This window comes from Schistocerca cancellata, chromosome 6 (assembly GCF_023864275.1).
Source record: "Schistocerca cancellata isolate TAMUIC-IGC-003103 chromosome 6, iqSchCanc2.1, whole genome shotgun sequence".
NCBI classification, from domain to species: domain Eukaryota; kingdom Metazoa; phylum Arthropoda; class Insecta; order Orthoptera; family Acrididae; genus Schistocerca; species Schistocerca cancellata.
The window spans coordinates 385,137,768-385,209,856 of NC_064631.1; positions in this window are offsets into that span (position 1 = coordinate 385,137,768).

Genomic DNA, 72,089 nt, shown 5'->3' on the forward strand with positions numbered 1-72,089 from the left:
CCAGAAAGTAAGTTACGATTGATCGCGAAATGATACTCACAGTGAAAATCAGAAATGTTTCATTTCTAACAGTTAGCTACACCTTTCAGCTACTTCTCTACGTACTCGCCGTTCTGACTCAGACATTCGTCGTAGCGTTGTACCAACTTTCCAATACCCTCATCATAGAAGGCAGCCGCCAGTGCTTTCCGCCAATTCTCTACGCTGGCCTAAAGGTCGTTGTCTGTGCCAAAATGTTGTCTTCATAGCCAGCGGTGCGTTTGAGCAGAGATGAAACTCAGTGGGAGACAATTACGGGCTGTATTGTGGGTAACCAAACGTTTCCAATTGAAACGATGCAGATACATCTTCATTGCCCCTGCAGAATGAGGCTGAAAATTGTCCTGAAGAAGAAACCGCACAACAGTTATGTAATGTTGGTTGCATAGCTTCAGGGGAAAATACTCACCTGGCCCTCGTCCTTGGCGGGAGACACTATTTTCTATAACACCTTTACGCGTTCACTAAGAGCTCAGGAATGAAAAGAGCGACGTAATTGTACCTAGAGTCATACTTGAGACACTGCCCAACAGATCTTTGCAATGCTTTATCGGATTTTCATAGTCGTTTCCATTTCGCGACCGATCGTAACTTACTTTCTGGACAGCCCCAGACTTTCCTGTAATGCATACTACGAGGGTTATAAATACGAAATTATATACGGGTAATGACGAGTTAGGTTTAATAATGAATAAGAAAATAGGAATGTTGGTAACATACTATGAAAAGCACAGTGAAGGCATTATCGTAACCAAGATAGTCACGAAGCCCACACCCGCCACAGTAGCAAGGAAAACTTGAGTGTGAATATGGTTTGGGTAAAGGAACGAAAGAGGATGTTTTCTGGTAGAATTTTGTACAGAGCATAACTTAATCTTCATCTCCCTAGCTCACCTACAAGTATGAAAAATTTACCTTTATACCAGTAGTACCAGGTGGATCATTTTTTACCCATACGCATTTTAAAGCACTTTGATATCATTAAAACGAATTTTCAGACACTAAATAGTTTCTGGGTGTGCCATGACGTTATTCAAGAGATTTTAGAGTGTATTATGATACTTTAGGCAAAAAGAACGTGAAATATGAAGCATTCGGAGATCATATGATACTTTATATCAGCGCGGCGATCCGTTTCCTATGGACTGGGAAGCTGCAGAATAACATATTATACATGGGGGGAATCCCCCGTCCCCTTCTGCAGTGCTGTTTGGGGACTGCTAACAGTTGTCTTAGACGACAACACATCTCAGGCGCGTCGACTTTACGGAACCTCGCGACTGACAACTTCTTCACCTCCGTGAAACTGGCAGACGAGCTGAAACAAAAAGGTACAAGTTGCGTTGGCGCTCTTCGGACATTACTCCATGACAGTATACCAAGGGAAAAAGAAAAAAAAAGTCCGATCCTGAGTAACATGCATGCTGGATGTCGGATGAATGAGAATACTGAGAAGAAACTTCCACAAACTGTGAAGTTTTGTAGTGATACTAAGGATGGAGTCGATTTAGTTGACCAAATGGCTAGACACTACAGTGTCAGAGCTGGCACCCAACGATGGCCTGTGTGTGTCTTTTACAATATTCTTGACTTTCCCATGATCAACGCTCACACAATATTTAAGTTACTTACCTCTAAATAGATTTCACGTCGGGGGCTTTATCCTCAGAGTAGCAGATGAGCTTGCTGCCCTCTACAAACTTCAGACAGGAGCCAGTTTCCCCTTGCAGCCACTCGATACCGACGCTGACCAATATGGAAAAGGCGTTGTTAAATTCAGGACTTTATCCTCAGAGTCGCAGATGAGCTTACTGCCTCTTCAAAGAGAAGTCAGTCTCCCCTTTGAGACACTAGACACCGGCACTGGCCAATATACAGGTTGAGTCACTAACTATTGCCACATGGAATAACTCCGAAAATATGGTAGGAGCTGAAAAGTTCGAGAGACAAAAGTTGCATTGCACAAAGGGGGGCCACAATATGACTTTTTTTTCTAGGTGGTGTGGCTTGAGAGATATGAAGATCAACTTTTTTTTTTAATGGGGCTCTACAGTTTGGTACTTATTTTCTGATCGCGGCTATCGAGACGAATCCAATGATGTGTAACAGTAAGGTCTTTGAAGGTCAACGAAGGTCACAAAGGTGGCGTGAACGTCCATTTACAAGTGGTGACCGTTGGTATCAATGCAGTGCTGCTATCTTCTTATCAGGGATTGAGTGGTATTCCTTATAACATCGGCACTTATCGAAACGCATGCTCTGTCAATTCTCTCTCGCATATCGTCAGGTGCAGTTGGAACGTCTTTATATACAACGTCTTTACGAATCCCCACAAGAAAAATCGAGAGGTGTCAAGTCTCGCGAACGATCCGGCCACGACACATCTCCCCCGAGTCCAAACCAACGATTTGGGAATTGTCTCTGCGACTTATTTCTAGCCATCAGCGAAAAATATGCCGGACACCCATGGTTTTGATACCACATTTTATTCCTTGTTCCTAAAGGTATTTCTTCCAATAACAGACCTAACGTTTCTTGCAGGAATGTGGTGTACTTCCTACCATTAAGATTGCCTTCGATGAAATAGGGGCCTACAATTCTATCCTCCAGAGTCCACACCATATGTTCATCGACCATGGTCTCTGGTGAGCAGCTTGCCGCAGTCAACATGGATTTTCAGTTGCCCCATAATGCATGTTATGTAAATTAACATTTCCCTAGTTCGTGAATGTAACCTCGTCAGCAAATAAAATCAAATTAATAAATGTGCCATCCCTCTGAATATGAAGTTGAACCCATCGGCTGAATTCAATGCGAAGCATACAATCCGTACCAGTTAATTCTTGGTGGAGACTGATATGGTAAGGGTGATACGACTATTTATAGCGATGCAGAACGCGAACAACCCTACTCTAGCACATACTAGATTCCCTTGCGATCTAACGCAAGGAGCTCGAACCACTGTGGCAAGAGTACCAATTTCAGTTTCCTCGTTTGTAACTTTCCTTTACCGGATATGTTTTCGATGCGTTAAAGTTGCAGTTGTTCTCAATTTATCATATACATATTTAAATGCACGACGTGTAAGGTGAGTACGTTGAGGATATCTTTCAGTGTATAAGTCTCTAGTTCTCACTGAATTTCGTTGGCATTCTCCGTAAATGGGAAGCATATCGACTTGTTCTTCGAAGGAATACATCATTCACATTCGCTTGATTCGACGATACTAGTCTTATAGTTCCTGTTAGTGTTGTATTGCGAAACTGTCTAATGGTGTTTACATCTCAACGGCACGTTAGATGGATACGCCGTATTCGGCGTATATTTACTATTTTCAAGGTATACGAGAGAGAATTGTCTGAGTATGTGCCTCGATAAGTGCCGATGTGATAAGGAATACTACTCGATCCATGATAAGAAGATTGCAGCACTGTATTGATATCAATGGTCATCACTCCTAACACTTTCTGTTAATGGACGTTCATGCAAACCATTTTGAACTTCGTTGACCTTCACAGATCTTACTATTACACATCAATGGATTCGTCTCGATAGCCTCTATCAGAAAGTAAGTACCAAACCATAGCATCCCATTAAAAAAAAAGTTGACCTTCATATCTCTGACGCGACCCCACATAGCAAAAAATACCAACGTCACATTATGGCCCCCATTGTCCCATGCAACATTTGTCCTACAAACTTTTCAACTGTCACACTGTGCATGAAGTTTACATTAACCACCAACTGCTTCTAGATCTATTTGCAACACATTTTGCAGGCACTAAACTCGTATGGTGCTGACTGTATCTATAAAATTGTATCATTGTAAGACACATAGATCATGAAATATGACGTCTTAGGCAAGGAGTTGTGTGAAAACTGGCCTTACATGCATGGCGTTTAATTTCATTATTTCTTTGCTACTAACTGTATTCACAACTTATTTCGCAAACAATATGAATATACGTAAATATATCATAGTACGACACGTCATTCAAGGGATGTGACGTCATATACACTGAGATGCATGAGAAAAAGCCGCATCAGGTATGAAGTTCTACTATATATATATATAGCTTAACACTGAGACGCTTCTATAGTCGGGCCAACTGAAGGAAATTCTTCACATCCGGCAGTGCTTTTGACAGATTCTACTGTGAAACGCAGATGGCTGTAGGCGCATATAAAAGTTATGTATAGAGCTATAAAGGGGCATTGGCACTGAGACGATTACAAACGGTCGATGTAGACACGCGAAGCAGTTGCACCCCCGCGTACATAAACTGTCCAGTATCTCTCACCGAGTCTACAACAGCAGTACGCATGTGGTTCCATTTCTAATAGAAAACTTGGAAAACGAAAACCCAGGAAAAGCCGCGTTTGTCAGATTTTTAACGTATTACAGAGATCAGCTGAATAACTGTCGATTATTTTACATCTGATTTAATTACAACCATCACAGTACATAATTTCAAGAACGTTTATGAGATCTAAAATTTCCTTTGGAGATTAGTGATAAATTCACTATTTTATAATGCTCTTCGTAGGAGAAATAGCCCTTTTACTACTGAATAATTCATCCTCCAAAATTAATTACTTCTTTTATAAAACGTTATTATAATTTCTGTCACTTTGGACACTAATTCTTGCTTTCTTCTTTATTTACCTTCGCCTTTTCTGCATCCATTTTCCATTTCTTTTTTCCTGTTACGTACCACATATTCGTTCATTTTTTGTCTCATACGTCCTTTTTGATATTTGGATGAATTTGATCATCATTTTATTACATGTTTTACTAGCTGATTTAACTTTGTCATTCTCATTATTCCTAGATGTTAGCCAGGTCTTGCCTGATCTTTGCAATTTAATTTTTTTACATCTATGAATGTCAGTTTTGTAAAACCGTTAATAAGTGGAGCCTTCAAAATAACTGGTGGCAAATTCGGCAATTTACGTTGTTAATGGTTACATTTAAAGAACGAAATCATAGTGTGATCACTTCGAATATTGATTAAGTTCAATAGAAGAAGTTTACAGTTAAAATTGAAAGTTGTCTGATGGAAACGTCTTTCACATTGTTATCATTATGTGAGTCACAAGTCACTAGCAGGAATCAATGACTATTTATTCAGTGTTTCTGTTTTTTTTATGTACATTTGTGGTAAGATCTTATGGGACCAAACTGCTTAGGTCATCTGTCCCTAAACTTACACACTACTTAATCTAACTTAAACTAACTTACACTGAGGACAACACACACACCCATGCCTGAGGGAGGACTCGAACCTCCGACGGGGGGAGCCGCGTGGACTGCGGCACGACGCCTCAGACCGCGCGGCTGTTTCTGTTTGCTACATTACTCATATCTCTGGTTGTATAGTGAAACTTGTCTGCATGCTGTACTTTGTATGCAGGATTCCAGCCAATTACGTGGTGAAATTCTTAGGATTCTAATTCACATGGTCCCTGCAATCGCAATTTCTGACACTAGACCTTCCCGCTTGCTGGGTTTTTTTCGCATGGACAGCGACTGTGTCAGCCGTCTCCATCTGGGTGCTATATTCAGACGTTACATCTTATGCATTAGTAAGTTAGACATTACTAACCTGCAGTATTCAACATTATGGTGACAGAGTCGCTTCATAACGCTGCACTGGCATAATTCTATGCTACCTGGTCTCCAGTTTTCTAGACGTGTTTGTTGTGTACACGAGAGTAGATCTCTTTGTTGCGAGGGAGGCATTGTCCACTGCACAAAAATCATATCGGTTTCTTATTAAGTCATCTGCAAACATAGGTAGTATTTCAAATTAGTGATTTAATACATTGCGGGGATTCCTCTTCTGCTGTTTTTGAGAATATGTGTACTTCCTTGTGATTATTCCTTGTTTGTTAGCTTTTTCCTTACTGCTTCAACAATAACGTGAATTATTTGAAGTCCATATTATCCCCCGTAATCTCGGCGTTGTTGGTATCTATCTGCTAGATCCCTGTTCCGGAAAACACTGGAGATTTTGGAGTGTGTTCAAATGTGTGTGAAGTCCCATGGGATTTAACTGCTAAGGTCATCAGTCCTTAAGTTTACACACTACTTAACCTAAATTTTCTGTTTCATCTGAGTTTGAGTCGAATGATTCGTTATGCACTCAGGATCGGCAATGTAGGAACACACATATGATTTCATTTCATTCCTAGACCCCCAAACAGCAGGAACTCTAATAATGGTTCAAATGGCTCTAAGCACTATGGGACTTAGCATCTGAAGTCATCAGTGCCTTAGACTTAGAACTACATAAACCGAACTAACCTAAGTACATCACACACATCCATGTCCGAGGCAGGATTCGAACCTGCGACCGTAGTAGCAGTGCGGTTCCGGACTGAAGCGCCTAGAACTGCTAGGCCACAGCGGCCGGCCAGGAACTCTATCTCTGCGATATTCCTACCAACTTCTTACTGAAATTCGACGTACAGAAGCTGATTTTGAATGATGTGGTTGAGCTGTGCGGATCAGCAGTGGGGTAGCGACTTCATCCGACATGTGAAACAGTGGGGATGCCGCTCAACACCCCTCTGTACGTGATGTAGCTCAGTTCATCCCTCATGACTTCTGCAGGGGCACTGCACAGCGCCAACTGTCCAAACAGATGTCTGAGGTTCGACAGCATAGTCCTGGAGGCGGTACATGAGGAGTGACTACTGCCCTCTCAGAGCGGGCAGTGTGTAAATTGGCTTACTAGCGTTGTGGCGGCACTACGATTGAATTCGTATTGTGTCTTGTGCGCCCAGAATCTACCAGCAAGGGATGCTGTACTGCCTCTGTATCTCATACGGCTTCCAACGAGCGGTAATGGCGTTCGCAGCCAGCCGCGCCAGATGTCACCTGGTATCGCGTCTGGCTGCTGCACAATGAAGGTGGCCGAGGTTGCAAACGCAGCATTGCTGATATCCACAAGCAGCGAACACAACCTGGGCAACTGCGGCACTACACGGCAACTATACTACAATGTCAAAGATGACATAGTTAAGTTTTTGAGGTATTTATTTTACAACAAACAGTAGGTGAAATGGATGAAACATCGCGTTTCCTCAGAGCTTTCTAGGATATGTTCGGAGAATTTATGTCAGAATTGTGTAACAAATTAGACCCTTGTACAAAAAAACTAACTAAATGTCTAAAACCAGATTGTCAGGAAACGAGACCTAGTTTTGGAGAATTATATGCTATCCACCAAGAATTAAGAGCTGATGTAAAGAATAAATTCTATAAATGTAGAGAAACTTTGAAATTGGAATGTAGTCAGATAAGGAAATGTAAACTATTGTAGCTCGTCAACTGAAAAAGAGTATTCATGATATTACACAAGAACTGGTCAAAAATTGACAAAACATTATGTAGGTAAGTTACTATACGTCAAATAATAATACCTATGCTAACGTAGATAATAAGAGTGAAATATATGTTTCTACCAATTATGGAGCTTTACGGTTTAGTGGTGTATCACCTTTGACACAAGCATAACTCCAAAGAGATGTATTTGCTAAGATTTGCAATATAAATCATGTGAAGGTCTTAAGAAAATCTGGAGAGTTTTATAGCTCCGTTGCCGTGGTATCAAGGTGAAGATGCCACAAAGTTTATGCAAAATTTGCAAAATACAGAGGTACATGGAAAAATGTTATCGATCAAAAGTGTAAAATAATAGCATCCTAAATCGTTTAACAAAGTTTAATCTCTGATTAAGAAAGGCTAGTTAAAGATAATGAATTAGTGTTATCGAAGTTGGTTACATTATCCAGCAGTTATCTACGGCCAGTTGTGTTTTTAAAGTCGTTCGTTGGAATATTTTCTAAATGGTGAGCTGAAGTAGAGAGAATTAGATTTATTGCTGGTCATATACGAGTTGAAGCTGTTGAATGGGGATTTAGATTCTTGGACACATAAAAAGCATTAGTAAAAAGCAAGTTGTATTTAAGAGAGAATATCAGTGTCCTAGCGAGTGTACCACAGAGTATAAAGATCGTCAATCTGACTTTAAAATGTATTTAAAGTATGTTCAACATTCATAAGAATATTTAAGTTTTGAACAAGGAGTGTGTCAATGAAGTGTGATTCATAGTTGAGGTGTAAGGAGTGTGTTGATTTTAAGTGCTAATCCAGCAATCATACGAATGTTAATGAATATCAGAAAGGATAGTTAAGCTATAGGTACATATTACATAGTTTACTGGGTCAGTTACTGTCTGTTATAAAAGAGGAGTTTATTGGTAGTGATCGCTGTATTATATTAGGTATGCTACTTTACATAGATGTACTGTTTTTACTAGTAAGAAGCGTATAATTTTATGCAAAGCTGGAAGCAGCAATTAGTGCCAAAATTTGGTTTGGCTCTATTGTTTCATGTGAGGGGCATCTAGAATCATTGTGAAAGTGGTGTACCTCACGTTAACTCTTATCAGAACAGGTAAGATTTTTATTTTTGTCTCAAATCGATTTAGTAAAAGTTATGCAGTTACACATCATTATTTATTCATTTATTTATTTTCTGTTTAATGAAAAAGTGTTACAGGAATTTAATTATTTATATAATGTAAGAAACGTTACTAACATCCAATTTTTTTCAGTTGCAGTAGCAGAAGATAAGTTGTTATAACAGAACCGCTGGTTTAACACAACAGAAATTAAGCATAAAGTTAAACAGAATTCTCACACTCACGGTTGAAGAGCTCCAAAGTAAATCTGAGGATCGCTTCATAATCCTGTATATTAAATGAATATTGTGGGAATCTGTCTCTTGGACACTTTTGTGCGCTAATTTGTAAATGAACATTGAATGAAGTTTTTGAAAAGTTGGCCAAGAAAAATTATTAAACATAAATATTAAGAAAGATAAATGCTACTTTCATGAAATAAAGAAAAGCATTACACTTACAAGTATTCTGTGGTTTTAACAGTCAAATGAATTACGTCTAAAGGAAATCTCAAGATATAATAACAAATTCTATTTACATATGTGGAGCAAAAGGTTTATTCCAGTTGTTAGCGTCTAATATCGTGCTGTAAAGTTATTCATGGAGTGGGTCAGTACATAGGCACGGTAACTACTGAATACAATAGTTTAAGAGAGATATTGGTACACATTTACATGATGTTAATTTTATTGTGTAATGTCAGGAGCTATAGTGTGGGAAGTGACATCAACAGAAGGAAAGAAAAATAGATACATACCGGAAAGAATGTAACAACTAACAACTCCCACCTACACATACAAAATGAGAATTTACTTCAATGGATATCATTATTAAGATTAAGAATATGAGGTTCACATATATATATATATATATATATATATATATATATATATATATATATATATATATATATATAATTCACAATGCTCTGAACTTACAACTGTAGTAGTAGTATTACATCAGATTACAGCTAAGAACTTACATTTTTAGGACATCAGTTTGCAACTGACACAGCTTGTGACTTGTTTTGACTGATTCAACAATCTAGTCCTGAAGATGATGGAGACGCATTCCGTCGAAACGTTGCTACGAGACGACGATGCTACTCGGCTGACAACCCGCGAAGACTTCATATATGATTGATAACGGATATGCAGAAACTTTCAATTAATTTGAAAAATATTTAAGAGAAATGAAAGATAGATTTATTCTTTGGAATTCATAAGGACTATAAGGATCTTAACTTCGGATTTCGTATAGGTAAATATTCCAAGAATCCAGTCAGATATAGATCCAAGGCAAAAAGTACTCACAATTTTAGTTGTATTGATTACAATATTAGGCCCCGTAGTTTCACGTGAGTCAGAGTTGAATAATCTTTTATGCTCTCATGATCGGAACGATGGCAAGACAAAGATAATTTAATTATGTTCCTGAACCCTCAGGTGGAAGATATATCCCATTTGGCTTTCTCGAATATGCTGGCATTCCAGTAACATGGCACAGACTGAGTTAATTTTCTATTGTACAACGTCAAGTGTAAATATATTGTGTCAGTTCCGTGGTAGTTGCTTTCTGTTTGAGGCCTTTTGTTGAGAAGACATTTTATTGATATTTCGGAATCATCAACGGACGAATGGTTTTTTGGTACTCAAAAGGAAGGGTGTATATGGGGTGTCTGACTATTATCGGTAAAAGCGAAACGCTCGACTAGAGGACAATAAAACAAGGAAATAATCGTGATAAACATATGACATCTGAAACTTTCCCGCCGTATTTGTTCTTCCAGTAACTTTCGGGTTTGCAGCCGGATCCCATCAACATTCTGGCTCGATACTTCGGCCAGAGACGTCTGGCCATCCTTAGGTGAGCAGACGAAGTACTGAAGAGACCTGATGCAGTCATGGTATTTATAGCGAATTCTGCGCATGCAAATCGTACTTGCGGGTTACGGTGCATGAATTAGGAGGTGACATGCGCGATGCAGGCAAGTTAGTGCGTACTGCCCTCAGTGGTGAAGTAAGAACAGTATAATCGCAGAGCATCGACTGAGCACGTCGATTTCGCTGTGACTGCATAATTTTAATAATTGGACTCCAATTTTTATCCAACCGTATATTTTATCCGGGTGTACATCAAGAAAGACACGCAACTTTTTTGAACTATAGTTCTTTACCTAAACAAGTTATCAAGAGGCTGAGACCACACAATGCTGTTCCACCAAGACTGTATGGGCTGCCCAAGATTCACAAGGATGGTGTTCCACTACTATTCATAGTGAGTAATACTGGTGCTTCTACTTCTTCGACTGCAAAACATTTGGCCTCCTTACTCAAGCCGTATGAGGATAAGTGCTGCCACCTTATACGTAATTCCAAGGATTTTATCAATCTTTTGAAGACTGTTAAGCTGAGCAGCTCAGATTTACTAATTAGCTTCGATGTGGTCTCACTTTTTACCAAAGTGTCATCTTATTGGTAACTTGTTCAGTGATGATTTGACGGCTTTGTTTGAACATACTCTCTCCTGAACATATATTTTATTTAATAACTAATTTTTTGAACAAGCTGACGGTGTCGCCATAGAGTCCCTTGTCTCCTGTGGTGGCCAGTCTTTTTATGGAAGATTTTGAGCCACGCGAGATTAGCCGAGCGGTCTAGGGCGCTGCAGTTATGGAATGTGCGGCTGGTCCCGGCGGAGTTTCGAGTCCTCCCTCGGACAGATGTTAAGTCCCATAGTGCTCAGAGCCATTTGAACCATTTGAACCATCCTCCCTCGGGCATGGGTGTGTGTGTGTGTGTTTGTCCTTAGGATAATTTAGGTTAAGTAGTGTGTAAGCCTAGGGTCTGATGGCCTTAGCAGTTAAGTCCCATAAGATTTGACACACATTTGAACATTTTTTTGAAGATTTTGAGGAGAAAGCTCTTGAGTCTACCGTCTTAGAGCCTGTGGTATTTTGGCGTTACGTAGATGATACTATCCTTGTATGGCCTCATGGCAGTCTCTTTACATGAGAACATCAAGTTTACTATGGAGATTGAGAAAGTTGGGACTTTACCCGTTTTAGACGTGTTAGTACGCCGTAAGAATAATGGGTCTTTAGGACATTCGGTGTACAGAAAACCCACACATACAGATCTGTATCTTCAGGCGTCCAGCTGCCATCACCCCGCGCAAACCGCCCGTTTTCTCAGTACTTTAATTCATCGAGCGCCTGTAATATGGGATGCTAATAGCCTTCACAAGGAATTAGTGCACCTGAATAAGGTTTATAAAGATAATGGCTATATTTCGCGCCAAATACGGAGGCCATGCACAATTATAATAACAAGAACCAACGCTCTGAGGAGACTGATGACTATAAGTCAACTACGTTCCTTCCATATACTGGGAACGTATCTTCTAAAATAGGCAGATTGCTTAGGAAGAATAATATCAATGTCATCTTCTGTCCACCAGAAAAGAACAGGCCCTTAGTCGGATCCGTTAAAGATGATTTACAATTGAGGAAGGCGGGTGTTTATAAAATTCCTTGTGAGTGTGGCACGGCATACTGCACATAGGTCAGACTGCACGAACGGTCCAGGAACACTGTGTAGAACTCGAAAGACACACCTGTCTGCAGCAACCCTTAAAACATCAGTAGCAGAACATTGCATTTCCATGGGAAATTCAATGGAATACAGTAATACGAAAATTTTAGCACTGGTTTCCAGCTTCTGGGACTATCTAATTAAAGAATCCGTGGAAATATGTCTTGCTGACAATTTAATGAATCGTGATAACGGCTTTCAGCTGGATAAATAATGGGAATCCAATTATTAAAATTATGCTGTCACAGGGGAATCGACATGCTCAGTCGATACTCTGCAATTATGCTGTTCTTACTTCACCACTGAGGGCGGTACACACTACTTGCGTGCATCGAGCATGTCACCTCCTAACGCATGCGCCGTAACCCGCCAATACAATTCGCATGCACGGAATTCGCTATAAACGTCATGGCTGCATCAGGTCTCTTCAGTACTTCATATACTCACCTGAGAAAGTTCGGACGTCTATGGGCCGAAATAGCGTGGCAGAATGTTGATGGGATCCGGCTGAAAACCCGAAAATTACTGGAAGTGATAAACATAGTTCCGGAAACCATCATTTTCCTTCATAACGACATATACACAAGTGCAGTTATGCCGATGTTATAACACTGTTGATGCCCAAGACTACATTTATTTCGAAAAACCGAAAGTAATACGTGTATTAGAGAAAGATTAATTCCCCTTATGTGATTTCAATATCTTTTCGGATACCTAAGCGCTGGCAAATAGCAGCCTGGTAAGTGTATCGGTCGTGGCTCACCAGTACCGAGGTTTCCAGGTCCCACCACCGTTCCGTTGAATTTTTTTGTTGGGTGTAATAGAAAGCTTGCTGTATTCTCGTTCTGTTGATACTGTCGTTGAACTCTGGGATCGCATCGTGTGTAGTTGTTAATGCAATCCGAATACGCCTGAGATTTTTGAGCATGAAGATACATCAATGAGAAGACGCTCTGAAACCTGCCTTGACAAGAAAATGGACGTTTCGATTTTCAGTCGCATATCTACAGTTCAGAATTTCCGGGTCTCTGTTGTAAAGTATTAACGTACTCAGTAGCAATATGTCACACTGAAGAACCCTTTCGTTTTCGTACCTGTGTTTGTTAGGAATGTTCGCTTATTTCATTATCCTCTACTTACCCTTTTTAAAAAATGTTCAGATGTGTGTGAATTCCTATGGGATTAAACTGCTGTGGACATCGGTCCCTAGACTTACACTCTACTTAAACTAACTATTACTAAGAACAACTCTCACACCCATGCGCGACGAAGGAATCGAACCTCCGGCGGGAGCAGCCGCGCAGTCCGTGACATGACTTACCCATCTTGTTTGTAGCTACAGTATCCAGACACCTGTGTAAATGTGCTGTGGTGTGATTTCATATATTATATCAATGACGTTACAAGACAGCAATAATCGCAAGACAGAATGTGTGAAGACATAGGTTAATTGATTATAGAAACCACATTGATTTTTACAGTTTCTAAAACACATTTATGCTGAAAGTGACATTCTGATTATACAAATAAGCATAAGATTAGTAAATCCGAACTGTCCCTATTTATAGGTAGATTGTAAGCTGTCGTGGAAAGTCCACGTTCAAGATATTGCCCCAAAAATTAAATGCTGCTATATTTATCATTAGAACAGTATTTGCAATCAGTGATATTTCAACAAAAACTAGTCTATTCTTCTAATTTTCATTCTCTTATGAAAAATGATATTATAGTCTGAGATAACTCTTCTTAGTCACAAAGGGTTTCTCTCGCGCAGAACCTGCCAGTTCAAGCAATATATAGGGTAAGTCGATCCCTTTTCAGGAATCTGAGAATTATGACATTGGCTGCTGAACGCATATGTTCTTTAATGTTTCTTTTTGCTAACAATACGAGCTTATTTCCAAGAATTAACAGCTTCATTCAATTAATACCAGGCAAAAATTCAATCTCTCTTTGGATCGCACTTCGTGACCCTGCACAGAAAGTGGTACCGCATTTTGCTCCTTCCATTTTTAGTAATCTACCAGAAGAATTTTAAAAAATCAGGAGTTATACTCGAAATTTCAGGTCTAAATTGAAGAATTTGTTGATGGCACACTCCTATTCCGATGTGGAGCTCACGGAAAAAATTTAGCAAATTTGTACATTATGTTATTGATTATGCTAATGTATATTCTGCAGCCTGATGTCTGTATAGGATTGGAGGGAGTTTTATTTTCTTTGCTATTAATTTTTCGCTGTTTTTCCTGTGCTGACTCGTTCCATGACCAAGGATACTGGCTCTTCATTGTTGTTCTACGGAAATAGATGTGTAAATAAAGATTAAATACATACAAAGTCCATTTTCAGTCAAGTAATCCTGACTTCTGCATTCAAGAAAACATTTCTTGTAAGGAAGTACTTACCTAAAAGGCCCATAAAATTTTCGATAAGACAAAAATATATTCGTGTGTGTATTTTTCCATGTCACAAGAAGGGCAGCTAAGTGAATCACGAAGATATATAACTTGCTGTACGCATATTGACGTCTTACATTTACAGCAATAAGGATGTTTCCATAAGAGGCGCTCGTATATTCTCTTTAGTCATTCTTTTAACACCATCCATATGATACATGGGAAATACATAAGCAGTAACAAACGCCAACACTGGACGTTAATATGCACGCTATCGCCTGGATTCTTATAAACACTTCATCTAATAGATAACTTGTAATCATGGAGAACTGTTTTGCCATTTGAATTTTTGCAGTATTCGAAATGTTAAATAATTATACAGGAAATCTCTATTCTGTCAGTACTGAATACGTTTTGTTCGCGACATTTAAAATGAGGAATTGTTTCTTTCTGTCTCTCCCACGTATCTTAAAAAAAAAAGAGAAAAGGCTGGGTAGTAATTTTATTTATTAGACAGAGCAATACTGACTGATCACATTTACTTGTCATTGTTGTTTGGTTGTGGACATATATATAAAATTAGTGGAGAAAATGAAAAGGCATCTAAATGTGGATTTTCTCCTAAAGAATTGGCTTACGTTACAGCAGAAATTTTGGCATTAACCCATGGCATGCTGAGCAAACGTTGTAACTGTGCTAGACTAATCTGTATCACCAAATGACGTACTCATCGATGTCTCGTCCGGTCTATCCTCAATAATGCCTCCTTACGACCTCAGAAGCCACTGCACTTAACACTTTCGTAGTTGACATTTTCTTTTCTTTCCTTTTTCCGTTTTTTACAAAATTAATCTAGTGAACTATAATGAATTTAATAAAGTGTTAAGCCACCTACATCATCCTGCATGTGGTTTCATAAATACTTCATTGCGTCGTGAGAAGCCGGACTGTGGAAGGTCATCTTTCGCGTCACTGGAGGTGGGGAAGAGATTCCTTAGACAGTGACAAGCAGCGCTGATTTCAGAACGCTGGACTTCCTCGTCCACAACGTTTAGCAGTTGCGCAACAGAGTCAGGTTTCTCGCTACGCTCTACCAAAGACCACGCCTATACGAGTCGCGATATATCTATATCAAGTTATGTTGTCATATTCGATCAACAGCCGCAAAGTATAAATCATACGTGCAAGGCCCATAATTCACTTCTTGTAAACTGGAAATTTTGAGTTAATAATCTCTCCTCTTTCGATTTTATTCTTGTAGTTTTTTTTTTAAGTTTGTTTTTATTGACACGTAGATGTAATTTATGTTGCCCCTGGAATATATTATTTTGTTCTGAGTGGAATATATGAAATGGTGTGGAGAAAACAAGGGCTACGTGAAGAGATAATACAAAGAAGACAGCTTAGCGTGCCAATTTCTAAGGTGACTAAATTGAAGGAATAGTAAAAGAGAAAAATCACAGGGACTTACCTACATTACTACCGACACTCCGTAAGTCAGTGAAAAGTGTGTGGCACATTGAATTGTTTACTATACCGTATATTAAAATAACCGCCAGTTTCATTTACAGATGGCGCAGGGAGCCAATGATTGCTTCCATACCTCATTGCGGGCTGTTACCAGAGTGTTCGTACTTTCGGAACACCTGTGTGAAAAGGATGGAGGGGAATAATCGTTTATTCTGTTCTGAAAATAGCGCTTTTGAAATTCCTATATACTATTTAATAAGATCTTATATGTCCTTCCTTGGGTGTGTGTCACTGTAGATTTTGAAGCATCTTGTTATTTTACAGCGAGTCGTATAGAGGTATATGGTCATCGGACTATCTTCTAATCCGTATACTCCTAATCCTCCGTTCGTTCCATCTAGTGTGTATCCAAGGGTAGTGAAGGATAAAACCAGGCTTTAAAACAACAAAAAGGAAAATGAGACTTTAAAACTTGTCGATGACGAAGTCATTAGAGACGATGAAGAAGCTCAGATCAGCGGAAGGGAGTCATTGCGCACATTTTGGAGGAACCATTTCGAGATTTGCCATTAACCATTTACAGCGACAATAAAAAACTTAACCCTCAATTGTCAAATGTGGTTGGCGTTTCTTCCCCTGATTGCTTTTGAAAACAAAAGAGTTCAGTTTCTAAAATCATATACTGATGCACTTGGGGACGTATCTGAGAAACAGACGTCAATTATTAGTATGTGGAAGTCACATGAATAAACATGTACGTAGATATTCATCACGGCTCTGTTCCTTATCTGTGCTCTACTCCAGGTATGTCAGTTACGAAATCAGTGTAACATTATTACAAGTCTCATTTTTGTACACTGATGATATTCAGCTGCGTTTAAGTTCAGATCGGTCAGGATGGCTACTGACATTCCAATAAAGACTGATGACCGCTGTTCAGCATGAGCTTAGGACCAAAATGTATATTTGAAACTGAACACTGACAAGTCGCAAGTTAACATGAAGCTATGCTGCAAGATATTAAGTAAAGATTTCCGTGATGCAGTTTCTTTCATAGCAACCGGATAGGTGTCTCAAGAAATTGGAATGTCTCAGCACAATTCAGGAAGTGGAACTACTTTGGGTGATCGTAGATTATATGTAAATGACAAATTTTGTAGCATATATCACGTAAATTACGACATAAATCGAAACGTCCCCTTAGAACAATAGTATACGAGACTATGCTTAAACTGACACACAATAACTTTTAGCGCAACGCAATCTGACTTTCAAAAATCCCTACAAAAGAATGGCCCTGACTAACATTAACCTATACCTTTCACAAATCACTTACCTCACAAAAATCTTCATTACTCGAACTACTGCAAAACAGCGAGCGCCACTACTACCAGCTAAATAAAAGATTCAAACTACTGAAGGCACTAACTACTGATAGGGATAGATAGCAAATGAAAGATTTTAATAGAGAACAAACAATGTATTTACCTTAATAGTCATAATATATATATCAGTTCATGACAAATTACAAAACTCCGCCACCTCTCTCCCCACATCCACCACTGTTGGTGGCTCACCTCCAACTGCGCAACGTTACGCGCTGTTCACATCCAGCTGCCGCTGCCCAACACTACAATGGCAGACAACAATGCAAACTAGCCACAGATTGCACACAGCACAGCCAGTGATTTTCGTACAGAGCGCTATGTAACGTTGCCAATAAGAAAACATAAACAGCCTACTTACATAGCCCCCATGCTCCCCACAAAAAAATTTTACAAAATATTTTTGGGCAGTGGCCAATAATGATTTGAAAAAATTTTTCATAATTACAATAACAAAGATATCAAATGCACACACTTATTTATACAATGCTGCTCAAAAGCTAAAATTTTCTCACAGTCCATAAAGACAGTCCAGATTGTTCATCACAGTAAAGTTTCAGTGTTGTTTTTTTTTTTTTCTAAGTCTGAGCAGTAAAAGACAATGCACACGGAAGTAGTAGATTTCCATGCAGTCTTGAAGAAGTAGTGTTGTCCTTCCAACTGAAAGACAGTGCTGACTCTTGACATGCTGACAGGTAATGGGCCACAACAGAGCAAACCCACAGCAGAGTCATTCGACGTTTTGAAGAATATTGGTAGGTAGGTCATCACAGAGTAGACCCACTGTAGTCCTGGTAGAGATTACGGTATTGATGGGCCACCAGAGGTGCAGACCCACTGCAGTCCTTGTAGAAATAATGTTACTGGTGAGTCATCAAAGGTGTAGACCCACTGTAGTCCTTGTAGAGATGGCTAGCAGCCATCCGTTGCGACTGTGCAGGTGCACAATCACCATTGAAGAGTCTTGCGGATAATATAGCAAGTCCATAACCACCACTTGTGCACTCACAAAGTTTTTGGAATTGTCCTTAGAACCAGAAATGCTGTTATCCAGTCCCTTGCTGAATTATCAACACACGTGCAAACACTAACAGTCCCTACGTCTCACATATTGTCCATTACTGTGACCAACAGAAAGACTTTCAAAAATCCCTACAAAAGAATGGCCCTGACTAACATTAACCTATACCTTTCACAAATCACTTACCTCACAAAAATCTTCATTACTCGAACTACTGCAATACAGCGAGCGCCACTACTGCCAGCTAAATAAAAGATTCAAACTACTGAAGGCACTAACTACTGATAGGGATAGTTAGCAAATGAAAGATTTTAATAGAGAACAAACAATGTATTTACCTTAATAGTCATAATATATATATCAGTTCATGACAAATTACAAAACTCCGCCACCTCTCTCCCCACATCCACCACTGTTGGTGGCTCACCTCCAACTGCGCAACGCTACGCGCTGATGACATCCAGCTGCCGCTGCCCAACACTACAATGGCAGACAACAATGCAAACTAGCCACAGACTGTACACAGCACAGCCAGTGATTTTCGTACAGAGCGCTACGTAACGTTGCCAATAAGAAAACATAAACAGCCTACTTACAAAATTAGTAGTGCCCTCTCTTTTCCATTGTGTTTTACTGTAATTCGCTGTGCTGTAGTCCAGCACGGGACAATTAGTGATAACGCTTGCAACGAGTGTCTGTGTAAGATATATCAGTAAAGGATGATTGGACAACGAACTGCTTCTTCTATGTGTAAAGTGTAAACACAAGAACTAACAATTATCGGCTAGACAAACGGACTGCTCACAACTTATGTTGAAAATGTGGCCTCCCACAAAGAATGCATGTTAATTGCTTACGAAAATTTCAATAAATGGTGAAGGAAAGCAGAAATGAGTAACAGAAATCTAATCCGACATTCCACATTGACCGTGGCTTAACCAAACAGCGTTCATAAGCCGCTGTACACATGAAAGGTGAGTCGAAATTCCAGCACCATCAGAAACGTAAGGTAGAGCTGACGCTAAATGATGTAAAGCACAGGAGAGAGTGACAAAATTATGTGCATGACACTCTATATTGAATGACTACGACTCTAATCTGTTGTGGGAATGTGGGGGTAGCTATTGATGCTTGCTTCGTTTACTCCATGCAAGTGCAGCGGACGTTAGATATAAGTTTCTACTCCTTGACTGTTAGTTGAGTTAGTTTTTCTTTTCCGTGTTGGAAAAATAGAGTATTTTGTGTAAAGCTGTATGTGGGTTTTATTTGTTGCCTACATAATTGGTGACCGCGAGAAAAATAAGAAAATCTCTCGCAACTTAATATTGTGCAGCAGTTTCGGCAAAAATGGAAGAAGCTAACAAAATTCTGCAAGCAACAAACAACGACATACGACGGCTAAAGCAAGAGACTGGGCTTTTGAGCTTGTAACGCTGAAGAATGGTAGCAAAACGGAATCCATGAATTTGCAAACTCCGGTAGTAGCAGCCACACCAAGATTATTTTTCACGCACAAACGCGCCGTTGTCAACAGCGCCACGATCGAAGTTAAGAGCGCTTCCATTCAAGCCTGCGCAACCAGACGTATCGTTTGCGATAATAGAGAATATCTTTGAGTAACAACGCATAGTCGAAGACCCGAAAAGTTCACTCACGTAATCAGCAATCTGGATCGGAGGTCGATAGCGATAGTCTTTGATATGATCATACATCCGCCGTTCCAACAATCATACACCACACTTAAAACGGATGAATTTTTGCTGCACGTCTAGCAACAGCTGCTTCCTCAAGAAGTTCAACTGTCATTGACTGCGTACGAAGGACAATCTCTCGACAAGCAACTGCAAATAGCTGACAGAGCTTTCGCTGCTCTACAGTCGACGCTCGTAGCGTCTGTAGCAACGTCATCTGCCACCTCTGCAAGGGAAGCCAATGATGACTCATCAGAATGGTTAGAAGAATCGAAGTTAATCTGTGCAGCCACAGATTACAGGCAAAAACCAGCCATCGCTGAAGCGCTCAGGAAGCTGTAAGACGCGATGGAAAATATGGCTACTCGACTACATAACTTGGAGCTGCAGACGTTCGCCAGGTCCACCAGCAACAAGAAGGGGTCACACTCCAAATAGGATCAAGCACACCGACAATTTTTGCTGGTGTCACAGACGATTCGGGCCACAAGCTAAGAGACGCACAGAACCTTGTGGATACTCAAATGGTGAAGGAAGCCCGCTCTGGGTGCCACAGGCTGTGGTACTCATGAACGGCGCCATATACGGACGAGGAACCAGGAGACAGTTGCAGACAGCAACACGCACCGTCAAGGTAAGGCACTTGAATGCTTCCTGTATTCTGTACCTTTATGTCACTCTGAGTCACCCTGGGAGTGTAAGCTAACATCGCACAGATTAAAAGTGGTTGATGGTCTCTGAGGCCTCAACTGCCTGATAGACAGCGGCTCGGAAGTGAGTACCTTCTCGGCCCTGAGCTTTGTTAAGCAGGACACGTGGGAACCTTTGAAATAGATAGCAATTAACAATACAACTATAAACACGTACGGTTATAAAGACCTCACGATAGCTATTGGTTTATCTACCCGTTACAGGTGGAATTTTTTAGTGGCAGATATTTTACAGCCGATCTTAGGTGCAGATTTCTTGTCTCACTTTGCTCTCACCGTGGACTTGGCAAATAACTTTCTTACTACCGGATCAAATAGAGGCATGATAAAAGGTCTTCGGTACAGTTCGGTAGAGGCTGAGATTTCTTGTCTCACTTTGCTCTCACCGTGGACTTGGCAAATAACTTTCTTACTACCGGATCAAATAGAGGCACGATAAAAGGTCTTCGGTACAGTTCGGTAGAGGCTGTTTTAGGAGTAGTCAGCAGCTCAGCTGTACAGTCTCCCCAACAAGAATCCATAAAGACTCCAGCAGTTCAACATAGTACAGGGCATTACACACGCACCACCCCAGGTCCGCCAGTATCAAGAAGCGTCCGCAGATTATCCCCAGAGCGATTAGCAAAGACAAAAGAGATATTTGAGGAGATGCTATATGCTGAAGTTCATATTCCATAAAGTTGTTGACAATACATGAAGGCGTCAAACATTTCCACCCGTATATTAAAGCTAGCCAGTAACCATTTTCACTAGCGTCAAACATATCCGCCTGTATGTGGAAGCCAGGCCAGTAACAGTTTTCACTGATTGGAAACCTATTGATTAGAAGACATTAGATTTACCTTCATTCTGATTGATTTGTAGTGCGAAGGCCCTCCAGGATGTGGAATATGTCAGAAAAACAATAATGAATGACAAATATTTACAACTGAAACAAATAAGAAATAAGCTTTTCTTTGAACACTATATGAAAGGATCATTTTACTACACTCATTTAGTAAGATCGCATTAATGCACTGAATTTAAAATTAAAAAAGTTTTATTCATCTATAAGGCAATAAACATATAATAGAAATACTACAATACATATTTACAACGAACACATTACTGCACTAAAATGGTGCAGAAATTAGATTTTACATTATATGTATACACACACACACACACACACACACACACACACACACACACAACCAGTTGGTTCTACTGAGAAATTCATCAATGAAGTAGAAAGAGTGGGCCACCAATGAATCCTTTAGGCTTCTTTTAAACTGAATTTCATTGGTTGTTAAGCTTTTTATGGCTGCTTGCAAGTTATCAAAAATGTGTGTTCCTGAATAATGCACGCATTTTTGTACAAGAGTAAGTGACTTTAAATCTTTGTGAAGAATATTCTTATTTCTAGTATTGATTCCATGGACTGAGCTATTGGTTTGAAGAAGTGATATATTTTTATTACAAATTTCATTAAAGAATAAATGTATTGGGAAGCAGTAGTTAGTATCCCTAGTTATCTAAACAGGCCTCTGCAGGATCTTCTTGAGTTCACACAACATATAACTCTTATTGCACGTTTTGGTGCCCAGAAAACTTAAGCTTGGCTTGATGAATTACCCCAAAAAATAGTCCCATATGAGGTTATGGAGTGAAAGTAAGCATAGTATACCAGCTTGTTCATTTTTATATCCCCTATGGTCAGACAGAATCCGCATTGCAAATAGAGATTTGTTTAGACACTTCAGCAGTTCTATGGTGTGCTCCTCCCAGTTGAATTTATTATCAAGCTGTAGTCCCAAGAATTTAACACTGTCCACTTCATCCATCTGCTTGCAATCATATGCTAGGCATATACTGGTGGGAGACCCCTTACAAGTTCTGAATTGCATTTGGTGTGTTTTCCGAAGTTTAGTGACAAAGAATTGGCTAGGAACCAGTGATTAACGTCCATAAATATTTTACTAGCCGATCTTTCTAAGGCTACAGGTGATTTGCTATTTATTGCAATGTTTGTATCATCGGCAAACAAAACAAACTTGCTATCTGGTAATGTTACTGATGAAAGGTCATTGATATACGCAAGAAAAAGTAAGGACCCTACGATGGAACATTGCGTGACCCCATATGTAATTATTTTCCAGTTAGATCATGCCTGATAGCTTAATACATTTTTCTTTCCTAATAGCACCCTTTGTTTCCTGCCAGAGATATAAGATTAGAACCATTTTGCAGCATTCCCTGTTGCACTATAATATTGTAATTTAGTTAAAAGGGTATTATTGTTTACATAGTTAAACGCTATTGACAGATCACAAAATATGCCAGTTGCCCGCAATTTCTTTTCTAATGAATTAAGTACATTTTCACTGTAAGTGTAGATAGCCTTCTCAATATCAGAACCCTTTAAAAATCCGAACTGTGACTTTGACAGTATGCTATTTGTGATAAGATGGTTATAAAGTCGATTGTACATTATCTTTTTCTAAAATTTTTGAGAATCCTGGCAAAAGTGAAACTGGGCGGAATGTTTACACTATTTCTTTATCTCCCGTCTTAAAAAGTGGCTTAACTTCAGCATATTTCAACCACTCAGGATATATTCCACTTATAAACGAATGGTTACACTGATACAGGTGGTTTTATATGTTACTTAACTCAGTATCACAATCTTTAATTAACTTTCTCGATATTTCATCGTACCTACTGGATGTTTTTGATTTTAAAGATTTTATGATGGACATTACTTCTGCTTTGGTACTGAGGGTCAAATTCATATTATGGAAGTTATTTGAAATGTCTAGTTTTAGGTATCCCATGGCAGCATCTACAGAACCTGACAACCCCATCTTTTCAGTAAGAGTTATGAAGTGTTTGTTTGTTCTGCAACACTATACTCATCTGTCACCAATGTATCATTTACTCTTAATGCTATTTGCCCCTCTTCATGTCTGGTTCTACTGGTCTCCTCCTTCAGTATATCCCATATTCTCTTTATTTTGTTATCTGCTATTACGGTCTTGTTCTTGTAATATATTTGCTTTGATGTCTGTATTCCAGTCTTTAATATGTTGCAGTATCTCTTGTAATGTGCTGTAGCATCAACATCAGAACTGTTTCGGATTGGCAGATACAGTTTTCTTTTTGTTTTACAAGATACCTCTATTTCTTGAGTAATCCATGGCTTGTTTGTAGACTTTTCTCTAACCTTGGCTAGTTTTGGGGGAAAGCAGTGTTTAAAGAAGGTAAGCACTTTATCAGCAAAAGTGTTATATTTTTCATTCAGGCTATGAACGCTGTAAACGTCACTCCAGTGAATGTCTCTGAGGAGTGTCCTAAAATAATCTACTTTTGGCTTATTCATTACCCTCTTGAGTTCAGATTTAACACATGTTATGTCCTGTTCAGTATTAACATTTGAGAGAACGAACTGCATGTCATGGTCTGAGAGGTCATTGACTATTGGTTTTGTAACATAATTTTTTATTGGACTTTTCTATAAAGATATTATCAATGGCTGGCTACTCTAGTTCGGAACTTTAGAGTGGCAATTAAATTGAATGATAGTGTTACAAACTCCAATAGGTTCTTACTGGGAGAGCCTTTAAGGAAATCTACATTGAAGTCACCAGCAACCACTATTTCTTTGTGTTTGCTTGTTAAATGGGCCAGTACAGCATCAAGGTAGTTTGTGAACAGATTAAAGTTACCTGGAGGTGCTCGATATTATGAAGGATTTTTATGACATTCTATTTCTGTTGCAAATGCTTCCATTTGCTGTTCTAGGCAAAATTTATGAATGCCTATGTTCTTAAATTTATGACAGTTCCTGGTGAATGGGGCAACTCCTACTTTCTCCATTTCTGTGCTACAAAAGTGAGATGCTAACCTAAATCCTCTAACAAAAGTTCTACACCAGTGGTCACATGACGTTCAGAGAGGCAGATTATGTCAGCTAGGTTTGAGGACTGTAATTCATCTATACAGATAATTAATTCATTAATTTTATTTCTCAGTTCTACGCTTCGATGCTGATGCAATCTTTGTCAGGTCACACTCTGTACTGTGCCCAAGGTATCTATCAGTATTATTACCTGGCCCACCCACTATAACCACGGTGTCTTCCTTAGTGAAATCTTTGCAAAGTTATCCTGAATCCTCTGTCACCTGCTCTAGACCAGCTCTAGGTTTCAAAAAATTGGTGACCTGGTCTTCTGATCTCAGTTCGTCCTGCAAAAGCTGGCCAACACCTCTTCCATGGGAACTACCTAACAACAACGCTTTCTTTCACTTTACCAATTTCCCTACATTCTTACTTTTCAACTTGCTGCTGAAAGTCTGTTGTGCCCCGTCTACACCTGTAACTGATTGAGGCTCACCAGCTACTAACTGAAGCAACAGGTCAAATCTGTTTTCCGCATTCACCATGAAGCTGTCAGACAAAGTTCTAGGCCTGTTCCTCCTGTTGCCTATTGCCACTTCCCACCTCTCTCTACCCATCTCCGTCCTTTACCTGTCAATCTCCCCTGTGTCAGCATTCAGCAACATCGACAATAAGTGCTCACCAAAGCAGTTCTGGCACCTAGCTTTTGTAACTCAATTCACCACGGATATAGTACACGTCATAGGTGTGGAGAATCTGGTTGCAGATTACTTTTCTCGTGTTTGCGGTGTAACCAGCACAATAAACTACGAAGAACTCATGACATGGCAAGAATTGGGTCTGGAACTACAGAAGTTATTGACGGACCACACAACAGGGTTACACTGACAGCCGATACACATGCCAGGAAGAAGGCTTAAGTTATGGTGCGATATATCACGGCAGAAGGCGCCCCCATACATTCCACAGCGATTTCATAAGGCGGCATTTGAAAGTGTTCACGGTCTGGCACGCCCAGGAGCAAATGCCACTATCAAGTTACTGACAGCACGTTTCGTCTGGCCATTAATTAAAAAGAACACCAGCGAATGGACTCAAGCATCCCTATAATGTCAGCACTACGAAGTAGTACGATACATTCACGCGGAAATTGGAAATTTCACAGGATCACCAGCAGGATTTGCCCATGTTCAGCTGGACGTAATGGTTCCACTCCCAGTTTCGGAGGGCTATAAATACTTGTTAACAGTGGTAGACAGATGCACGAAATTGGCGGAGGCCATTCCGATCTCTGACATAGGGCAGAAACGGTTGCAAAGGCGTTTGTCCCTCAATGGCTAGCTCGCTTTGAGTGCCCCCTTCATATCACAACAGATCAAGGCCACCAGTTCGAGTCTAGACTGTTCAACGAGATAGCTACTTTGTGTGGGTTCCAACACCATCATACAACAAGCTACCATCCAGCGATCAATGGTATGGTGGAGAGATGGCACAGCACCTTGAAGGCTGCTCTCATGTGTCATCATAAAAGCTGGGCAGAAGCATTGCCATTGGTTCTTCTTGGATTACGTACCACATACAAGACTGACATTGGTGCTTCAGTGGCGGAATTAGAGTATGGGGAACCATTGAGAATCCCGGTAGATTACCTGACAGCCGCCACATCACCAACGCCAACAAACCTCTCATCACTGATACGTAAAATCCGTGAGAGTGTGGAAACAATGAGAAGGCCTACAGTATCTAGACATGGTGAGCGACCAGTTTTCGGGCAGAAGGCGTTGGCAGACTGTACCCTTGTCATGTTCCGCACAAATTCAGTCAGAGCGCTCCTACAACCTACTGGACTTTATCGAATAGTACGACGCAACACCCATACTATGGATATCTCACAGAACGACAGAACTATTAGAGTGTTCATAGACAGGGTAAAACCAGCAGGGGGCTTACCAGAACTGGAGTATTATGACACTCAACAGGATGAGAAGGACTAAAGTTTGAAACTCACTACGTATGACGTTTAAGTACACATTTATCCCAGGTAATCCGCACTTTAAGGAGGTGGCGGGGTGGGGGGGGGGAGGGGGACAGTGCACGAACGTGTGACTAGTCAATGATGCCTGTTTCGTTTATTCCATGCAAGTGCAGCGGAAGTTAGGTACAAGTTTTTAATTTTGATCGTTAACTGAATTAGTTTTTCTTTTCCGAGTTGGAAATATAAAGTATTGTGTGAGAAGCTGTATGTGGATTTCATTTGTTGCCTATACTGCAATCAGCTTCCAACTTACGGAAAGCTAACGATTCTTGAACCATTGAAATAATTTGTGCCTAGACACTACATCAAGTTTCCAATTCACCACAAGTTCAGGTTGGAAAATAGCTGTGTGAATACAATATCTCATAATGGAATAGACTGGAAGTGTGGCTCATTAATTTCCACTGAAAATAACTTAAAAGATCTCACCAAATTCCTAAACAGCAGCAGGAACCTCGGAACTGCTGCAACTCCTCGCCTCGACGAACCCGAAAAGAGTGTGCTTTCATGTCATTCGAAAGCGTGGCCAGCCTAACTCTCAAGCTCTCTCAGTGGCTGCATGCATGCGGATATTACCAGAGATTTGCACGCTCGTTCAGCAGTATCTAAGTGACAGAAATCAAAGAGTCAGCGCTACATATCGATACTGATCACAGTTCGTCTTTGTGAAACTTTGCAGAATGATTTCGGTAGTTGAAGAAACAAAATAGTACAGAACTGGATACACACAATTTCTATCACCTTCTCTTTCTCAAGTGCAATATATTTTCAATGTCCCCAACAGGGAACCAGAAAACGACAGTACAGTCTTGTGTGACAACATCCTACTGCATTCAAAAATTTACATAATAAATGGAAGTTTAATTAAAAGACCGTATTTGTGGAATAATGAATCGATGGCAGCTTGAAGGTATATCCTATAGTCTTCATGTTGCATAAAAGTAACCCATGTGTTCCTATCTTTGTAATTGAACAACCATGCAGAGAATTGTGCAATATTAAAAAAAAAATTTAAAGCTTCAATAAAAAAACAATGTATGTTCAGGAGTGGCTCCCCCAATGAGCAATCAATTTGGAATTACATAATGAACCTTAAAAACTGCTTAATAACATAATGCATAGGAATGAAAACTCTGTGCATGGATTAAATTAGATGCAGAAATGTACACAGTGCAAAATCATTACAAAATTTCAGACTGAAATTAACAAGGCTCATATTTCAATTAGTAATAAAATTTCATAAACTTCTAGGCAATTAGTGACAGTTGACACCCAAAAACCTGACGTTTAAACGACACAGAATAAGAATTGTAAGATGTCAGTTTAGATTTGTTTCCTTAATCAAACGCTGTTATCATTGTTCAGTAGTACAAACCCTCTCTCATAGTGAAAAATAGGAAAAATTACCCTTTGATATAAATTCGTGGGATGAGTTTCCCAACACAGCTATCCTTTCCTCATCACGTCTGAAGTTTTTAGTGATGTTTTCATGCTGCAAAAAACAAATTGTAAGTGTACCTTTTTCTTGTCAGCTTTTGTTCCATTTCAAAAGACAAAACTGTGAATAATACAATAAATTGCAAAAAAATTCCAAAGAGATTCTGGTCTTATGTAAAGCACACCAGTGGAAAAATGCAATCAATACCTTCAGAGCGTGATAAAATTGTTGAAGTCACTGATGACAGTGCTACTACAGCAGAGTTACTAAACAAGTTTTTCCGAAACCCTTTTACCAAAGAAGAAGAAGTAAATATTCCATAATTCCAATCTAGAACATCTGACAACATGGATAACTTAGAAGTAGATTCCCTCAGTGTAGCAAAGCAGCCTAATTCACTTAATTAAGACAGACCACCACTCGGTATTGTGTACCAGTAAGGTTCCCTTCCGAGTATGCTGGTACGATAGATCCTTACTTAGCAATTATGTACATCCACTGGCTTTTCGGAAGATCGTTATTTAAAGACTGGAAAGCTGAGCAAGTCGCACTAGCACTCAAGAAATGAAATAGGAGTAATTCACTGAACTATACACTCATATCACTAACGTCGATTTGCACTTGGATTTTGGAACATTTACACTGTTCGAACATTATGATTCACCTAGAAGAAAAGTTTATTGATAAATAGTCAGCATGGATTCAGACGATACTGTTCTTGTGAAATGCAACTAGCTCTTCATTCTCACAATGTAATGAATGCAATCGACACTAGATGTCAAACCGATTTCTTATTTTTAGATTTACAAAAGTCTTTAGACACTGACCCTAACAAGCCTCTTCTAACCAAACTTCATGCCTCAGTTGTGTGACTGGGTTCGGGATTTTCTGTAAGAAAAGTCACAGTTCGTAGTAACAGACAGTTCGTAGTAAAAGACGAAAAATCACCAAGTGAAACAGACGTATTATCGTCGTTTCCCAAGGAAGTATCGTAGGTCCTCTGCTGCTCTTGATGTACATAACAACACAGGAGGAAATCCGAACAGCCCTCCTAGATTGTTTGCGGATGTTGCAATCATTTACCGTCTTGTAAAGACATCACATGATCAAAACCAATTGAAAAATGATTTACACAGGACATCGGTATGTTGAGACATCTGTATGTTGCGAAAAGTGGTGACTGACTCTAAATAATACAATACAATATTACTAAAATAAATCTGTTAATTTTCGGTTATACGATAAATCACACAAATCTAAAAGCTGTAAATTCAGTTAAATAACTCGGGATTGCAATTACGAATGACTTAAAATGGAAACACCAGGCAGATAATTTTGTTGGTAAAGCAAACCAAAGATTGCGATTTATTGTTAGAACATTTACAAAGTTTAACAGGTCTACCAAATAGACTGCTTACACATGCTTGTCCACTCTCTTCGCAATATTGCTGTGCGATATGGGATCTTCACCATAGGTCTGACGGAGGACATCGAAAAATTTCAGAGAAATGTAGCTCGCTTTGTGTCTTCGCGAAAAGGGAAAGAGTGTCCCATGGACGTGATACGGGAAATGGGGTGGCAATCATTAAACCAAGGCTTTTTCATTGCGACAGAATCCTCTCGTTAAAATTCATTCACCAAGTTTTTCATTTAATTGCGAAAATATTCAGTTGAAAACCACCTGCATACTGAGAAATGACAATCATAATAAAATAAGAGAAATCAGAGTTCTCACAGAAAAGATTGAAGTTCACGTTTCTCCCGCGCGCTGTTCCAGAGTGAAATGACAGAGAAATAAATTGAATGTCGTTCAATGAAACCTCTTCCAGGCACTTAACTGTGAATTTCAGAGTAATCACTTAGACGTAGATACAGATCAATGGAAGAAATGAAATAATATATATTTTACGACGAAGTTCTCTTATTTTGTACTTTGCAAGTTTTCCACACTACTAATATTTAAAAAAGTAGGTTCGTTCTGGGAACGCAGGAGAAATGTTGTATAAAACTAAGGTGACGAAGTTTCGTGTCTGCACACAGTCACGCGCACACAGGGAGCAGAGTAGCTTGATTTCTTGTTGGACCTTCAGACACCATAGAAGATACATCGTACTCTTGAAACATCTCGAAAGTTTTACTTTCTTTCTCTTTTATTAAATTCAACGTTGTCCATGCCGATGCTATTTTATTAGTCCGCGAGACGCTCAGTAGTCACCAGTTTGCTATAGTATGAGGATCTGGCGAAAAACAACACCTTCTCACTATGTGGCTAGCACCTCACCTGGACTAGTACGTGCTCATAGCACTGGCGATGAAGGTGCTGCGTTTTGCTCCGTAGCACCTCTGAATGCTGTGTACCTCTGTCAGGCAGTTCATTTCTTGATATGTCCCAGCGGTCACCTGACCCTTCAGCCCATGCGTCATGTGTCAGTACATCAATCTCTGTCTGCTGTTCCTCGTAAGATACATGAAATTTTACTAAGAAATTAGTTTTATGTTACCCTTAGTAAACTCTTATACTTACGTACAAACATCATTAATAATGCCTGACGTCATAAATTACTGTATCTTCCTTGAACAACGATTTTGCGTGATCTGCCATTTTCAGATACCCAATAATACTTGAAAATTTTAGACTTTAGTAAAGTATAGCATATACAATAAATCTTCATTAATAGCTGTACAAATGCAGAACCAAAGAAAACAAAGTCTCTAATGAGAATGAAGTGTTACACGGTACAAATGTACGTAACGCAGGCAGTTCAACATATCTGAACAAATTTTATCCCAACCATATTCTCTGTTTCACTAATACATTTTTATTACACAAAGCACCAAACTCAAATACCCTCTAATATTAAATTATATGCATAGACCTTCCACTTCATTCTCATTTGAAGCCTTCTCTTCTTCTGAAGCATCATTTCTGCGGTAAACAAATAAACAAATTAAATACAAACAGAAAATAAGTTATTACAAAAACGAAAGATAATCCCTCGTTTTTACAATATTGTATTACACCATAACGACAATTTCTGTCTCTCTGGAAATCAAGCTTTGCGTAAAAAGAGAAAGAAAGGTAAGACGCTGAGTTGCATTATGTTACTGGTGACTCAATTCATGTCTCGTCAGCCTCTGAAAAAGCATCACTCATTAAGATAGACATATCTTTCTTTCGCCCTACCCTTGCAAAAAGTTTTCGAACATAATGAATCACCCGTAAGTAGAGCAATTTTAAATGAACACAGCAATTAAAATGACACACATATACACTTCCTGGGAAAAGCACCTAAATGTGCGGTCGGATGTCAATGTGATTTCGTACATGTACACACAATTGACTGGTATACAAGTGATTAGAGTCCCAAAACTCTGTGACAGGTAGAACAGTTGCCAGAATGCTTTAGTGCTGTTCGTGTTTAGCGTTGACACCAAGCCTGGCAGAGTACGTTATGAGTGTTAACAGCTTCAGATGTTAGATAATCTCTGTGAAGGACATGGAGGCGACGTGTACTAGACAATGTTATCAACCGATGGTAAAATTTGAAAGTAGCTTCATTGTGCGTCTACCTGGCCAACTAATATCCAGATTTGCAGGGTGTTCGGATATGCCATGGCATACTATTGGACCGCATGTCAACATGAGAGCATACATACTCATCACCAACGTTCCAGTCGTCACACATGACCAGCATAAAGGAATATTGTGCACCAAGAATATCGCAATGCCTGCACATGCCATACGACAACAAGTAAAGGATCCCCTGAAATATTCCTTGTCATCCTGTACCGTTGGTTGGAGACCTGGTAGCAGCCAGACTAGGCAGTTACCGTCCTAAAAAGGTGTAGGCTGCAGTTACCACCAACAGCACAAACGGCTGTGGTGGGGAAAACATGGACAGCAGATAAAAGACACCGTACCGTGTTCAGTGATGAATAGGTGTTCTGCCCTTCCTCTGACAACCATTGCCCGCGAGCCTGGCGGCAACCAATTGGAGGTTATATTCTTCCAATGTTTTGGAGAGGCGTTGTGATGTGAGGAGCCATCTGGCATGAGCTCATATCATAGCTGGATGTGACTGAGGGAACTCTGGCGGAGGTTCGAGTCCTCCCTCGGGTATGGGCGTGTGTGTATGTCTTTACGATAGTTTAGGTTAAGTAGTGTGCAAGCTTAGGGACTGATGACCTTAGCAATTAAGTCCCATAAGATTTCACACGCATTTAAATATTTTTGAACTCGGCCGCTCAACAGTAGGCCATGAACTTCTCGCATCCTCAACATGACAATACTCGCCCACACATGTTCCATATCTCCCTGAACTCTTCGTTTGATACTGAGGTACTCCAGTGGCCAGGAAGATTTCATCATCTGTCACTGATAGAACATGTATGGCACGAGCTTGGGTGTCAATGACATCCCATAATCAGAATCCAGGTTATCAGGAACAAGTTACAACAGTTGTTGGCAAGCGTGCCTCAGTGGGATACAACAGCTCTGTGACACCAGGTCAAACCAAATCAGTGCCTGCAGCCATGCCAGAGCGGATGCAATGTCATACTGATCAGTGATTTATTCTTCCATGTTATGTAAGTTTGATTTGATTTAGTAATTATTGAAATGACATGATGTATCCTTGCAACAAGTGAAGTTTCATTTTTCCCTCCACCCTTTTGTGTGCCTCACTTTTTTAGGCATTATATATGTACTTGTTCGCTGTTGTCAGTATTCCATGTAAAGATAATGTCATTTCTGAGTTCGTTCAAGATGACATCTAGCACGGGATGACAGGACCGAAGATGATTATAGTGGATATAAGTTCAATGTTTTCTGCTTACAAGATGTTGATTTTGACCATTTCGTCACTTTTGCTTCCCTCATTGAAGGAAGTGAATATAAAGTGTAGAGAGCATACTAATGTTTCATTCAGATAAATTGATATTATGAAGGACGGAATTTTATAAAGGACAAGAAATGTAGAGGGTTTATTCTGGATTTCGTGTCTTTTAGCTGAATTAGTTAACGATTTGATCTACCATATTCACTTCAGTTATGCACATTATGGTCTGAAGAAATGTTTTCACAAACGTTGTGAGACATGCTAATTTCTGAATACAGAGAAACGCGTCTGCAAGGTCATGGCTTCTAGCAAATCTTGACAGAAGACGATACCACTGGCAGTGACATACACTCCACTGACTCCTGACATCCCTTAAAAATTGAAAGAAATTGATGCTGTAGGTGTTTCCAGTCCTTTTCCAAGACCTATCCAAGGTCAGTGTTACGTAAGTAAAGTTGAATCCAAGTTTGTATCACTCAAGTCACTTAGGATTGCTACTGCTAAATCAGTTCATATTGTCTGCCAAGGTAGCTGAATGGTCAGCGTGACGAAATGCCGTCCTATGGGGCCCGGGTTCGATTCCCGGCTGGGTCGAGGATTTTCTCTGCTCAGGGACTGGGTGTTGCGTTGTCTTCATCATCATTTCATTCCCATCCTGCCCTCAGGTCGCCCAATGTGGCGTCGAATGTAATAAGACCTCCACCACAGCGGCCGCACCTGCCACGTAAGGGGCCTCCCGGCCAAACACTCTAAACCCTCATTTCCATTTCAGTTGATATTCATCAGTTTTAAGTGATTATTGATGATTTCACACCTTAACCTCCAGTTACAGTTGCAAAAAATCAAATCTCACCAGATAAAATACGAGAAGTTGTATTTTTACCAGCTCCTGATAAGGTGAGACATAGTGATTTGGTGATGTTAGCTGTGGAAAATATTGTGAAGGCTGCCGAGTAGGACCAAACAAATGATAAGCACGAAACGTCAATGAAGTCATTCATTGGAGGACAGAAAATACAAATAAAGTCGCAAAAGTTATCCAGTAAACGATATTTATTGATACATAAATACTTAACGGTCTATGTGGGACCAAAAATCATTGTCAAAATTGATATTATTCACAGCAAATCTCGTTAAATTCATTATATTAGTAACATAAAAGCATTCGGCGTGTAAACATATGGTGAAGAATAAGCTTAAATCAGTGAAGTACATTTTGACATTATATTTATTATGTTCGTAAATACGTTTTATAAAATTTGATTTATATTTGCATATTTATGGGACTTTTTTGTGTGAATAACATGTTATTCTGTGCCTTTGATAATAAATCCATGGGTTATAGATGACTGTATAGAGATGTGAAAATTAAAGATAGTATGGGTAGTATGATTTCCGAAAGAAATATTAATGAGCCCTATGAAACAATTAGACACAAAAAGGAAATCAAGGATAAAGCCACTGGGTAAATTATGGGTGACATATTAGTAACAACGAGTTGTAAAAGAAGCTTCACAAAACCCTACATATTAGAAATAGTCTCTAACTCAGCAACTGAATAGTTACATTCATACTTAGTGGGTACCTGGCTTACAAACGCAATAGTTTTGTGCCTCATGATACCATGTACTTCGAATTCTTGAAAGAGCTCAGCACCAGGACCAGTTTTAGATCTGTCCAATCTAGATTATTCAAATCAGAATGTGATAGGACAGGCGTCTCCAGAAGAGCCTGTTTCACACCGTCAAATTTGCTTTGTGGTTGAACACCCAAATGCGATGGAGCATTTGCATCCTTCGATGCACACAGTCGTGGCATATCCAACACGTTTTAATTCCTGAATGTCTTGTAAAAATTTTGGTAATCCAGCAAAGGCACATATCTGTTTCCTCATTGCTGAAACAGAAAAATCACGAATCGGCACAGTGTTGCCTGGCTCAGATTGAATCTCAGATGTAGTCACTATATGTCAAAGAATATTCACCCGATTTCTCTCAAGCGCTGACTTCCCTTAGTTCACAGCTACACCATAATCTTTAAACACACTCAAAAATCTGTTGAATACTGCGTTAAGTTATTCCCAGTTCTCCTTTGAAATTAACACATCGCCAAGGTACGTGGTAATAACTTCCGCACATCATCTAGAAGGGTACTATTAAAACCTATAATTAATGCATCCAAACTAATATTCACTCTGAAGGGATACGTATCTAACTGATAACAGGAGTCACACCACAAAAATGTTGTACATTTTCTACAGGACGGAAAAAACTCAGTTTGCCAACAGCTTGCCTTAAATTAATGGAAGACAGGACTTAAACGTCACGAAATGTTAGCAGACGTTCTTCTAATGTTATCGGTCTATCAATTTTTGGTACAATTATGGTATCTATATGCCTTGAATCTACCACTAACCTAATACCATATCCATTCCTTGGAATTGCCAAGAATGGATTATTGTGGGAACTGACATCAGGCTCGATGACACCTCGTTCCAACATTTTCTCAGTCTCTGTCCTCACTCTCTCTTTGTAAGGCAGTGGTGTAAGGGTCAGTGCTTGAGAAAATACTTTCTGTGCTCCTTAATCTTGAAATGATATGAAAAATCTACGATTGCCACAGGATGCTCTGAAACATCAAAGAATGAGGTCGCCGTACATGAAACAAATTTTCTTTCGCTGCCTCATTTGCCTCCTCAACACATCAACCTTGCTCCGTATGTTTTGGAAATTATAGTCATCTCTTTGGCATTCTAGTAATAAGCTTGCACAGGCACTACCCGCATTCCTAACGTGCTTTGACTCAAAAGTCAATTCAGATCTTTTCACTAGCTTAAGACATTGGCTTCAATTCTTCTACCTAACAGCACACTCATCAAAATTCAACCCACAAAGCCTCATTACACTTCAGATTTACTTCATTGGAGCCAGATCCATCACTGCTTGGTGCATCAATAAAAAATCAGTCCCTAAACTCACATAAAGAGCCACATTCAACAAAATCGCAAAATACAGAGAAACCTGTTACCTTGACAAAGAAATTCTGTACCTACTTGCCTCTTCACATCAACACTTTTCCAATAATTGCCCCCTTCACTCTTGTACATTGTAAACGACGAATAGGCGCACATGTATCCAGCTATCCCCATACAGAAGACAAGAAAAAATTGCTCCCTTAGCATTATTCATAGTACTGAATTTACCAAAAACTAACATTTTCCTACTACTCGCATCTTTAAATACGGCAATTCAACTGTTGATACCTAGATTTTTTATATTTGTAGATCTGGACTGGCAGTTGACAGCAATTGTTAGTCACGTGACTGAGGGCTTTCTGTAAACGTAATATCCTTGGTTCATCTGACCATACCTCTCCACAATACATGGACCTGAATCTCTCATGTCCCATAGTCTCTGACTAATGTTACCTGTACCACCTCAACTGTGCCCAACTTTCAGCTGTTCCAACCATTCCTGCCTTTTCTAAAACTGTTGCTTTCATTGTGATCAGGGAACTCTTCTCGACACCTCTGTGGTATGGTATGCCACAAACACCAAGCTGGGAGTGTCCGTTCCTAGTTCAGTTGCTGGCACAGACGTTCAGAGCACTGCTGTCAGAGGCAGCCACACGGCTACCGCGGCCATCAATCAATGGCCGCTCCACGGACACAAGCACCCTGCCAAGCACAGGCAGCACCACTACCAAAAAGCACAAGAGTCCGCCGCAAGTTATTGCTGGTGTTTAGTTGTGTGTTCTACTCCTGCTGATAGCCTCTCCAGTGATACGACATCGTTAATAATAATTTGGGGACTTAGATTATTCTGGATTATGCATTGTATTTGCCTGCACTTGTGTTCCACTGCAACACACTGAAGTTAAGTAAACGGCCACTGTCGAACTGTTGTTCTGTCTTTTATTCTGTGCTTTCTGCCATAGGAGCCAAGCGTCACTGTAGGACACAACAACGTTGGGCATATGTGTGGTTCTTTGGTGTATGTGTGCCCTGATGTGAGAAAAACACTGTGGCAAAGAAGTTAGTGTACATTTGTTGCAGGTTCTTGGACAAACATTGTGTTTGTATGTCACTTTGTCCTTTTACTGACTTTGTTTATGTTCCAGAGCGTTATGGCCTATAACTTGCTGTTCACATTGTTTTATGGTTACAGAGGGTTTCAATTTTTGCACTTTCCTAATTTTCTGTGACTTGCAGACGGGTTTTTCTGTACAGCACCAGTGTCTACATTTTGTTTCAGTACAGTGGCTGTTGTTTATTGAATTAAGGCCAATTTTAGAGGCACCACCTTATAGGATAGCTAAAGTTAGTTTTTTGCAATATTCTGAGCACTAGTTGCAGCCATGTGCGGGCCGGATTGCAGTGAGTTATGCAGACCAACAGTTTCGAAGTAGAATAGAGGCCACAGGGTCGTCAAATTTCTGAAAGAGTATATGTAGCGGTTTTGCATGTCGCAAATCACAGGCAGAAGGGGCCCACTGGCCAAACTAGCATGTTAAGAGTACGTGATGCGAAGCGGCGCATGTGGCAAAACAGACGTGCACAGCCACGTATAAATACACTCCTGGAAATGGAAAAAAGAACACATTGACACCGGTGTGTCAGACCCACCATACTTGCTCCGGACACTGCGAGAGGGCTGTACAAGCAATGATCACACGCACGGCACAGCGGACACACCAGGAACCGCGGTGTTGGCCGTCGAATGGCGCTAGCTGCGCAGCATTTGTGCACCGCCGCCGTCAGTGTCAGCCAGTTTGCCGTGGCATACGGAGCTCCATCGCAGTCTTTAACACTGGTAGCATGCCGCGACAGCGTGGACGTGAACCGTATGTGCAGTTGACGGACTTTGAGCGAGGGCGTATAGTGGGCATGCGGGAGGCCGGGTAGACGTACAGCCGAATTGCTCAACACGTGGGGCGTGAGGTCTCCACAGTACATCGATGTTGTCGCCAGTGGTCGGCGGAAGGTGCACGTGCCCGTCGACCTGGGACCGGACCGCAGCGACGCACGGATGCATGCCAAGACCGTAGGATCCTACGCAGTGCCGTAGGGGACCGCACCGCCACTTCCCAGCAAATTAGGGACACTGTTGCTCCTGGGGTATCGGCGAGGACCATTCGCAACCGTCTCCATGAAGCTGGGCTACGGTCCCGCACACCGTTAGGCCGTCTTCCGCTCACGCCCCAACATCGTGCAGCCCGAATGGAGACGTGTCGTCTTCAGTGATGAGAGTCGCCTCTGCCTTGGTGCCAATGATGGTCGTATGCGTGTTTGGCGCCGTGCAGGTGAGCGCCACAATCAGGACTGCATACGACCGAGGCACACAGGGCCAACACCCGGCATCATGGTGTGGGGAGCGATCTCCTACACTGGCCGTACACCACTGGTAATCGTCGAGGGGACACTGAATAGTGCATGGTACATCCAAACCGTCATCGAACCCATCGTTCTACCATTCCTAGACCGGCAAGGAAACTTGCTGTTCCAACAGGACAATGCACGTCCACATGTATCCCGTGCCACCCAACGTGCCCTAGAAGGTGTAAGTCAACTACCCTGGCCAGCAAGATCTCCGGATCTGTCCCCCATTGAGCATGTTTGGGACTGGATGAAGCGTCGTCTCACGCGGTCTGCACGTCCAGCACGAACGCTGGTCCAACTGAGGCGCCAGGTGGAAATGGCATGGCAAGCCGTTCCACAGGACTACATCCAGCATCTCTACGATCGTCTCCATGGGAGAATAGCAGCCTGCATTGCTGCGAAAGGTGGATATACACTGTACTAGTGCCGACATTGTGCATGCTCTGTTGCCTGTGTCTATGTGCCTGTGGTTCTGTCAGTGTGATCATGTGATGTATCTGACCCCAGGAATGTGTCAATAAAGTTTCCCCTTCCTGGGACAATGAATTCACGGTGTTCTTATTTCAATTTCCAGGAGTGTAGATGCGGGTTTCTAACGAGATTCATTCAAGTGTGACAGCTCTTCTGGATGGCGGGTCATGTCACACCACAAGATACATGCAGCTGCAGATGGGGCGCAAGCGTTCCACTCCACGGCGGGTCACTGGTTCGACCCTCTGAGGTCGACGCAGGGTCCATAGCCAGCCAGCGGCGGGCCACTCCACAGTTTGTTACTGCGGGCGGTCGTCCTGGCTTTCAACCTACGCCGGAGGCATCCCGAGGCGAGGGCCGCAGATTTGAACTCTGGATCGGGGGCGCTTGTTGTTGCCACGATCTTAGCCACGCCGGCGAGAAGCATGCAACTGGCCGCCTGCGGCTCACACCGAGCGGCGCTGAGTCGACAGGGATGCAGACCGCTGTCTGTGCCTGTGGGTTTCCGATAAACACTGTGGCCGAGACACCCATTTTCTTTCCGGCGGAAGAGGACGTCTAGCAAAGGCAGGCACCATCTACCTCTACTTCCATCGTGAATATGATATTATCATGAATGCTGTTGATGTGTTTGAAAAGTTTTCCCAGCCTTTCAAGCCCATAAGGACACACAACAAAGGTATCGCCGACGTAACAATAAAAGCAACCAGTCTTTTCAGGAGCCGTGTACAGGGCGACGTTCTCAAAGACTCCATGACGAGGTTGGCTATATTGGGGCTAATGGGCTTCCCATCGCGACACCGTCTGTCTGGTCAAAGTAATCTCCATCAAAGCTAAAGAGTCTATGGGAACCCGCGTGAACAATGACACCACATTAAAACTAACCATCATGCCTCCTTCTCCGACACGCAAGCATTTAATTCGACTGATGAAGTCGGTCGTGTTCTTGATGTGGTGCTCCCAATGACCAACGTGCCGAGTAAGGAGGCTGGCCAAATGTTTAGGTAGTTTGTACATTGGTAACCGAGTGACACTTACGAAGGGCCGTAGAGGAATGAGCTCCTTACGAACCTTGGGAAGCCCATACAAAGTAGGTGGACGAGGTGCCTGAAGGTTTTTTTTAACATTCTCTTCCAATGAAGGCTGCTTTAGAAGCTTCGAGTCTTCCTCGTTATGCTGGATGTTGGGTCCCTTTAAAGTTTTTAATACGTCTCCTCCTCCACCATCAAGCGGACGTTTGCGTCATAGTTCGAGCGATCCATAATGACGCCTGCATTGCTCTTGTCCGCTGGTAAAACTAGGCTGCGATGAGAGGATCGTTGCGGAGCTCGTGATGACTATTACGCTCAGCTCTTGCTAAGTTGACAAGTGGCTTAGCACTTGTCCATCTTCACTACAGCGAAACGCATCTCCTCTATTGCAAACTCTTTGCCTTCTATATTTAGAGAGGAGATAGAATGGATCAAACCAAGATCAAATGTCCAGTAAGCATGGGCTCAAAAATGGGTACTCTAAGGGGTATGAGTACTTGTTTAGTAGAACAGATGTGTTTTACAGTAGCGAAGACTAACAAAAAGCAGTTCAGGCATTCCTTTTAGAGCCCATATTTACTGGACGTTTATTTCCTGTTTAGTTCCATACTACCAACTGTTAACATACGGAATACACTTTTTTAAAAGAATGTATCTGTATTCCCGGCTAGACGCAATAACGGAAGGAAAAACAAAAATCTAATCGACAGAGACAAAGGAACTCTCATCCGCATTTTATGTTCAGTAGCACAACAGACAATTTGTTGAGAGTTAAACTTTTGCATTGCAAATAAAGAAAATCATTTATTATAATATGTTATAATTCTCATGGTACTGACACCATTTCGCCTACGATATTACATACATGTTCTCCTTTCATAGCTCTTATAGTGCCATACATAGCATGTACTGTATTATTTCGACTCGATATTTTTTCAGAAAAACTTAAATTTGCTGTTAGTAGATATCACTACAGTACAGTAGTACAAGCAACCGTCTACCATTTTAATCATAAATCTGTAAGCTGAAAAAAAAGACAATGGCTGAAGCTCTCGACGAAAATAAAATTCTTAATAATTCACAGTTTGGATTACAGAACGTCATTTCCCCTGAAAATGCGATCTATTATTTCATCAACCATATCACTCGTGACAAAAATTTTCTGAATGACTGGTTCAGTAACAGAGGGAACCATTTGACTGTACGAACCGCAAATTATTTTTCAATACAATGTAGGGCTGTATATATGAAGGGGGAGGCGACCACGGGAAAAAGATTGAATAACAAATGGAGGATAAGGTTCCACGAATGGGCACGTGGAATGTCGGAAGCTTGAACTTGGTAGGGAAAGACATACACTCCTGGAAATGGAAAAATGAACACATTGACACCGGTGTGTCAGACCCACCATACTTGCTCCGGACACTGCGAGAGGGCTGTACAAGCAATGATCACACGCACGGCACAGCGGACACACCAGGAACGGCAGTGTGGGCCGTCGAATGGCGCTAGCTGCGTAGCATTTATGCACCGCCGCCGTCAGTGTCAGCCAGTTTGCCGTGGCATACGGAGCTCCATCGCAGTCTTTAACACTGGTAGCATGCCGCGACAGCGTGGACGTGAACCGTATGTGCAGTTAACGGACTTTGAGCGAGGGCGTATAGTGGGCATGCGGGAGGCCGGGTGGACGTACCGCCGAATTGCTCAACACGTGAGGCGTGAGGTCTCCACAGTACATCGATGTTGTCGCCAGTGGTCGGCGGAAGGTGCACGTGCCCGTCGACCTGGGACCGTGGAATCCTACGCAGTGCCGTAGGGGACCGCACCGCCACTTCCCAGCAAATTAGGGACACTGTTGCTCCTGGGGTATCGGCAAGGACCATTCGCAACCGTCTCCATGAAGCTGGGCTACGGTCCCGCACACCGTTAGGCCGTCTTCCGCTCACGCCACAACATCGTGCAGCCCGCCTCCAGTGGTGTCGCGACAGGCGTGAATGGAGGGACGAATGGAGACGTGTCGTCTTCAGCGATGAGAGTCGCTTCTGCCTTGGTGCCAATGATGGTCGTATGCGTGTTTGGCGCCGTGCAGGTGAGCGCCACAATCAGGACTGCATACGACCGAGGCTCACAGGGCCAACACCCGGCATCATGGTGTGGGGAGCGATCTCCTACACTGGCCGTACACCACTGGTGATCGTCGAGGGGACACTGAATAGTGCACGGTACATCCAAACCGTCATCGAACCCATCGTTCTACCATTCCTAGACCGGCAAGGGAACTTGATGTTGCAACAGGACAATGCACGTCCGCATGTATCCCGTGCCACCCAACGTGCTCTAGAAGGTGTAAGTCAACTACCCTGGCCAGCAAGATCTCCGGATCTGTCCCCCATTGAGCATGTTTGGGACTGGATGAAGCGTCGTCTCACGCGGTCTGCACGTCCAGCACGAACGCTGGTCCAACTGAGGCGCCAGGTGGAAATGGCATGGCAAGCCGTTCCACAGGACTACATCCAGCATCTCTACGATCGTCTCCATGGGAGAATAGCAGCCTGCATTGCTGCGAAAGGTGGATATACACTGTACTAGTGCCGACATTGTGCATGCTCTGTTGCCTGTGTCTATGTGCCTGTGGTTCTTTCAGTGTGATAATGTGATGTATCTGACCCCAGGAATGTGTCAATAAAGTTTCCCCTTCCTGGGACAATGAATTCACGGTGTTCTTATTTGAATTTCCCGGAGTGTAGTAGGGGTCAATGAAGTGAAATGGAAAGAAGGCAAGGATTTCTGGTCTGAAGAGTACAGGGTAATATAAATAGCAGAAGAAAATGGTGTAACGGGAATAGGATTCGTTATGAATAGGAAGGTAGGGCAGACAGTGTATTACTGTGAACAGTTCAGTGATAGGGTTGTTCTTATCAGAGTCGACAGCAAACCGACACAGACAACGATAGTTCAGGTATACACGCCGACGTCGTAAGCTGAAGATGAAGAAATAAGGAAAGTAAGTGAGGATATTGAAAGGGTAATAAAGTACGTAGACGGAGATGAAAATTTAGTAGTCATGGGGGACTGGATGCAGTTGTAAGGGAAGAAGACATGGTTAAAGGAGAATACGGGATTGGGACGAGGAATAAGAAGGAGAAACGCTCTTTATGTTCTGTAATAAATTTCAGCTGTTAATAGCGAAAACTCTGTTGAAGAATCTGAAGAGGAGGAGATGTACTAGGAAAAGTCCGGGTAGTCAGACAGAGATTCCGAAATCACATACTCTACTTAAGGCGTACCCAGGGGCAGATACAGACTCAGACCACAATATAGTAGTAATGAAGAGCATGCTGAAATTTAGAAGATCAGTCAGGAAGGATCATTGCGCAAAGAAGAAGAATACAGAAGTACATAGAGATGACGATATACGCCTGAAGTTCTATAAGGCTATAGGTACAGCAATAAGGAATAGCTCAGTAGGCAGTGCAGTTGAAGAAGAATGGAAATTCCTAAAATGGTAATCACTTAGTTGGAAAGGAAAACATACGTACAAAGAAGGTAATTGTGAAGAAACCATGAGTAACAAAAGTTATACTTCAGTTGATCGATGAAAGACGGAAGTACAAAAATGTTCAGGACATTCAGGAATACAGAAACACAAATCATTGAGGAATGCAATAAATAGGAAGTGCAGGGAAGTTAAGACGAAACGGTTGCACTAAAAATATGAAAACATCGAAAAAGGAATGATTAACAGAAGTAAGGAATCAGCATGTAGGAGAGTTAAAATAACCTTCGTGGAAATTAAAAGCAAGAGTGGTAACACTAAGAGTGTAACAGGTATTCCGCTGTTAATGCAGAGGAGAGAGCGGATAAGTGGAATGAGTACATTGAAGGCCTCTTTGAGGGGTAATGTTTGTCTGATGTGACTGAGGAAGAAACAATTGTCGGTTTAGAAGAGATAGGGGATCCAGTATTAGAATCAGAATTTAAAACAGCGTTAGAGGACTTAAGATCAAATAAGGCAGATAACATTCCATCAGAATTTCCAAAATCATTGGAGTAAGTGGCAACAAAAAAGCAACCTATTTGGTGTTAGAATGTATGACGACCTACCATTTGACTTTTGGGAAAGTATCATCCACACAGTTCCGAAGACTGGAAAAGCTGACAGGTGAGATAATTATCACAGTCAGGTTAACAGCTGACGCATCCAAGTTGCTGACAATAATAATATACAGAAGAATGGAAAAGAAAATTGAGAATGAGTTAGATGACGATCAGTTTGACCTTAATAACGTAAAGGCATCAAAGAAGCAATTCAATGTTGCGGTTGATAACGGAAGCAAGACTAAAGAAAAATTAAGGTACGTTCATAGGATTTGTCGACGCGGAAAAAACGTTGACAATGTAAATTGGTGCAAGATGTTCGAAATTCTGAGAAAAACAGGGGTAAGCTGTAGGGGGAGACAGGTAATGTGAACAACAGCCAAGAGATAATACTAAGAGTGGATGACCAAAAACTAAGTGATTAGCGGGATGTAGTCTTTCTCCCCTACTGTTCAATCTGTACATCGGGGTAGCAATGATGGAAATAAAAGAAAGATTCAGAAGTGGGATTAAAATTCAAGGTGAAGGGATATCGATGATACGAATCGCTAGTGACATTGCCATCCTGAGTGAAAGTGACGAACAATTACAGAATCTGCCCTGAACAGAATGAAGAATCTAATGAGTACCGAATAAGGATTGAGAGTAAATCGAAGAAAGTCGAAAGTAATGTGAAGAATCAGAAATGAAAACAGCGAGAAACTTAACATCAAGATTGGTGGTCACTAAGTAGATGAAGTTAATGAATTCTACTACCGAAGCAGTAAAATAACCAATGATGGAGGAAGCAATGTAAACGTCAACAGGAGACTAGCTCTGGCAAGAGGGGCATTTGGGGCCAATAGAAGTCTAATAGTAGCAACTATAGGCCTTAATTTGAGGAAGCTGTTTCTGTGAATGTACGTTTGGAGAACAGCATAGTACGCTAGTGGAACAGGGACTACGAGAAAACCTAAACAAAAGAGAATAGAAGCATTTAAGATGTGGGGCTAATGTTGAAAATAAGGTGGACTGAAAAGGTAATTTTCTGCGCAGAATCGGAGAGGACAAGAATATGTGGAAAACACTGACAGGGAGAAGAGAGATCGTAAAGTTATCAGGGAATGACTTCCATGGTACTAGAGGGTGTTGTAGACGGCTAAAACTGTAGACGAAGACAAAGATTGGAATACATCCAGCAAATACTTAACGAAGTAGGTCGTAGATGCTCCTCTGAGGTTAGCACAGGAGACGAATTGGTGTAGGGCCGCATCAAACCAGTCAGAAGACGATGAGTCAAAAGGATCTGTCACCTTTCGTTGCGCCTCAAAATGTGGTAAATTCAGATAGATTGATATGACATGAGGTCGCCCCACTCTAGGCGCTAAAATGTAGTGAAAACAGAATTGGCAAATAAATCGTTGGTGATGTCGCTCCGCTCTGTGTGTCAAAAACGTGATAAATTAAGTCATAGCGAACTGCGGATTAATATATAAAGGAAGTCAAAAACATAATGAACTGCAGGATGAAGAATTCATAGGAACATTTACGTTTATTATTATTATTATTATTAATGCTTGCAGATTAAAAACGGAATCGCAGGACCGATTCCACTATACGTGACTTGGCAAGTAGGTGTAAGTTACTTCTTCTCATCACTTGCAAGCCGAGGCAATGTCAGTGGAAGGCATGGATCACATCTAGTGTTGCGTGGCTGCCAGTTAGCAACCTGTGGCTTTCATCTTCCTCTGTGGCTTTATGTTAGCTATCCCGGTGAGCTCTATTTTTTTTTCTTCTTCTGCTGGTTGATAATCAGCCCTTATCCTTCCAGACAGAGCGCGGCAGGGCAGCCGACGTGGTGTGACTGCGCTCGCATTGCGGTGTCAGCGTAGTGTTTCAGAGGTAAGGCCAGGGAAAGAATGCTTTCGGATGGTCAGAGGTATGTATGTAAGTCACAAAACGGCGATAGGTAGCGGAATGAACCCAGGGCCTGTCTGAAGGTCTGAAAACTGAGTCGGCAATAGGTTGCCATGCTCCAAAAGCAAGGTTACAACGCGTTTGGCGAAGTAACAAGGAAAAGCACTTCCTCATGGGCCCCACTCAGTATTTACGCTCATCGATTCCTGCGATTCCGGTTCTATAGTTTACCCACATTACGTTTAACAGGTTCTCAAATTAATTTTTGCAAAACCTGTAGAATTTAAGGGCCACGAAAATTTTTGTCGAAACGCTCTACGTCCACACGACGTTTCAAAATTACTAGTAGTTTACAGATGAAAATATGTTCTAAATAGAACTGAGTGACTTAGAAAACAATACGTGATAGTCAGCTTCTGCAGTAACTCTGCATTCGTACCTACTTCCTTTAACATTCATCTCCGCGGCTTCATCAGAGCTGTGTAAAGAGTTAAGACGTAGACCGCAATACCTCGTCGCCACGCAGACACAGCCGCGCGCCTGGCGCCTCCGCAGTTCCGAGCACTGCCTCCAGAAGCCGCTCGCCAATCCTTCTCCCGCTTATAATAACGGATTTTGATGAGTAGTCGTGGGTATGTGCCAGAGGTATCTGTGCTGAGTATCTTCATAGTGGCTTTTCATGCGACAGCTCGTTGTCGACGAGAAAATCGGTATTATGTTTCGGCCAAGCGAGTGTAGCGCAACTGCTGAGTACCCCTACTGCCACGCTGGTGGTGCGGTGCGTACTTTATTTTTTAGTTTTATCATACAGGATGTCATTAAATAGTTCATTTCATGCAAAATTATTCAAAAATAGTCGTTTTCATCGCGGTAATTTCATTAATATAACAAGGTCCATGAACCATGGACCTTGCCGTTGGTGGGGAGGCTTGCGTGCCTGAGCGATACAGATGGCCGTACCGTAGGTGCAACCACAACGTAGGGGTATCTGTTGAGAGGCCACACAAACGTGTGGTTCCTGAAGAGGGGCAACAGCATTTTCAGTATTTGCAGGGGCAAGAGTCTGGATGATTGACTGATCTGGCCTTGTAACACTAACCAAAACGGCCTTGCTGTGCTGGTACTGCGAACGGCTGAAAGCAAGGAGAAACTGCTGCCGTAATTTTTCCCGAGGGCATACAGTTTTACTGTATGGTTAAATGAGTATGGCGTCCTCTTGGGTAAAGTATTCCGGAGGAAAAACAGACCCCCATTCGGATCTCCGGGCGGGGAATACTCAAGAGGACGTCGTTATCAGGAGAAAGAAAACTGGCGTTCTACGGATCGGAGCGTGGAATGTCAGATCACTTAATCGGGCAGGTAGGAACCAGACTTTTGGTCAGGTGAATACAGGGTTATAAATACAAAACCAAACAGGGGTAATGCAGCAGTAGGTTTAATAATGAATAATAAAATAGGAGTCAGGGTAATCTACTACAAACAGCATAGTGAACGCACTATTGTGGCCAAGATAGACACGAAGCCCACGTCTACTACAGTAGTACAAGTTTATATGCCAACTAGCTCTGCATATGACGAAAATATTGATGAAATATATGATGAGATGAAAGAAATTATTCAGGCAGTGAAGGGAGAGGAAAATTTAATAGTCATGTGTGACTGGAATTCGAGAGTAGGAAAAGAGAGAGAAGGAAACATAGTAGCTGAATATGGATTGGGCTCAGAAATGAAAGAGGAAGCAGCCTGGTACAATTTTGCACAGAGCATAACCTAATCATAGTTACCACTTGGTTCAAGAATAATGAAAGAAGGCTGTATACATGGAAGAATCCTGGAGATACTAGAAGGTATCAGATAGATTATATAATGGTAAGACAGAGATTTAGGAACCAAGTTTTAAATTGTAAGACATTTCCAGGGGCAGATGTGGACTCTGACCACAATCTACTGGTTATGAACCGTAGATTAAAACTGAAGAAACTGCAAAAAGGTGGGAATTTAAGGAGATGGTACCTGGATAAAATGAAGGAACCAGACGTGGTACAGAGTTTCAGGGAGAGCATAAGGGAACAATTGATAGAAATGGGGGAAAGAAATACATTAGAATAAGAATGAGTAACTCTGAGAGATAAAGTAGTGAAGGCAGCAGAGAATCAAGTAGGTACAAAGAAGAGGGCTAGTAGAAATCCTTGGGTAACAGGAGAAATATTGAATTTAATTGATGAAAGGAGAAAATATAAAAATGCAGTAAATGAAGCAGGCTAAAATGAATACAAACGTCACAGAAATGAGATCAACAGGAAGTGCAAAATGGCTGAGCAGGGATGGCTAGAGGATAAATGTAAGGATGTGGAGGCTTATCTCACTAGGGGCAAGAGAGATACTGCCTACAGGAAAATTAAAGAGACCCTTAGAGAAAAGAGAGCCACTTGTGTGAATATCAAGAGCTCAGATGGAAACCCAGTTATAAGCAAAGAAGGAAAAGCAGAAAGGTGGAAGAAGTATATAGACGGTCTATACAAGAGCGATGTACTTGAGGACAATATTATGGAAATGGAAGAGGATGTAGATAAATATGAAATGGGAGATACGATACTACGTGAAGAGTTTGACAGAGCACTGAAAGACCTGAGTCGAAACACGACCCCGGGTGTAGACAACATTCCATTACAACTACTGACGGCCTTGGGAGAGCCAGTCATGACAAAACTCTACCATCTGGTGAGCAAGATGTATGAGACAGGCGAAATACCCTCAGACTTCAAGAAAAAAATAATAATTCCCATCCCAAAGAAAGCAGGTGCTGACAGATGTGAAAATTACTGAACTATCAGATTAATAAGTCACAGCTGCAAAACACTGACGCGAATTCTTTACAGACGAATGAATCTCGGGGAAGATCAGTTTGGATTCCGTAGAAATGTTGGTACACGAGAGGCAATACTGACCTTACGACTTATCTTAGAAGAAAGATTAAGGAAAGGCAAACCGACGTTTCTAGTATTTGTAGACTTAGAGAAAGCTTTTCACAACGTTGACTGGAATACTCTCTTTCAAATTCCAAAAGTGGCAGGGGTAAAATACAGGGAGCGAAAGGCTATTTACAATTTGTACAGAAACCAGATGGCAGTTATAAGAATCGAGGGGCACGAAAGGGAAGCAGTGGTTGGGAAGGGAGTGAGACAGGGTTGTAGCATCTCCCCGATTTTATTCAATCTGTATATTGAGCAAGCAGTAAAGGAAACAAAAGAAAAATTCGGATTGGAAATTAAAGTAAATGGAGAAGAAATATAAACTTTGAGAATCGCCGATGACATTGTAATTCTGTCAGAGACAGCTAAGGACTTGGAAGAGCAGTTGAACGGAATGGACAGTGTCTTGAAAGGAGGATATAAGATGAACATCAACAAAAACAAAACGAGGATAATGGAGTGTAGTCTAATTTAGTCGGGTGATGCTGAGGGAATTAGATTAGGAAATGAGACACTTAAAGTAGTAAAGGAGTTTTGCTATTTGGGGAGCAAAATAACTGATGATGGTCGAAGTAGAGAGGATATAAAATGTAGACTGGCAATGACAAGGGAAGTGTTTCTGAAGAAGAGAAATTTGTTAACATCGAGTATAGCTTTAAGTGACAGGAAGTCGTTTCTGAAAGTATTTCTACGGAGTGCAGCCATGTATGGAAGTGAAACATGGACGATAAATAGTTTGGACAAGAAGAGAATAGAAGCTTTCAAAACGTGGTGCTACAGAAGAATGCTGAAGATTAGATGGGTGGATCACATAACTAATGAGGAGATATTCAGTAGAAATTAGGAGAAGATGAGTCTGTGGCACAACTTGACAAAAAGAACGAACCGCTTGGTAGTACCTGTTCTGAGGCATCAGGGGATCCCAAATTTAGCATTGGAGGGCCGCGTGGAGGGTAAAAATCGTAGAGGGAGACCAAGAGATGAATACAGTAAGGCAGGGACGGGCAAACGTTGCACGCGGCTCATGAGCACACGGCGCTGCACGTGTGCTGCTCGCGTGCAATCGTCAAACGGGACAGTGACGACAGCCGGCAGGTTGTGGCAATGTAGTACCAGGGTAAGCTTCGGACGTTGAAGCGAAGCGACCACTACGTAGTGAACGTTGTATTTCAAGAACCGGAAAATGCAGAGTGAATCAAGGAAATGGAGAAGTGGAGATTTGCTATCTTTTAAAAAGGAATGGGAGAATCATTTTTTCTTTGAGCAGAAACGTGAAAATTCGAAATGTATAATATGTGACAGTATTCTCGCTGTTCAGCGGAAGTTTAATATTGAACGCCATTATAATAAATTTCAATATGTTCCCGTACTTAGCGCAATATAAGAGGAATTTCTCAAGCGATTTGGGGATATATCATACTTATCCCAAGGTTTTGAATAGGTCTCGAGACAATTTGCTGTTTCTGTAGATGATATTCATCCCAGTTTGCAAATGGAGTTAATAGATCTGCACTGTAGATTCTACAGCATAATTCTCGTCTGAGAGACAAGTTCCTTTTGGCAAGACGTTTAATAGATATTTATCACGACTTTCCACAGCAAGAGTTTCCTCGTCTCCATCGTGAAGCCGCGAAGATAATGTCAATGTTTGGCTCGACATACGTTTGTGAGAGATTTTTTTCTGTTATGAAAATTAATAAGACTCGGTTAAGAGCAAACATCAGTAATGAAAATTTACGTAACTGTTTGCGTTTGTCTTATGTAGAAATTTTGTTCCAGACATTAAACGTATTGTAAACTCCACCTCTGATAAATAAAACGTATCGTAGGTAATAGGTACTCTTTCAAACCACGATTTCTTTCAAGCAGCCGGCCGCGGTGGCCGTGCTGTTCTAGGCACTGCAGTCCGGAACCGCGTGACTGCTACGGTCGCAGGTTCGAATCCTGCCTCGGGCATGCTTGTGTGTGATGTCCTTCGGTAGTTAGGTTTAAGTAGTTCTAGGGGACTGATGACCTCAGATGTTAAGTCCCATAGTGCTCAGAGCCATTTGAACCATTTCTTTCGAGCACTCCTACTAACCTTATTCCTTCATTCAATAAAGCAGGCCAGGAAACAAAACGCATTACAGAGGAAGAAGCGGAGAGACGGTATGGTGGGGAGTGGAGAGAAGCGGGTGGCCAGCTTGCCCCTGTGTGCACGCAGAACACCTATTAACTGCACACGTGCAAGTGCATCGCATACGTGCAGGATTCCTGCCCGCCCCTGCACTAAGCAGACTCAGAAGGATGTAGGTTGCAGTAAGAACTGGGAGATGAAGAAGCTTGCACAGGATCGAGTAGCATGGAGAGCTGCATCAAACCAGTCTCAGGACTGAAGACCACAACAACAACCACAACAACAATCATTGCAGAAAACGTCCTTCAAATCTGTTTTACAGAATAGATTACAGAATCGTCTTATCGATATCACTTGCATCGCATGCTGTGCTAGACCAGAAATACGGATGATATTTGTCGTATAGCAAAAGAAACGCAGATGAATAGAGCACCACGTAATTTATTGAAAGCTAGTCCGTTCCAAGCAGGAAGCTTCACGGATTTTGCAGAAGTGGTACCGGTAGACACAATTCGTTAACTTCAAAAAGACTGGACTTTCTTCGATCAACTTCAATGCGAACCATGCGTATCCGAACATTCCTGTGAAAGCAGGTGGACAAAACTAGGGAACAGTTATGAAAGGATTTTGATGGAACCTTCCATCGAAGCTATTCCTGTGTTAGTTTTCAGAAAGTCGGGGGGAGTACTTTGAATTGTTTTCGTGAAAATTTTAACCTGCCTTTAAAAATAAACATCACAGGAGTGGCAAAGTGGAGTACATATGAGAGGGATGATTTCTATTGTGCAGATGGATGCTTCCTTTCATGTACAGAGACTTGATCGTACAGGCCTGGTCAGCCTGCTCTCCCCAAGTACGTCAAATGTAAAGAAATTTCTCTTGTCTCACTTAAGGAATAATGAGAGTGTTTATAATATCTTATTACAGCACTTACGTGAACTTCTCCGTTTTCGTGCAGGTTACAGTTCCATTTTTAATTTATGAGTCAGCTCGTCAACACGTCGAGAAAATTTACCGGGTGGTTCTGGCATATACCAGAAAACGTAAGAGAATTTCGTTCCTGGTGCTGTTATGGTATGTGAAGGTATGTCTAATCCTGTTCAAACCGATTTTCGCTCCTTGTTTCGCAAGGCTTGTCCGTCGACCGGTACTGCCACTTTGATCTGTATTAATTACGTAACAGACGTCAACATTAGGAACGAGTACTTTCACCCGTATCTGAATCCCTCCGCAGTTCCATACTGTGTTTTTTGAATTCCTGTACTATGAAATTGAAATAACAAGTGCACATGCAGGGTTGGAACCTTAACCGCTATGACGCGCTAGGACGACCAAAAGGTAATTAACATTATAAGTACAGGAGCTACGCATCAATCTTCAACATCGATTTTTCGGAAACTAGAGGCTGTCACGTGAAAAGCTGCTACTCAGGTACTCAACACAGGCCCTTCTAAAACATACCTAATGCTTATCAAAATCCGTGATTAACTAGTCTGACATTGCCCTTACTCGTGCCACCTTTTATAGAACCAAAATATGAAGTAACTTTTCTACTCCCAGCGATGTTTGGGCTGATTTGGTAGTAACAATCATTTACAACACCTTTACAATTAGTGATCAATAAATATTCGCATTTTGCAACCATTTCTCTTTATAGATGCAATAAGTGAGTAAACGAAGTCTGAAAAAATTATATGCTACTAATCTCAGTGACAAGGAACTTGACAAGTTTTATGAAAACCATTCGAATTTTTGGCAGTGGACGAATTGCTTATTGCAGACGTGTCCTATATCTACATCCGTACTATACAAATCACTGAGAAGATCATGGTAAAATGTATTCGCAGTTTCGCATACGAACAACAGTTAACTATGTAAGGTAATGACGACAGTGAGAATTTTTGTCAGACCGGGACTCGAACCCGGATTTCTCGCCTTACGTGACAGGTCGGCTGAACTACTTTGGTTATCAGTGCTCGCCTCACCGGCCAGACCAATATTTCCATATGTCGTCGTTTACGCGGCACAACCTGTACTCGTACACAGATTATATAATTCCTGTAGAGAGGAGGTGGCAACTGCGAATACATGTTACGTATGTCCTAACGGCTGTAGTCGCTGGAGTACCTGTTCCTTCGGACATGCGTGGTTGCCAGAAGGAACATTGCATCGCTATTCTTAACGACACAAGCGCTGCAATATCATCTTTCATTTTACATCATGTCTTGTGGTTTCTTCCCATCCCAATAGCGTTCGGAGCGAGAGGAAAATGACTGCTTCAGTGCCTCTGTTCACGCTATAATTACTCTTACAGTTCTTCACGGTCTCTATGGGTGCGCTACGTAGAGCGCTAAAGTATATTGCTTACTTCATTTCGGTTCTTCAAAGTTTGCAAATACGTTTTAGCGAAAAAACTGGAGTGTATCTTGAAACGTCTGCTTATTCAAGATTTTCGCCGTTTCCGTAACGATCTTCCATGGTTCAAGCAAACATTTAACGTTTTATGAATACGTCCTATATTCTCGGTTTGGTACTGGTCCCACACACTTGAGCGATATTGTAAGATGAGACACAAAGATGTTTCGTGAGTGGTCTCCTTTCTACCCAGACTACATTTTCCCAGTATGGTGCCAATGAGCCGCAGTCTACCAACTCCTCTACCTACGACTGAGCCCAAGTCCTTATTCCGTTTCATTACCGTACACTTTGCTTCATTCAGTTATTTACTTGTGTTAACTGACTTCTACTGTGTGTCTTTGCTGTGGCAGTAATGGGATTCTAGCCGTGAAGTTTTACATTTCTGAAGATTTAAAGAATGTTGTTAATCGTTGCACTAGTTTGAAACAGCATAGAGATCTGATTGAATATTAGTGCAGCCTTTTTCAGATAATAATTCATTACAGAAAACTGCAACTTCTGCAGAAGTCTGACGCTACTATTAATATTGTCTGTGTGATCATTAATAAACAAAATGAACCGCAAAGTCTCAATATTTTTCTCTGTAGCACGTCTGAAGTTACCTCAACTTCCGAAATATTGGGCAACACAATCACATCAATCTCAAAAATAAATTATCGGTTTCGGCCGTCACCGACCATCCTCAGATCATACGACACAGGCCAGGGTTCACTCACACGACTACAGAAACCACGTTATCGCTTCTACTTCTGTCAGTGGCTGTCGATCCTGCGCTCCTTTATAAAATATCACGTACCAGGCGAGACGCTGAAGGGAATACCGGTGATATAAGTTTTTGTACTTACTGATTACGTTGAGACAGTGTTGGACGTCTCCTTAAGTGGACCATGCTGAGTCCACACAGGTCTGCATTCGCGCCTTCCGCTGCTCACTACATTTCAAGCTTCCGAACAGTCGTCTGTGGCAGTCTTCTCATGTACTGGCACTGCGCGGTAAGGTTTCTTTTAGCATTATCACATCGAAAGAAAGCAGTACACGGCGGGAAACAAATCACAAGTTAATACATCACAGCCGATATTTCTCTAGTAATGGAAACTCAGTGTATTTAAAGAAGACTGTTTTATAGGTAACAACATGACTGGACGTAATTGCAGCTGCGCTTGGACGCAATCACAAACTACGCAAAGTATGCTCTGATACAACAGATGCGAAGGTAGGTTTCTAGAGTGCCAACCTTGGACAGAAAGCAGGAAAAATCATAATAAACGGTGGAATTAAATTTTCATTTCTCTTCCTAATTCTATGTAATGTGTCATACCTATTACAGACTGAATTGGACTACAAGTTTCCAAAAGTAAAATCAGAAGAACTTTAATTGCATTACCGAGCGCAATAATAAACTTGTGAACTTCAGTCGGATATCTTCTTAATGGAGCGACTTTTGAAACAGGAATATTACTCGGAGAAGTTGTTCAACGATAGTACATGAAGAATACCCTGTACACGAGCCGACACGAAATCTATTCATTACTTTCAAAACGATGATGTTGCGAAACTGATGTCCCGCCTCCGTATTTCTGGGCTAATTTTCTTTGGCAAACAGTACACACAAATGCACTATCTACATGACGCGTATACAACGCTTCAAATACGAATACGGAAACACTGATACCGTTATGTCCTTACGATCCATTGAATATTTTTTGCGCCACCTTGACGCGACCTTGCATTCAAAGACCGCTGCACGGCGGTAAACGTAGTGCACTGCTGCCACCGGCTACGAATGCGTGATAATGCGGCACACCTTCAGAAAGTTTTGAACGTTTCTGCGGTTCTTGTCATCCCCACTCCGTTTCTCTGAGCGATTCTCACATTCCTCTGTGCAAGGCAGACCAGGGGCCCCGGTTTTTCAGGTTGGCCGCGTAGCGGAAGGGCCACACACTGTGTTCTCTTTTTCTGCAGATCTGACGCAGCACCCTCATATAGTCTTCGGAAACATTGGCCCACTTCTGGACAAAGTAAAATAAACTGCTCCCGAACTGGCCCTGAGGGTCGAACGGTACTGACCGGCCCCCCACAGGCGTCATGGTACGTGGACATGGAGGGGCGTGTGGTCAGTACACCGCTCTCCCGGCCGTTTCGTCAGTTTACTGGACCTGAGCCGCTGTTTGCCTCACAAGGGATGAGGTCACCCCGTTTGCCATGAGCGCTCGCCAGATGGGATGGTCACCCATCCAATTGCTACCCCAGCCCGACGGCTCTTAACAATCAGCAATGATTAGTGGTGTCATGATGCAAAAGGTAATGGAAACCACCGCACTAAACACCGCACTTAACACTGATCTGAAAGGAACTGCTGTTACCACTGCGGTGAGGGTGCAATACTAGACAAAGCCGTTATAAATAAAGTTTTCGTCTGTTTAGCTTCGAAAACGTGCTGGAGAGAGCTCAGGTATCATACCACTTCTTAAATGTACTGTATACATTTGAAGGAGAAAAACTAATTTTAAGTTTTACTCACTTAAGAGATCCACTAGAATATTTGTACTGCCTGCCTCCACAGACCTTACGGGATACTTGCTCCTGACGCGATTCTTTCACACCTTGATGTGGATGTTGTATCTTCCTGTCCCTTACTTTCACGGCTCTAGTAACGAGCCCTAAACTCCGAGTGCCACAAACATTACTCGATTATCCCCGTACAATGTTGTCAGCTCCACACAAACTCAGCTTAGAACTACCCCTTCCATTACATTATTAAAACTTTCTCCAGTAGATAAGCACTCCGGCATGAATGTTACACAAAAAGCCTATGTTCGATTTCTATTTAACAAGACGTCTATTTAATGTCAGAGATGTTAAGAACTCCACCTTTTTATTCCGATAGAGCTGCAGTCAGAATATTTTTGAGCGCTGTCGCCATTATAGAAGTAGTTAGTGAATGTGATGGGAAGTCTATTAGTACAGCCGTCCTTGATGAAAGCTTCAGGCCGACCCAGAACTCATCTGATCGCTTTATAAATACTTTAACGAAACACTCACACCCCGCAATGAATTTCATCTACTCAAAACTAACGATCCAACAGTGACTGAGCTAATGAATTTTCTAAACGCATATACCACTATTCGGATTACAGTCTACTAGTTTATCTAGACATTACGGCATTCACTACAAAATTACATGATTTAATCCCTAGACAGTTTAAAGAAACACTACATTTGGTAACAGTACGCAGTATTTAGAAAATCACGTCAAGACGAACGAAATTAGATAATAAAGTAGAATGATAACATCCTCGCACATGTAGGTGTTGTTTGGTACAGCCCAGTTGAAATATCGCATTCCTTAAAAAATGTAAAACGTGGAACAATCAGCATTGATTAGTGGTGCCATGATGCAAAAGGTAATGGAAACCACCGCACTAAACACTTTGTGTATCCGCAGCACGTGTTACCTGTAACTAAAAAGTGTCAGGATGGTCCCTCCATCGTAAAAAGATTTTCTACGAGTCGTCCATTCTGATCTCAGGGGTCAGACTTTCAAACAGGAGGGGAAAATGAGAAAAAGATTGATACGAATCGGAGAGCTGGAAGTTTTAATGTAATAAGAAAGCTATGAAATACATGAAACATACTCGCAGTTGCCAGTACGAACAACCATCAACTGTATAATGAAATGACTTTAGTGAAAATTTGTGCCACTCGGGGACTCGAACCCAGATTTTCTGCGTTACGCCAGCGCCCGCCATAACCGCTTTCGCTATCCATGGACGACCCAGGGCTAGACCCAAATTCCCGTATATCCTCGTTCCTGCATCACAATCTGTACTCGTTCACACATTGTGAAATTCCCGCACAGGGGAAGGCATTTTTAATTAAAAGTTGCTGCCAGGTATCGGCGTATAAATACGATGTCTTAGTTCTTGTGTTGTTAGAACGATGCAGTGTTCCCTTGCACAAGTAGTAACTGCCGTCATCACGGAAGATAAGAGTCCCAAGTGCGACAGTAGAGGCCTCTGCGGTGATGGGTCAAGCTTTCGGGCGCATCAATGTTACAAGTTGCCATAATGAAACAAAAAACATATATTTTGGAGATGTAATACTTCTAGATCTTGTGCTGGAATGTGTGGAAACCAGAACCTTACGACTGGCAATAACATGCATAGATATAGAAATAATATAGAATCATTACATTTGTTTATAGAAGTGTTTTCACAAATGTAGGATGATATCAAAGAATATAAGGAGCAGCAAAGAGATGGGAAACAGGATCCACCAAGATAGTCGAGCGCCCTAGAATGTCACGTCTGGATTACGTGGAGTCGAGCCTGACACGGTTCCAAACTGATTCATTAATTGACGATGAGGGCTGGTAAGCCTGTCAGTTTAGATGTGGGTTTCAGGCGGTTTGACACATCCAGAGAGATGAATACTGCCGTATACGCAGACGGATACTGTACACAGATTCCGTCTCACGGGAAGTGGTTGTGTCAGGAGGGGCATTCGGCCACCAGCTACTGCTAACATGGCATCAATTCATATAACAATTGCAACCCCCACACAAGAAGTATGAAAAGGTGAAAGGAAAACAAAAAGATGAAGAAGGAAGAAGTAGATGGGGATGGGAAAGACGAAAATAAAGGTGATTTTAAGAATGAGGAAGCTATTGGTGACGGCAGAAGTGAACAGAAAGAAGAAAGAATACAGGGGGATGTCTTTGTTTTGCACAATAGTTTGCAGTAAGGAGACAAATTTTCTGAAAAAAGATGACTACCACCAAATGATTTTACAATGGAATAGATCTAGATGTTGAGGAGAAAGTTACTGATTCATCATTGGCAAAGATAAGGGTGAAGAATCTTGTAATGAGAAAGAATAGGTTTACGTACATTTCTAAATGAATTCAAAGGAGATAAGAATTCACAAATGAGAAGTAACGATTGGAGGGATTTGAAGCATAATTTACGTGGACATAGGCATCTACATGAAACTCTACAAATCACACTTAAGTGCCTGGCAGACGGTTCATCGAACCATTTTCACACTATTTCTCTACCGTTCCCCTCTTCTAATAGCGCGAAAGAAAAACGAAAGCTTAAATTTTTCCGTGCGAGCTCTGATTTCTCTTTTTTTATGACAATAGTCGTTTCTTCTCATGTAGATGAGTGTCAACAAAATATTTTCACATTCGGAGGAGAACGCTGGAGATTGAAAATTTCTGAAAGGATCTTGCCGCAAAGGAAAACACCTTTGTTTGAATGATTGCCACCCCAGTTCGCTTATAATATACGTGGCATCCACTGTGAGATTTCGCTTGAATGGAGAATGCTGTGTAGGATTGGAACTGGATTCCTTCTTGCGGATAATATCCTTGACACGCTCTCCCCTATTTAGTGATAATAAGATAATAAGTGGCCTTGTTTGAACTTTTTCGATGTCCACAATCAATCCTATCTGGTAAGGATCCCATACTGGACAGCAGTATTCTAACAGGGGACGGACAAGCGTAGCGTACGCAGTCTCTGTAGTAGACCTGTTGCATCTTCCAAGTATCCTGCAGTAAAATTTGCCATCTCTGGTTTGCCTTCCCCACAACGTTATCTGTAATATGTGATTGTTCCAGTTTGTGTTTTTCGAAACTGTAATTTCTAGGCATTTAGTTGAACTGACACTCGCTCGATTTATGTGATTTACCATGTAAACGAATTGTTACGGGTTCCATTAGGTACTCATTGGATGACCTCATTTTACATTATTTAGGGTCTACTGCCACTTTTTACACCATTCAGAAAGCTTTTCTGTATCATTTCGCAGTTGGTTTTGATCTTCTGATGTCTTTAGTAGACTATAACGTAATCTGAAAACATCTAAGATGGCTGCTCAGATTACCTCCTAAAGTGTTTATGTAGTTTAGGAACAGCAGAACGTCTATTACAAATGGTTCAAATGGCTCTGCGCACTATGGGACTCAACATCTTAGGTCATAAGTCCCCTAGAACTTAGAACTACTTAAACCTAACTAACCTAAGGACACCACACACACATATGCCCGAGGCAGGATTCGAACCTGCGACCGTAGCAGTCCCGCGGTTTCGGACTGCAGTGCCAGGACCGCTAGACCACCGCGGCCGGCAAGGTCTATTACAATATCCTGAGAAACGCGAGATACAACTCCTGTTTTACTCAATGACTTCCGTCAGTTACTACGAACTGTGCTCTTTCCGACAAGAAATCACGAGTCCAGTCGCACACTCAGGCGACACCCCATAGGCACACAACTTGATCATAATCTGAGTGTGAGAGGCGATTATGGAGGAGGGGCAGAGATGTGCGGGAGGTTGGAAATGATGGTGCTATCCGGTGGCAGCAAGGAAAACATAGGCGCATGGTTACACACTGTAATTCAACTTGCGCTGCTGCTTTCGTTGTGTGGTGATGCCACAGTTATTCTCGTTCTTGCTTGCGCTTGCGCCGTGGATGCTCTCCACTGACAACTGCGCAGAAGATAGCTGCCAGCAGCAAGCCTGGCTGTGCGTCCGTGCCCGGTGCTGCTGTCATTTGTTTTGCCCTTTCGGCGACGTGTGCCCAAGGCTGCACAATGTGGCGGCATGTGAAAGTGCCAATGGCGCACCCGTCTGCCAGAATTCTCGTGGAGACATAGGGACTTCGATAAAGTGCTCGCCCCTGTGGGCATGATAGTGGATGCACTACTCCTTGCCCAGTTGGGGAGCATGAATGACCGCACCTCCCTGGATACGAACCGTTCCTCCGCAAAGCAGAAGTTCGGCTGCTGTTGTACGGAGCATGGAAGTGGCTCATCCGTCGCGTAACACCAAGTCTGCCGGTGGCAGCTGGTCTGGTGGAAATGGCAGTCCTATCGGGTATCGGCTGCTAGTTGACTCACTGCCCGTTGGTGACTAACCCGACCCCTGCGTGGTGTTGATTGCTGCCAGACTGCGCATATATCTGCCAAGATCCACTAGAATTTATATTGGGCAATGACACGTTTCCTGAGACAACACAAAGCTGCTGATAATGTGAGAATCAATATCCCTGTGGCCCAACGATGTAGAAACTATATGGCCCGTCCTGATGTTCGCTGCACTTCTTATAATTCGCCAGAATTGCGAGGCACGGCACGGCAAACCTCATCGTAGGTTAACAGACCTGTTAATGACATCGATATACCACTATTTCAGGACACGTCAGCTCCTCCTTGTACACTCCTGGAAATTGAAATAAGAACACCGTGAATTCATTGTCCCAGGAAGGGGAAACTTTATTGACACATTCCTGGGGTCAGATACATCACATGATCACACTGACAGAACCACAGGCACATAGACACAGGCAACAGAGCATGCACAATGTCGGCACTAGTACAGTGTATATCCACCTTTCGCAGCAATGCAGGCTGCTATTCTCCCATGGAGACGATCGTAGAGATGCTGGATGTAGTCCTGTGGAACGGCTTGCCATGCCATTTCCACCTGGCGCCTCAGTTGGACCAGCGTTCGTGCTGGACGTGCAGACCGCGTGACACGACGCTTCATCCAGTCCCAAACATGCTCAATGGGGGACAGATCCGGAGATCTTGCTGGCCAGGGTAGTTGACTTACACCTTCTAGAGCACGTTGGGTGGCACGGGATACATGCGGACGTGCATTGTCCTGTTGGAACAGCAAGTTCCCTTGCCGGTCTAGGAATGGTAGAACGATGGGTTCGATGACGGTTTGGATGTACCGTGCACTATTCAGTGTCCCCTCGACGATCACCAGTGGTGTACGGCCAGTGTAGGAGATCGCTCCCCACACCATGATGCCGGGTGTTGGCCCTGTGTGCCTCGGTCGTATGCAGTCCTGATTGTGGCGCTCACCTGCACGGCGCCAAACACGCATCATTGGCACCAAGGCAGAAGCGACTCTCATCGCTGAAGACGACACGTCTCCATTCGTCCCTCCATTCACGCCTGTCGCGACACTACTGGAGGCGGGGTGCACGATGTTGGGGCGTGAGCGGAAGACGGCCTAACGGTGTGCGGGACCGTAGCCCAGCTTCATGGAGACGGTTGCGAATGGTCCTCGCCGATACCCCAGGAGCAACAGTGTCCCTAATTTGCTGGGAAGTGGCGGTGCGGTCCCCTACGGCACTGCGTAGGATCCTACGGTCTTGGCGAGCATCCGTGCGTCGCTGCGGTCCGGTCCCAGGTCGACGGGCACGTGCACCTTCCGCCGACCACTGGCGACAACATCGATGTACTGTGGAGACCTCACGCCCCACGTGTTGAACAATTCGGCGGTACGTCCACCCGGCCTCCCGCATGCCCACTATACGCCCTCGCTCAAAGTCCGTCAACTGCACATACGGTTCACGTCCACACTGTCGCGGCATGCTACCAGTGTTAAAGACTGCGATGGAGCTCCGTATGCCACGGCAAACTGGCTGACACTGACGGCGGCGGTGCACAAATGCTGCGCAGCTAGCGCCATTCGACGGCCAACACCGCGGTTCCTGGTGTGTCCGCTGTGCCGTGCGTGTTATCATTGCTTGTACAGCCCTCTCGCAGTGTCCGGAGCAAGTATGGTGGGTCTGACACACCGGTGTCAATGTGTTCTTTTTTCCCATTCCAGGAGTGTATTTCACACAGCCATAGCATAGCTGCTGTTTCCACGGTAGAGTTCGAAATTTAGCTGCGGCGCTACACATCTTCCCCCTTTCGGAAGATAACAACCTCCAGTCTTGAGCAGTCTTTAACAAAAGACTCCACATACATGAACACAACATACATTGCTTACAGTTATCTACTTAAAATTATGCTACTTGAACCACAATGTTCAGAAGCTGTACAATGACTTACATGTTCTAGCGAACTGGCTCTTGCAAATCCATTCTCATTCACCCCTTTCATGCACAATTACTTCCACCTTCCCCTCTTATTGTTGACTACCGAATATGCATTAGCTCTTATAACAACTACTAACTTCATTTCTCACTCACAGTGCCATCACGACTCATCTCCATTCGAGCATCGAACAGCACTCGTATCAACTATTTACCCAGAGCCCCATATCCTCTGAATTTCACACATTCTAAATACTGGATCTAAGATCCCTTACGACTACGTTTATACTGAATTTTCCTGTACTCTGCACCTTTATTTAACGTTCAAATAGTCAGCCTCTCTAGTGGTATCTGATATACTGGAAGCTCACACTGACGAACAGTCCCCCTCCTAAGGTAGACCTAGACTACGTAAAAGAGGTTCAAAGCTACTACTATGCTCTTTATTATGATAAAATCACGACCGTACATCGTTACTAATGCCGGTATTGTTGCACATATTGAAGCACCACCTCTGTCGAAATTCGTCTCTCTTTAACGTCCCATAACCAATTCAACGGAAGGAGTGGGTCGGGATCTAATATATCATTCAGATAGTTCAAATTTAGCAGTGGGAAAAGGTGTGGCGGCTTACCTGACCATAGAACTGTAGCTGCGTAGTGTTTAACATGGTCTGTCGTATAACAGCGGCCGACAAGTACAGTCTGTTCCTAGTTATTCATCCTCTGCCGTGCAGTTACATTCGCTTAGTACTTGTGAGCCTTTCTTGCTCGTAGCAGTTATCTACCACTACTGTGGTACTGTTCTCGGAATAAACCCAGTGCGGCTCTGCTTGTTGAAAGCTATGGTCGCGGCTCTAGGATGTCGTGCGGACAGTCCTGGCCGATTCTTACCTAAGTAAAACCGATTTTCGCATGCATTCGTGCGAGTCTTAGTGGCCCTGGTCGAGCTGATTGCAGTTCTTTCTCCCTGACAGTGCTGGAGTTCTCCCGATGATATCGCTAGGTGACTATCCCTATCCTCTGAGCTCAGCAGTTCATCCCCTGATTTCATTTGTGCAAACTTCCCAAACATCTCCCACCTTAACGGGTAAAGGTGAACGGTGGAACATTCAAACCCTGTGTTCAAAATGGTTCAAATGGCTCTGAGCACTATGGGACTTAACATCTTAAGTCATCAGTCCCCTAGAACTTAGAACTACTTAAACCTAACTAACCTAAGGACATCACACACATCCATGCCCGAGGCAGGATTCGAACCTGCGACCGTAGCAGTCCCATGGTTCCGGACTGCAGCGCCTAGAACCGCACGGCCACCGCGGCCGGCAAACCCTGTGTGACCGTTGGTAACCGGAAAACGTTTCAACTCATACGAGACTATTAACTTAGTGTTACCGCATGCATCCCGACATGTATCACACACACGTCCCGGCTCACACTGTCCACCGTCATCTTTACTAACTGCGTCACTCCGGTAATCAACTTTCGTAATGCGCGGGTATTATTCAATACTCCTTGCTCCAAACTGAATAGCTGCATAGTGTGCCATACCTCAGTGACATCATGACCGTCTGCGCTATACCCTAGTCTTTCATGATACTATTTAGGTTCCAGTCGACATCAACGTCTGTAGTCCCCAATAACGTTTTTAACACCCTCTCTCTTGCATTCAGCATTAGAACATATGTAACTTACTGTAATCATCAACATCTCTTTAAATTTATAGCATTCTGCTTCTTGTCGTAGCCCCGTAAATATATCTTCCAAACTTCTCAGCCCGTAAAACGTGCCCCATACATTTAATGTTAGTGCTTGTTGACTGGTGAGAATGACTTACTTTTGTCTAACGAAAGGCACTCCGTTCTGCAAAAATTGTAGTTGCAGCGCCGCCATTCCGCTCGCGTTGCAGAATTGAAGCACCGTCACAACGGGGAAACAGGGAGCTGATATCATTCTCCCTCCCTACTTTTGGAAGGGTCTGCCGCCCAGCAACGAGAGGAAAAAAAGCTTAAATTACGTAGAAATATGCGCCAAATGCGAAATATACTACTTTCACAACCAAGTTCTTCTACCCACCCGAACACATCTCCACAATAACACCCCATTATAGTCAACTGTACATAACAGTTCTATTCTACATAACACCAAACATATCCTACTTCCTTGACTTCAATCCATAAGGAATTTAATGTGCAGTTCGCGCAAGGTTTCTTCCTACTACTGCTCACTGTCCCTCTGGTGGACAGCGACCCTTGTGGCCATGCATCGCTCAGTGCGGCTGGTGGTTGTGGCTGTTCGTGATGACTGCCACTAAGACCTGCGGGATAATGTGTTCTTCCCCGCTTTTATGGAAGATGATGTACGCAAGATTTGGCCCTTTTTAACTGACTATGTGCGTTTAAGGGGTAATGCCGTATTACCAGTGAACCATGGGGGTCCCTTCTTTCCTACGTCGATGCCCTTACTGACTTAGGGTTTTCTTATTATAATGTTACGACGTGGGTCCGTTGGTACATACTGATAGTCATTCATGTACGGTCTAGACAGTCACATTAATGTGACCACACCTTGGATTTGACATCAACGTGCAACAACCACTCGTAGAGGGCAGGTGGCGGCACTAGCAGTGGAGGGTATATGAAGCGTGTCGAGGGCACGCGGAAAACGTTGCAGTCGTCGTGGTAATGCCGAAACAGAGCGATTTACCTGACGTCCAAAAGCGCATGATCATTTTCTTTTGGACCAAAGAAGTATTTCCAAAACGGTTAGGTTTGTAAACAGTTTGCGTGCCGCCATGGTTAAATTATACCATGCATGATATAATTGCACTATCCGAAACCGGCCCCGAGCTAACTGTGGTGCACCATGGGTCAGAGATGGCAGGATTGAAAGTGGGCTGCAGAGAGGTGTAGGGTCGATAAGACGTGAAACTGTTGACCAACCGACCGCTCAGGTGAACCAAGGGGATACCAACAATGACTCCTCAACGACCGTTCAGTGAACGCTACTGCGTATGGGCATCCGCAGCAAGCGCCAGGTTTATATACCCATGCTGACTGCTGTTCATCGGCGACGACAGCTGGAATTTGCACACCAATACCGCAACTGGAAGTCCACTGAGGGGCGAAAGGTGGCCTTTTCACATGAATCACCTTTTATGCTCCTTCAGACAGATGGCCGTTAGCGTATCGGTGCGAAACGTCTGAAAGAAAAGAGGGAGCGACATGGTCTGGGGACTGTCTTCGTAGTATTACCTGGCTGGTCTCGTCGTCATGGAAGGCACAGTTGATCAACGCAAGTATGTATACATCAAAAACGTGATTCAAATGGCTCTGAGCATATGGGACTTAACTTCTAAGGTCCCGTAGAACTTACAACTACTTAAACCTAACTAACCTAAGGACTTCACAGACAGCCATGCCCGAGCTAGGATTCGAACCTGCGACCGTAGCTGTCAGGCGGTTCCAGACTGTAGCGCCTAGAACCGCTCGGCCACCACGGCCGGCTATGTATACATCCAAGGGTGCCATGTTCACTCCTAAATGCAGTTTTTTTTCCTCGGCACGGTGGCATCTGCCAACTGAACAACGCTCGCAGTATACGAGCGTTGTTCAAAGGGCACCGGGATGGGATTACCATGATCCTCTGGCAGCGAAACCTTGAAACGTCCCCTTTGAAAAATTGTGCAGGACTGAGCTTAAACTGACACACAATATTTTTTAGCGCAACGCAATCTGACTTTCAGAAATCCCTACAAAGGAATGGCCCTGACTAACATTAACCTGTACCTTTCACAAATCACTTACCTCACCAAAAATCTTCGTTACTCGAACTATTGCAATACAGCGTGCGCCATTACTGCCAGCTAAGTAAAAGATTCAAACTACTGAAGGCACTAACTACTGATAGGCATAGTTAGCAAATGAAAGATTTTAATAGGGAACAAACAATGTATTTACCTTAATATTCATAAAAAGTCATAATATATGCAGCAGTTCATGACATCCATTTTTACAAATTTCAAAACTCCGCCATTTCTCTCCCCACATCCACCACTGCTGGCGGCTCACCTCCAACTGCGCAACGCTATGCGCTGTTCACATCCAGCTTCCGCTGCCCAACACTACAATGGCAGACAACAATGCAAACTATCTACAAACTGCACACAGCACAGCCAGTGATTTTCATATAGAGCGCTACGTAACGTTGCCAATAAGAAAACATAAACAGCCTACTTACATAAAGAAAACATAAACAGCCTACTTACATAGCCTCCATGCTCCCCACAAAAAATTTTACAAATGTTTTGGGCAGTGGCCAATAATGATTTGATAAAATTTTTCATAATTACAATAACAAAGATATCAAATGCACACACTTATTTATACAATGTTGGTCAAAAAGCTAAAATTTTCTCACAGTCCATAAAGACAGTCCAGATTGTTCATCACAGTAAAATTTCAGTGGTTTTTTTTTTTTCAAAGTCTGAGCAGTAAAAGACAATGCACACGAAAGTAGTGGATTTCCATGCAGTCTTGAAGAAGTAGTGTTGTCCTTCCAACTGAAAGACTGTGCTGACTCTTGACATGCTGACAGGTAATGGGCCACAACAGAGCAAACCCACAGCAGCGTCATTCGACGTTTTGAAGAAGAATGGTAGGTAGGTCATCACAGAGTAGACCCACTGCAGTCCTGGTAGAGATTACGGTATTGGTGGGCCACCAGAGGTGCAGACCCACTGCAGTCCTTGTAGAAATAATGGTATTGATGGATCATCAAAGGTGTAGACCCACTGTAGTCCTTGTAGAGATAATGGTATTGGTGGGCCACCAGAGGTGCAGACCCACTGCAGTCCTTGTAGAAATTGTGGACAGGCCCACTGTAGTCCTGGTAGAGATTGTGGTATTGGTGAGTCATCAAAGGTGTAGATCCACTGTAGTCCTTGTAGAAATAATGGTATTGGTGGGTCATGAAAGGTGCAGACCCACGGCAGTCCTTGTAGAAATAATGGTATTGGTGGGTCATCAATGATGCGGACCCACGGTAGTCCTTGTAGAGAGGGCCAGCAGCCATCTGTTGCGACTGTGCAGGTGCACAATCACCATCGAAGAGTCTTGCGGAGAATATAGCAAGTCCATAACCACCACTTGTGCACTCACAAAGTTTTTGGAATTGTCCTTAGAACCAGCAATGCTGTTATTCAGTCCCTTGCTGAATTATTAACACATGTGCAAACACTAATGGTCCCTACTTCTCACATATTGTCCATTTACTATGACCAACAGAAACGTGTGCAGTGAAATGTAACTTACAAGTTACTTAATTTGATGAACTGGTGTCAATTACAATATTATAACATAAGAATACAATAACAAAGGTACAAAACACATCATTAAAAACATAACAATACAGATAACATTTGTAGTACAGGTTTTACAACAGAATAGAAATAAACATATACATCAGTGTTACAGGAATTATGACATAAGTAAATACATAAAAGATCAGAATAATTATTGAAACATCAACTTCACACATGAGCATTAAAACAAAACAGAATAAATAATGTCTAAGCATATTTACAAGGTAAATAACATATTATTAATGCCAATTATATTTGAGGAGAACAGTATTCCTCATCATAGTGAATGTAGCTTAATATAAAAAGAAGAAAAAATTCTATGAAACTACACAGAGACAGGAAGAAAACAAATAAACAAGGGTACACAAACACATAGTGGGATAAAAAAAAGGAAAGGACAGGGTTTGTTTTCAGTGTAACATTCGATACTGCAGTCCAACCCAAAACTTCATTCCATAGATCGTTCGTCTTATTTCAACCTTTGCTTCCACCAAAAAAAAAAAAAAAAAAAAAATCCTAACCAAGCATGCTTTCTGTATTCTGTTGATATCCTCTTTCAAAAATAGTTTTTTTTTCCACTGTACACTACTTTTTCGACCAAACCATTTTCTTATAGCTTCTTAATGCATTTCTTCCAATTCATCATAGTTAGTTTCTTACATAGTCTACCCCCACTTAGGCTAACTTAAATCTACTGAGCTCAGATTCTAAACTAAGGGACGAGGCAATGCAGCAGCATAAAACAATTAATTCAAACAGCAATGACAAAAATATGCAAATTGGTGAAGCAACAATATTACAACTAAGATAAGGCACTGTGCAGCAAACAAGAAAAATAAATCAGTAGTAAAACTAGCTTAGAAGAGTAAGAAAATTAAAATTCAGTAGCACTATGCCTGGCAAACAGCAGCAGCAACTTATATGTAAACATGACATAGCTCAAGCAAAAAAAAAATAGTACACTAAAGACAACAATGCAGATAAGGGAAATGTATATACACATCTTAATGTCTATGTAATTAAAGTGGTGCACCACAAGAAGTTATTCTACAAAAGAAAGTACCAAGTAGTTGAAAAGAAAATTCCGTATGCAATTCCTGTGAAGGGAAATGTCTTTTTATGCTCCTTCGTTTTTTTTGAATAGATCATAAAATTATTTACTGGATCTGTAGGCATAAAATATCTATATTAGTACATTCATAAAATTTTATTTTAACCAATGCTGCAGTGCAGCTAGAAACTACATATTAAAGAAAATGAGCAAATATGTACAAAGGACGGCATGAAACATCATTCATTAGCCATATGGCATTTCATAAGGCAGTAAAAATTCTGTCAATTCTCGTAGAAAGACGCTTGTCATAATCAGGTGTGCAGATGTAAGTATCTTTCCAAGTAATGAGCGTGTCATATTTGCGATGCTTTCTCTAAAGGAATGTTAATGGCGCGGATAATGGCCTCTTTTTTTCTCCACTTAATGGGTTTCTTTTGTCAGACGACTACCTCTCAGCTGGGCGCCCAAAACGCATTACGTCAAGGTCACTTACCTTTCTTACGGAAATATTTACGACAGCAGTTTCCGCCACAGTGACAGTCCTATATAAAAATATTTCACAGGTCAAGAATTTGCGTTACAAATCTGTAGAAACCAAATCCTATTGATATAACAGTGTCCAAAAAATTTTCGCTGGCATTGTGATACATTCATGCATTTACATACATTTCATAACTCTTAAAGTACGATTCTTGGTTTCCAACAACCTTTTTCACAAACCAGAGTCCCTAAATTCTATTCATTATTCATATACATATAAACACGTAATCACATTCCTCATATATGGTAGCATCATCTTATTGACATAAACATACCTCAACAGCATAATACACATAGTCATCGTAATAATAACGTCATAACACCTCAGTCAACTCTCACAATCATCGTAGCTTCCTCCAATAATTGCAAATCCTAAAGAAAATTCTCTGCTCATGACAAAAGTGTCATCTGCCTCAAACGTACTTTAAAAATCACGATCCCATACAAAATAAGTCGTTCAAAGCTCTCATGGTATCACAATGGTTCTGAAAAAATACGAACAGTTCACAAAGTACAGACAAAATACAATTTCGTAAGTGTGAAGTTATCCAACGGTGTAATTGCGAAAAACATGTGTAACTGACGTAATAAAAAAGTTTGTCTCTCTCAGTTAAATGATCAGATAGCTGTGTAATTTATGTGTTAGAGGAATATGGTACCGATGTGTAAAGTTGTATAAGCAAATACCATATTAGCTAGGGCTCCTTGTGCTTGACAAACACATGGTACACAAAGTAAGCGTGTACCCCCCTGAGGATTAATGTAATTATACCCTCAGGTGTTACAGATTACAGCAATGGAATGAAATGTATCACGGAAAACCTTTGTATCATAGTAATTCAAAAATCTTCAAAAATAAATGTTTTAAGTATAAAATTAATCACTCAAATACGTGTCCTGTAGCGCTAAATGTGCGTTTTGCTGTAAGATAATCTCTGTGGAAGTGTCGTAGTTATCGTCCTCCAAAAGCTAAGTTCTGCAGAAGTCAATGTACTTACCTCATGATAAACAAAAGTGAAACGCTTTTGCGTATAGATATCTTACTTATTACGCTTATTGCTGTGATGAAGAAAGTACTGTGCTGTAACGTATTGTTGTGCTACAGAAAAGGCTGTCTCCTTGTAGCTATACCACAAAAGTTACTACTAAAACATGTTTTGCTTTCCAGAAGAATTCAGAAAAACCGTGCAGATATAAAACAGATACTCCGCAAAAGCAACAATGTAAATTGTGTCACACGTTAGTAGCGTCGTGACAAAATCGTGTAGCTGTCACATAAACTAACCACTATGTCATCTGGTATTTCACAGAAAGTACTTTAAATCCAGAATGTATTTTCGAGTAAACCAAAATGTTGCATTAAAATCTCATTAGCAGTACTGGTAAATGTTCTAAGTATGTGAGCCTTATGGTCGTTACGTAATTGGGCAGCTAACAAGCAAGAATGTACACACACAATAACACTGTGTCGTCTGTTCGCAGTAACAATGCATTCGTAATTTCTGTTTAAATAAGTTCTCTTGGTTCTTGACTGGATATTTAACTTCAAACATTGTTGCATGGTAACAGTTTCTAAGTCTGACAATGCATACTAGAAATGTGAAGTGAAACGTTTTGTGGCAAAGACAAAGTTAAAAAGCAGATTATCTTTCAATCAACGGTTTTACATGTGAAACGTGGTGTAACCCTTTGCTCTTCTCGGTACGCAGAGTTTCAACTTTAACGCAATTATCATGTGGTATACGTCCGTAAAGAATACTGGAATTTTTCTCAAGGTTAGCGTCTATGTTATTTTTCTCTGAGCCAGCCGGCGCACGCGGCAGCCTGCGGTGCGAGTCATTGTCTGTTCCTTTGTTGGCGCGCGTCGTTATTGGGATTTGGAGACCTAACTTCTACAAATTCGCCTTGTCGAGAGGGCTCTGCTCTGTTTAAATCCCGCCAGTTCTGATGCAATTCACGTCTGTCGTTACGATCATATCGTCTGTCATCATGTCGGTAGATTCCATAGTTTCTTTCTTGTCTGTCATGTTATGGAGAATTTCTCCCTGAATCGTAATTGCGCGCTGGACCGTTGCGTCTGAAGTTATTCTGTCTCCCGTGATAATAATAGTTCTGGTTGCCAAATTGTCTGTTTCTCTGATTGTCTCTGTCATATTCATTACTACGGAAATTCGATCTTTCTCTGTAACTATTACTCTGCCAGTGGTTGTCATACGGGTGGTGTCTGTTTTGATCACGATTTACGTTGTAAGAAGAGACTTGTCGTGTCCCGTTATTGTTTCTGTCGTCACGGAATTGTGACGGATGTGACCTGTAGTGATTGTTTTTCTGTTTTCGCGTCCCACGACTGTCTGTGTCAATTTCTAATTCTTGTAGGAGTCCCTGAAAAGCTTCAATGTCGTCTTTGCAACGCCCTGCCAAAATAATATTTCGTAAATGTTCAGGTAATTTGATTAAGCAAATGCGGATGAGTTCTGAGGGGCTGTATGGGTTTGACAGGTACTGATTCTTGTGCAACATTTCTTCAAAATATTTCACAAGACTGGAAAATTCAGATTGTTCAAAGTGTTTCATCATCATGATGCTATGTTTTACTCGGTCTTGTAAGCTTGTGACCAATATGCTGAGAGGAACGCATGGTAAAATTCTCCTTCACTGTGGCAATCGTGAATGACTGATCGCATTCTTACAGCTGGTCATTCTCCAAGTAGCCACACATAAATTCTAACCTGTGCTCCAATGACCAGTTGGGAGGAAAACAATGAGAGAATTGATGAAGCCACGCTTGTGGATGAATGTCGTTGGCAGAATTCTTAAACGTTTTGAATTTACGTGTAGTAATGAACAGCTTATAGTCAAAATCATCGAGTCAGCGAGTAGCATATTGGTCACTGTTACGTCGTGTCGGCGGTTCCATCTCAAAATTCGGTGTACCTTGCCAATTTCTTT